At 37.6% G+C, this 72,089-nt stretch overlaps 3 protein-coding genes across 3 annotated transcripts; all 3 read right to left on the bottom strand.

Moving 5' to 3' along the window:
* Nucleotides 1-22,750: 22,750 nt before the first annotated feature.
* On the bottom strand, nucleotides 22,751-25,600 carry LOC103443895 (G-type lectin S-receptor-like serine/threonine-protein kinase At1g34300). Its single transcript, XM_008382795.4, has one exon. It carries the CDS (start codon nucleotides 25,456-25,458, stop codon nucleotides 22,918-22,920), a length of 2,541 nt encoding a protein of 846 aa, XP_008381017.3. The 5' UTR covers nucleotides 25,459-25,600; the 3' UTR covers nucleotides 22,751-22,917.
* Nucleotides 25,601-37,092: 11,492 nt separating this feature from the next.
* On the bottom strand, nucleotides 37,093-40,133 carry LOC103443896 (GDSL esterase/lipase At1g29670-like). The gene is made up of 5 exons (XM_008382796.4): nucleotides 39,608-40,133; nucleotides 38,667-38,903; nucleotides 38,123-38,369; nucleotides 37,430-37,480; nucleotides 37,093-37,341 (listed from the first exon to the last, which is right to left on the bottom strand). The coding sequence occupies exons 1-5, from the start codon at nucleotides 40,022-40,024 to the stop codon at nucleotides 37,154-37,156; spliced, it is 1,140 nt and encodes a 379-aa protein (XP_008381018.1). The 5' UTR covers nucleotides 40,025-40,133; the 3' UTR covers nucleotides 37,093-37,153.
* A 5,259-nt stretch (nucleotides 40,134-45,392) lies between these two features.
* Nucleotides 45,393-52,649, bottom strand: LOC139196028 (leucine-rich repeat receptor-like serine/threonine-protein kinase RGI4). Its single transcript, XM_070821690.1, has 3 exons — nucleotides 52,453-52,649; nucleotides 47,049-47,592; nucleotides 45,393-45,569 (listed from the first exon to the last, which is right to left on the bottom strand). Exons 1-3 carry the CDS (start codon nucleotides 52,647-52,649, stop codon nucleotides 45,393-45,395), a joined length of 918 nt encoding a protein of 305 aa, XP_070677791.1.
* Between the last annotated feature and the right edge of the window lie 19,440 nt (nucleotides 52,650-72,089).

Below are 72,089 nucleotides of genomic sequence, written 5' to 3'. Positions count from 1 at the left end.
ATACTGTATTAAAAGATGCTCTAAAATCTGATGATTAGAACAAGATGCAACCAAATGCGTGAACCGCTCATAGTAATCTCCAAAGGGCTCTCCATGTTGTTGTCGGATTGCACATGTCTTTCCTTATGCTTGCAGCTTTTGTGGTTGGAAAATATTGCTCCAAGATGCTTGCTTCACCTGGTTCCATGTGTTCATTGATCCTGGAGGTAAATTGTAAAGCCACTCCTTTGACTTAGCTTCTAATGTAAATGGGAATGCCCTTAACTTGACTTACTCCTCATCCACGTTTGCTAGTCTCATTCCTGAGCATACCACGTGAAACTCCATGAGATGCTTGTTGGCATCCTCTGTTGAGAAGCCATAGAACTTAGGCAAGTAGTGAATCATGCCAGACTTAAGCTCAAATCCTCCTTCTACATTTGGATATGTGAGGCACAATGGTTGTTGATCCGTATTTGGCGTGGCCAACTCCCTCAAAGTACGGTTATCAACCATGCCTTCTTGTAGTTCTTCCTCCTCTTTCGAACTCAAATGTGGTGAAGAAGATGGTGATAAAGACACGGATGCACGCTTCTGCTTGATTTTTCTCTGAAGCTTTTGAAGTGTTCGTTCAAGCTCAGGATCAAAGGAAGCTAGCTCAATGCTATTGGACCTTCGAGTATGCATATACTACAAAGAGTACTTGAAATAAAAACAAAAACACTAATTAGACAAGAAAAGAAAACAATAGAAAAATAAGTCATTAGAAATAACATTCCCAGGCAACGGCGCTAAAAACTTGATAGAATTAAAAGCACACCACAAAGTAGCACACAAATATCCAATTGATTTTCCTTATTAACACTAAGATTTACCAAGATTTCCTCCTTCCTCATTTCCTTCTCCAACGCTGATGCCTTGTCTTTTTCCTTCATTTCTGCTGCAACCTGCATCCCTTGTTTTTTCTTTTTTTTTTTGTCTTTTTCAAAATTTATTTATGTAAAAACTACCCTTTATTTCCTCCCCCAACGCTACTTTTAAACTAATTCTTGTTGCATCATTTTCTTCTCCATACCTCCCCCCACTAATAGCAATTTAGTGATGACAATAAGTTAGAGAAAATGCTAAAAAAAATGTAACTCTTTGGGCAGCCTTTATGCCCATTACTCCCATTTAATCCTCATATTTAATTCCATTTCCTCTGATATTTGAATAGGTGTCAGCTGGCTTGTTCTTGGCTGCATCAGTTTTGGCTGTTAGATTTATTGGATTTATTGCTTTCAATGCTTTCTTTTCAGTTACAACCTGCTCAACCTTTTAGGAACCTTTCAGTGTTAAAATGACCATAACTTCTTCTAGAAAAATGATATTAGCAATCCATGAAATGGTCCAGAAAATAGACACCGTAGCTTTCCAAATTCTCTAATTCATTCTGAGCTATTCGAAACTTGCTTCCAAAGTCAGCTGATCTGCACAGGCAATTTTGAAGAATTTGTTACTTAAAATCCCACTTGTGTTAATTTTCTTTTCTTTGCTTGACAAATCCTACAAAACACAAAAACAAAGTAAATAGCTAAAAAATATAAGGAACTAAGAAAAGAAAATTGAATTTGATGTAAAATATATATAAATATGAGTTTATTAGACATGGTTTGACATTTTGAGATACATGTCTACATTCTCTCACAAATTTTGTTTTAGTGGGGATGTAGCTTAATCCACATTCTACAAAGTCAAGACCACTTTTGTCACTGTGTAGTTTCCCAATGTTTAGCATCTTGTCAACTTTTTTTATCTCAAATAGTATTCAATTCTAGCTGGACGAAGAGACTTGTTTTCCTTCTGTAGCTCAGTAACTTTCTTAGTTAGTTTAATCTTCACCACTTTTGTAGAGCAAGTCTCATCAAAGAGTGTATCATACTTAATGCACAATTCATCATAGGTCATCTCCTCATTGCCATTCAGAATAGAATTACATCACTTAGAGACACTTCCTCAATTGGAGCAACAAAAGCAATAACTTTTTCTTCATCTTCTGACAACTTATCAGAATGCATAGAACCTTGATCATTTTTATCACTCCAAGTAACCATCATTGCCTTGCCGTGCTTTTCACTAAGGAGTTTGGTGTTAGCATAATCAGCAACACGATGTCCACTTCCACCACATGCAAAGTAACCATCATTGCCTTTTCGTGCTTTTGACTAAGGACCTTCAATAAACCTTTGTCTCATTTTCTAATGAACCCTTTATGCTTCACTCCAGTGGATTGTTTTTCCCTACTGTTTGATGACTCACTAAACCATTTAGAATATTTTCGTTTGTTTTTGAGAATTCATCTGAATTGTTAGCTGAATAGAGCATGATTATCTTTTGAGGCAACACCTTCACAATTCTCAACCCTATGAAGGGCTACTTCTTTTCTTTTCTTGGAGTCACTTTCATCCATGTCAAGTTCCATCTCATAGGTGATGACTTTCCCTACCAAATTTTCAACCTTGATGTCATTTAGGTCCTGAAACTCTTGAATGGCGGCCCTCTTTGCTTGAAATCTCTTGGGCAAGCATCTCAAAATCTTTTGAACAATTCATCAATAGGCTTCCTAACCGCAAGGCTTCATTTATTAACATTTCAACTTTCTCAATGAAGACCGAGAAAGTCTCAAACTCAAGCATTCTCAAATCCTTAATTTTCGAAAGAGTCATTTGGAGCTTTAAATCTCTCAAACTTGTTTATCACCCTCATGGAGAATTCAAAGTTTGTCCCAAGCTTACTTGGTCATTGTGCAATATCGAACATGAGCAAACTGATTAGACGAAATGGTATAAACAATAACATTTTTTGTTTTCCTATTAGCCATGGCCGAAGCAATTTCTTCTTGAGTCGACTCAGCTTTTGGCTTAATCACAGTCTCTCCATTGACTAGCATCGATGGAGCCATCCACTCAAGAGTGAGATAATTAATAACTACAAGATCTTAAGCCTCAAAGAATATCTTAAACTTCTTGTTCCAAACAACATAATTTGTACCATTAAAGAATGGAGGTGTATTACACGAGCCATTGACACGATCATGGTCCATGGTTAGATTTCACCCAATATCAGCAAATCCCAGAGATCACTCTATGTATATCCAGAGCAAGCATCTAATACCAATTGAAATTGGTACCATGTGGAATAACCTGTAAATAAAAATTATAATCCGCTGGACTAACTAGTTAAGCCCGCTAGTCAATTAAGATAGATTTGTTAGTCAATAAATGAAAGATTCAATTACCAATTTCAATTCCCAAACATTATCCTAGTCAGCAAGGGTGCAGTTCGTTGCAAGTTATTAATATGTCAAGTAGGCCAGAATGTGAGCACATACCATTTTAATGATCAACAAATATATGTAGCATGTATGTGTATGTGAGATGGGTAACACAATAACAATAACTTGAACACAAGATATTTTTGGTTGGAAAAACCCATCTTTGGGTTAAAAAACCAGGGACTCTCCATTGAGTCCAATCTACTAGAGTAAACAAAGGTTCATACAAAGATCACAAAAACTTAATTCCTAAATCCCTATCTATGGAGCAACTTTACCTGTCACGCCCCGATCCCGACATACGTCCAGGGTCGACACGTGACGTCTCCAACTACTCGTATATCTTACATACCCCATCTCCGGAATATGGCAAATCACAACTCGAGAATCAAATTTCAAAGTAATTTTTCGTTTACTTTATGGATGCATCTAACCTTCTCGTTAGAATGCCTATGTACCCTTAATAGGGATCAAGCCATTCGTAGTTCCACAATCGTCAACTCTATCTTTCCGTAAAATACTTCTAACAGAAAATCATAAGGCACCATATTACACATCAACCTTATGTCAACAACAATTATCATCTTTCATACACATATGTAACCCATTCTCAAACATATACTTTCTAATTCATCCATCATATAAATCACCCTGTTTCACATACTACAACAAATCATAGTATGTAACATATCAAAGAACCAACGAAGCACAATGTTATTCTCAAGCCACATTAATCAACTACTCTAATCATAATAATCTCAATCATACCCAACGTCATTCCACAATCACATCAATTAATTAATCATGAATCAAAGATACATGATCTTAGCATTTAATTGTTTAATCAATGAATGCAGTAACATATCATTTCACAAATTTAACCAAGGAACTCTAACAACTCCGAAGGAGTCACCCAAACATCCAACGGTTTGTCTGCAGCAAATCACAACAGCTCATAATCATAATCTCATACAACACCATGAAAAGTAGGTCTAGAGCGACATAGTTCGGCCGAAGCCTACATCTTTAAAGCTATCTCGATCCAAACTTAATAAAATCCAAGGTGAACACGATCCCGAACCATCTCTCAATGGAATCATGAAGTATGAGGGATTCCATACCAGCTCTTAACGAAATCACGAAGTATGAGGGATTCCGAACCAGCTCTTAACAGAATCCAAGTGGATACGATTCCGGACCATCACTCAACGGAATCATAGAGCACAATGCATAACCACCACTAAATGAAACCCAAGTTAGATACGATTCTGGAACATCACTCAACGGAATCGCGGAGTAGAAGGGATTCCGGACCATCACTCAACAGAATCGCGGAGTATAAGGGATTCCGGATCATCACTCAACATAATCCAAACCAGGATACGATTCCGAATCATCACTCAACGGAATCGCGGAGTAGAAGGGATTCTGGACCATCACTTAACGGAATCCAAACCAGGATACGATTCTTGATCATCATTCAACGGAATCGCGGAGTAGAATCCAAACCAGGATACGATTCTGGATCCTCACTCAATGGAATCGTGGAGTAGAAGGGATTCCAGACCATCACTCAACGGAATTGCGGAGTAGAATGTGTAATACCAATCAATAAAACAAGACATGGATCAAGTTACTTAAGGTACAAAGACTCAACGAAACAAGGATGAATAATGACACAAGGGTTGAAACATGTTTCGAAGGCAACAAAACCCATAACAATGGTTAATGGTCCACTACTAACCCTTGCATTTCATCACATCAATCCAATCATACAATACATACCATATTTCCAATGCACAAGTCAAATCATACTTAATGAAAATAGATCAATGACCAAAAATAAAATAACACTTCAATAGAATTCACATTTAATTAACATGGGTCTATGGCATATATATATATATATATATATATATATATATATATATATATATATATATATATATAATTCACATTTCAATATACAATTCAAATCACTTTTCCACAAATAATACCCATCCATGAACCAAATCACATTTAATAAAAATAGATCGATGGCCAATTATAAAAGAATCACATTTAATAGAAAACACATTTATAAAACCAAGTCATATCCACAAATGATATTAATACCATCACTCAATTAATGGTAAATAAGATTAGAAAGGAATCTGGCAAGAAACTAGGTATGGCAAAAACAGTGCTCTACTTCTCCACAAAATCTGCAGAAAACAGCACCATTGGACCAAGTTTAGGCTCCCTTTGGAACATTCAAAACTAAACCAAATCATGTAATATTATATGGGGTTTGAAGCTTGTGTTATGTACTATAAAAGCATACAAAGTTTGTAGAAAACGGAGCTCTAAATTGGAAGTTATGCCAAAAGAAAAACGAAGTCTTGAAACCGGACACCCAATTTTTTGCTGCTATTTGGCAGCTCGCGACCCAAGTTTAAATAAGGTTTTGATCAACCAAAACTCAACGGATATGAGTGAAAACAATTGGGTTACGACCAAGAACATATGTACTTTCAACACACTAAAATTTTTCTCCAAAGGAGCACATAAAGGCCTAGAAATTAAGAGCCTAAGAAGGCTACTCGAAACATGAGTTTTCTTTGCAAGGAAATCAATTTTGTACAACTTACGTAACAGCCCACTTCCAATTCATATAACAAATCCCAAAATACTTCCAGGTAGTCCAGATGTCATGTATACAACATCCAAAACTAACATGACTCAAAATTAACAAGAAATTGACCTTTTGAACCAAACCCTTGATCAAGAAATGTGATCTACACACCCAATCCAAAATACCCAACTCTAATTCATGTGTAGACTAGTTCATTGAATGATAGAAGCCCTAAATAGAAATAAGAACTCCAATATATCGTGGCAGTTTCAATTCAACTTAAGAAAGTTAAATTCGAAAATCAAGATAATGAAGTAACAAGGAATTTACCCTTTAAGTCTCTGAATCCTTCCTTCACAATCACGTTCTCTAACTCCTCTCTCTCCGATTTTTGCCTGAAGAAAGAAGGATTTTCTTCCAATAGCTATGGAAGAGCCACCTCCTCCCTGTTCCCTTTTCTTTCCTCGCAAAGCCTGGAAGAATGTGAAAGAACGTTCTTTTTCCCCTTCTCTTTCGCAACTCCCTTTTTCATTTTCTCTTCCTCCTTTTTTTTTCTTCTTCCCCCCTTTTTCTTTTCTTCCTCCTGTGCTGTCCTCTAAGTCCCCCTTTTCTTTTCTTTTTTTTTCTTCCGCCCCCTTTTTCTTTTCTTCCTCCTGTGCTGCCTTCAAAGTCCACCTTTTTTTTTCTTTTCGAATTGGTCCACCTTAAATCTTACATGATTGGGCCTCTTTCCCACAAAGTGGGATTTTAATTAATTAAAAACTATAGTTTAGTAAATGATTTCAAATGTCCATAACTATACCGTTATAATCCGGACTCGCAAATGGCTTTCGCCCATGCGTTCGTGGTTTCAAGATCTATTCGAAAACGTTATTTGTGACCTCGAAAGGTCAACGAATTTTAAATAATTATTTTCTAAACTTCACTCTTGGTAACTAATTTAATTGAAATCTAAATTCAATAAATTAATATAAATTTAATATAAATGTTCTTACTTGTTCTTAGCTAGGACAAAAATTTTCCTTCAGAATCTAACTTAAATCCAAAAGCTTGGTCTAAAAACGAATTTAAAGCTTAACACCAGACCAAGGCATAAATGCAAAACCATAAAACAATGCAACCCTAATAGACAATGATTAGGTGTTTAATGCATGCGAAAGGTTTGGCAGCTAGGGTTTCATAAATGGAGAAGATGCAAGCTTAAAGCCTTAAAGAAACTCTCTCTCTCTCTAAAAATAAACTCTAAACCCCCAAGAACAATCTAAAACCCTAGAAGTAAATATACCCAGGGAAATCTGATTTTCTATCAGCCAACTTGTCCTAATGACACTTGTCGACTGCAAAAGAGATCTAGGCAGATCAATGGCCAGAAAATGACTACCATCAGAAAAATGTCAGTCAACCCTTGTGGGCTGTCATAATCTGTGTGCCTAGACAGCTGGAATTCAGGGCGCAAATCTGGCTAGACAATTAAACTAGATAGAATGCAACACAGATAGAGATATGAGATGCACATGCATGAATAAACCTTTGACGTGCGGTGAGCCACGTCCTTGAATGTTTAATCCTAGTAAAAACATCTCATAATCAGATAATGTAGTCTAAAACTAAATTGAGCATGTGGTACATAAATACAATATTTGACAAGGAAAACCAAACACTTAATACTAGACTTTACACGCTCACCTACTAGGAACGTACCACATCCACGACATAGATGAGCCGAGCATAGGGAAGAGCAATTGAGACTAGCAGGTCATAACCGGGGGCAATGGGCTGCCCTGGCAGAGGCAAATTCAAGAAGAAGTAAACAAGCTCATGATTGAACAATTTCGCAGATTTCAGTGCATCAAGACCACAGACGAGACCATTTGTAGAGATGTGGCACACATGGGCAAATCATCTTTCAAGGATGAGATCGAGCAAATGGAGCCCCTGAGTAAATTCAACACGCCACATTTCACCCTATTCAAGGGAGACAGAGACCTGGAAAGGCACTTGAAGCACTACCGCAGCACGATGATCCTCTACAGAAGCAACGAACCTTTATTGCGCAAGATATTCGCCACTACTTTGTAAGGCGAGGTGCATGTTAGTTCCATACTTTGCCTCCACAGTCTATCTGGAGTTTCGACTAGCTTTGCGCAGTTTTCATTAAGGAATATTCATCCTACTGCTCGATCAAGAAAAAGTCCGATCATCTCTTCAACATAAAAAAGAATTTAAAAAAGTCGATCTGCAACTTTGTAAAAAGGTTCAAGACAGAGAAGGCGAAGATAGTCAGCTGCAACAACTCAATTGCCAGCATAGCCTTCCAAAAAGGACTCTCAGCAGATCATCCCCTATTTGGAGAATTGATCATGAAATAAGACATGACTCTAACAGACTCGTTCGCTTTAGTAGAGAAGCATACACTTTAGGATAAGGCCTGACAAGGAAAAAAACACCTAAGCAACCTTAGAATGAGTTCGAGACAACTCAGAAAAAAGATGGACATGAAGCAATCCAACGAACGAAGCGGGCAGGGGTCCAAGCGCAGAGACTGGTCCTCGATAAGATGAGGTTAGGCTACCAAGAATTATACCAAGTTCTCAATCCTAATCAACCAGATCCTCTGCGACCTCAAGAGTGAGCCTTGGTTTAAGCTGCCAAGATAACTTAAAGGAGACACCTCCAAGCTAGTCACACAATCGACACTTGCTATACCTGGAGGGATTACCTAGAGAAGCTGGTGAATGAGGGTATATGTGACAGATACTTGGACAAGCCAGCTACGCAGCCTAGGAGGAACACAGACGTAGTAGCCTACCAAGACCATCAGAATCAACGACATTTTCGCTAAGTCTGAATACTTGGGGGCAACAAACAACTCCAAGAAAAGGAAGATCCAGCATGCTATAACAATCTCATAGGTTCTGGCAGTCGACGATACTTGGCCCCATCATTGGTTTCACTGAGCAGGATGCTAAGGGAGTTGACTTCCGCACGATGATGCTCTAGTAGTGTCTGTTCAACTAGCACATGCTATAGTCGATAAAGTAAGCCAGAAGATGACGTAAATACATCATTCTTAATCCCGAGCAGCCGGAGAAGACGACTAGAATCGGTTCACCACTAAGCCTGAAGGAAAAAAAAAAAGCTTACGACATTCTTTAAGGAAAACCAAGACTTTTTGCATGATCACCCTCCGACATGCCTGACATTGATCCCAAGGTAGCCTACCACAAGCTATGTGTCAACCCCGTTGCTTAACTGGTGATCCAGAAAAGAAGACACTTCGCTATAGAACGAGTAAAAATAATTGAGGCAGAGATAAAAAAGCTACTGAAAGCTGGATTCATCAAGGAAGTGGCGCATTCAGTATGGCTAGCCAACATCATGTTGGTAATGAAGAAAAAGAAGGGTAAGTAGAGAGTATGCGTTGACTACACCGACCTCAACAAGGCTTGCCTAAAAGATCCATTCCATGTCCCCCGAATTGACTTACTGGTGGACTTAACTGTAGGGAACCAACTATTCAACTTCTTGGACGCATATTCCAACAACAATCAAATCGCCATGTTCGACCCTGACAAAGAGAAAACTACATTTGTGATTAAGCGAGGCACCTACTGCTACAAGGTTATGCTTTTTGGCCTCAAGAATGCAGGAGCTACCTATCAAAGGTTAGTAAACATAATGTTCAAGAAGTAGATTGGGGTTAACATGAAGGTCTACGTTGACGACATCATGGTAAAAGAAAAGCAGCGGTTAGACCACCTCAGAAACTTGGCAGAGACATTCAGTATCATTAGAAGTACAAGATGGAGCTCAACCCTGCCAAATGCATATTTAGAGTCTCCTTAGGTTGATTCTTAAGATATCTTGTAACCTAGCGAGGAAATCCAAAGTCTGACCGAACGACCAATCGCATTGAATTGTTTCATCTTGCGCTCAATCGATCAATGCAAGCCTTTGTTTCAAGGCCATTAAGAAGGTGCAAAGAGACAAGTGGGACGACGAGTGCGAGAAAGCATTTCACGACTTGAAGAGATATTTGACATCCCATCTACTACTATTTAAGCCGGAAGCAGCCGAGGAATTATACATCTACTTGGCAGTCTCAGACATAGTAGTAAGCTCTGCCCTTATATAAGAAGAGCTAGGGGCCCAACTGCTAGTATTTTACACTTCTAAAGCTCCCCTCGATGCGGAAACAAGATACTCGAGGATTGAAAAAATAATTTTAGTGCTAATTGTTGTAGCTAGGAAGCTCAGCCCATACTTTCAGGCGCATACGGTCATCGTCATGACTTAGTATCCCCTACAATTTATCCTATATGGTCCAAACACCTCTTAACGAGTCATGAAGTGGGCATTAGAACTCGGCCAATACGACTTGGTTTACCGACCCTACATGGCGATAAAAGCTTAGGCTTTGGTAGACTTCATAGCGGAGTTCACTCCCAGCCTAGAAGACGCAATAGCACAACCCAAAGGAGCCCTCTGAAGCAGCCAAACACTTATTGGCCGCACTAACCCTTTCTGACAAAAACTTTAGGCACCAGCACATCAACGGTTCATCCAACTACAAGGGTTATGGAGCAGGCTTGGTTCTCATCACCCCAAACGGCTCGATGCTCGAGTAGGCAATTACTATATGCTTTAAGGCATTAAAGAATAAATCAAAGTATGAAGGCCTTATTGACAGGCCTTTGGATGGCACAAGATATAGTAGTCAAGAAAGACATAATTTATTATGATTCTCAGCTCCAAACTACTGGGATGTATGCATCAAAACTTCCAAAGATGGCACTATACTTCAAGAAGGTACGAAAACATCTTGAGGCGTTTCAGACTTACACCCTCACACAAGTGCCATGAGCAAACAATGTTCATGCAAATGTCCTGGTAGCCTTAGGCTTTACTTTGGACTACCAGTTCAAACGCTCCATCCTAATCAAGTATTTGGGAAAACCGAGCATAGAAAAAAAAAACTAGCAGTCGAGATGTTACAAGTCAATACAACCCCAAGCTGGCAAAACTCTATCATTGACTACCTAGTCAAATGGACACTCCCTACAGAAAGATTGGAAGCTAGGAAGCTCCAAATAAAGGCAACACGCTATTACATGTGGAACGACATTCTAGTCCGAAGATCCTTTTTAGGCCCACATTTTCGCTGTCTAGCGCCTCTAGACGACTTGAAAGTTCTAAGCTCGATCCATGAAAGATTTTGTGGAAACCACTTAAGAGGACGATCCTTAACACCAAAGGTCTTCAACAGCGGCTACTACTGGCTCACCGTGCATCAAGACGCTAAGAAATTTGTTCAAAAGTATGATAGCTGCCAAAGTTTCAAGCCTGTACCTGCACTGTCTATCATCAAGCTCTACTCGGAGACAGTCCCATGGCCATCCTGTAGTGGGCAATTAACCTGGTAGGGCCTATGTTGCCTGTTACTAGGGCCAAATGCATGATAATCGTGGCTACCTACTACTTCACTAAATGGGTAGAAGCCGAGCCCATGACCACCACTGCTCAATCAAACATAGAGCGCTTCATGTGGAGGAACATCATTTATCTATTTAGCATCCCACAATCTATCATCACGGACAACGGCCTGTAATTCGTGGGCAAAGACTTGGCAAAGTTATTCTAGAAATATGGCATCAAGTAGCACATGTCAATGCCTAGATATCCCTATGGCAATTCGTAGGCGGAGGAATCCAACAAGACAATCCTGGACTGCTTTAAGATATACCTCACAGACAAGCAGCAAAAGTGACAGACGAACTTCCAGGTAACCTAGGCGTATCGTATAACCAAACAACGAGCAACAAGTGAAACTCCTTTCTCCTTGGCATTTGGTTCAGAAGCAATCATCCCTCCCAATGTCATCATGTCGGGCATCGGCACCATACTGCCAACTTTGTTGCAGAATAGAAAGGAGATGGCCACAAATCTTTATCTGGTAGATGAAGAACGCAAGAAGATTATCACCCGTATTGCAGCCTACGAGCAACAGCTCATCTCCAACTATAACAAAAAGGCAAAGATTCGGCAGTTTGAGCTTAGAGATCTAGTCCTAAGAAAAACATTCATCACTGCCCGAAGAGAAGGCTCCAAAAAGATGAATCTTATCTGGGAAGGTCCGTACAAAGTTAGCAGAGCAAATAACAAGGGTATATACACTCTCACCACCATAAACGAGAAAGAGATCAACAAGCAGTGGAATACCTATAACCTGCAGATGTACTACACATGACTTCCTATTTCACCCTGTGCACTGCTCGAACGGAATAAAGCTCGAAGACTCAAGCAGCTCGACAAACACTACCTCGTAAGCCGATGACTATCTAGTTGTTACGTAGTTTCTACCTTTCAGCTAAGTTCAATATCATTCCTCTCATTTTTCAATAAAGATTACTCCTGCTCTCATTGAAGATCGCGCTAAATCAATGATGTATTGCAGAAATTGCACCCCTTAGGGACCAACTTTGCTCTCCTATTGGGAGAGGGTAAACTATACACTCTAAATATCCAAACGTGGATGGGTCGGACTGCCTTGGTGTAACTAGAGCACGATGGCCTACATTAACATCCCTAGAAGTAGCCACAATGGTCTTTTTCAAGGCTTAAGTAGATTGAAGGATTTTAGGCCTTTGGCTTGATTCGTGGAGACCTGAGCCTTAAAGACGAATGAGGCAAGCAACGTTATTCGCCCGTTGGACGGCTACCTATGATGATGGACCGTAAATTATGCATCCTTGATGTGACCAGTTACTGGCAACCCTCGATTGAGCATCCTGTACATGACCAACTAGTGACTTCATGTTACGAAATAGTATTCCCTCTACCCATTAGATGGACATCCCTTTTGACCATTCGTGATGTAACCAGCTAACATTTGCAACTCAGCATCTCTGGTGTAATACGTAGGTGATCTCTGCGAGGATATGGAATTCTAACTCTGGCCACATGTATGGGGTGTACGCGGTTGAGCATCCTTGATGTGACCAACTAGCATAAGTAGCTGAGCATCTTGTATATGATTAACTAGTAATCTTTGCGTATCCTTGGAAACCTAAAGTCGCTACCAATTTAACGAGCGACCTACAATTTCTAGAAGATCCCTGGGAACCTAAAGTTGTTGCCAATTAATGAGTAGCTTATGGTTTATGAATGACTGCCTAAGGTACACTCTTCGAGCAGTTAGCTGCATAAAATTATACAATCGAACAATCTTGTGAGAGGTTAACAGGTTAACGTGCATATGCACTACTTAGCGCAAAATAATCCTTTGGGTTCACACTGATTCTTAAAATATTGTGCTATTTACTACATAACCTACCGAATTGGTTACATAAAGTCCAAAACGTTCTTTCGAACCACTCCCCAAGAAATTCCATAAAACCATGCACTTTTGAAGCGAAAGGGTAGTGAATTTCATGTCCCAACAATCTTTTGTATGTTATGATGCAGGCCATGTAGCTTAAAGGATTGGAGAAATGATGACCAGCTAAGCAGCTAATGGGCATGGGGTAACAACACAAGATAAAGCTCAACAATTCAATGCCTTAGAAGATCAAAGTTAACAATCGAGTAGTCATGTCTGCTTCTGTAAGTAAGGCGTTTAGCTGATGACTCTCTTGTTAACAGCTTTGCAGAGGTTATAAGCCTAGATCGATAGTCACATAGGTCATGCAAGCTCGTCTGTTTATTAAAAAGCAGCACGCTTTGCTAACGACTTTGTGATTAAAGATCTAGTGGACCACCGATGCAAAGCATGCAACTATAGAGGTCATTTGGCTCTGCAAGTTAGCCGTTTCAAAAGATGCCACAAGCAAGCGAAGATTCGCACCCGACAACCCGAAGTTGGGGCTTAAAGCAATGGATATGGGCTTAACTTCTTTGTTCAAAGCAGCCTGCTTAGTTGTTCATTCTATGGCAAAAGCTTGAAGCAAAGTAAAGAGACAAAGATGAAGTAAAGCGAGAAAAAATAGTTTATAATTTTCTAGTAAATTGTTAAATTGGCACGAAGGCCAACATAATTCAAGCAAAGGAAAAGGCAAAGCAGGAAAGGAAAAGAAAGTAAATCCTAAAGTCTATCTAAAAAGACTACTCATCATCAGCTTAGACATCTTCAGCAGCTGCATCTCTCCTAACAACATCAACCTCCCGTGCTTCATCTACAGCTGCCTCATCTTGGGCAGCACTGTCATCAGCTGTCTTTACCTAGGCAGCACCAGCTTCAGCCGCACCTACCTGGGAAGCCTGATCTTTAGCTGCTCCACTAACGACCCTTTCAAAGAAAAACTTAAGCAGATTCTCAGAAGAAATAGCAAAAAGCTTAAAGTTCTTATAGAAAAATGCATAGTGAGACGACATGCGAAATAAATGATCTATGTAGCCAAGCTTGTAGAAGTCAGCTTGACATTGGGCAAGGACAACCTCAAGACTAGACTTCTCGCTCTTCAACTGCTTAGTCTCCTCAATCAGGTCAGTACGAGCATTATGCAACTCATCTAGTTCCTTATTCAGGTTTTCGCTGGCAGACAATGCTTCTTGCAGCTCCAATTCCTTGGACTCAAGTCTATTGATGACCTACTTGCTGGCTCCCTTGTCTCTCTCTCTGACTAGCAGGCCCTTACAACCCAAACCAATAGGAAAAGGCAGGTACCCAAGTTCTTCCATCTCTCTTACATCTCTCCCTCGTTGCATGGGCCTGAGTTTAACAACCTAAGACCCAGGTCCACGTGCCCCAGCACTGACCTACTCGGTCTCGCTGAGCCGCACCTGGCCCAGTTAGTTGAGTTGCCCCATGCAGCTGCCACGCAGCAGCCTATGACTACACACTTTCTTAAGTCTTCGACCCTCGTCGAGCCAAAATTCAAGCCCCGAGGCTCGGAAAAATCAAGAAGAAAGAGAAAATTAATTTTTTCTTACCTTGGAGAAGAAGAGAAGCAACATAACACAATTATTTGCACGTATAAGTGAAGAAGATTGCTAGGAGAGGGGGAACAAATATCCTTTGACTTTCTCTCTTTCTTGTAGGGTTTTAATTGCACTCTAAATTTATTTAACCCCCTTGCTTGATGCAGACTTAATAGGTTTTGGTGGCAATTACAATCCATTTCCTAGAAGAATTTAAATTCCAAATTAATAAGGCATTCTACATCAAATTAGGACACAAACTCCATTACGGCTTTGGGTTCCTGCATCTCCTGCCCTTTTTTGCAAGCAGCCCAGCAGGTGTGGGGGCATTTATAGAACAAAAAATAATCCCAAAAATCATGGAGCTGACATGTGGATTATTCCCCAAGAAAGACAAGACTACCCCTATTATGGAGCTGACAAGCAGCCCATCATGGAGCAGTTTTATTCACCACAGGCAGCTGAGGTCAAGCAGGAAGAGATCAACGACTGCTCAAGACACCCCTACCCGTAGGAAAACTCAAAGGTATTTATGATAGGATCCTTATTCTTAAATACATTCCTAATCAAAGAAGACCTATTTCAAGTAAGTAATCATAATCCCATTTATTTAGGATATTTACCAAATGACTCCAAGATATTTATTTACACACATATCTTGGAATATTCCCCTTAAACACAAGCCTAGGGCCCGAAAGGGCCGGCCCATCTCCTCCATCTCTTTTATAAATACACCATTTATCTCCAAAATTCAGGAGGCTTTTGCTACCCACAAACACTCAAACACATTCTTTTCAGAATTCTAACTTTGGCATCAGAGATTCTTCAGCCAAAGCCCCCCCCAAAAAAAAAAATTCATCGTAGATGCGTGAGACTTTTGGCCTTAATCTTAGGTGTTATTATTTTGCAGGTGCATTTTTGTCAAAGGAAGAGACGACGGAAATTTACATCCATAACTTAAACCACAAATTTCATGCTTATTCTCTTTCACGTGTTGTAGTTTTCACATTCTTGCACATTTGTTGAATTTTGGTTAAAAATGAGTGGCTACGTTTTTTCTTTATAATTATATTTTAGGGAATTTTGCACAAATACCGCCTAAACTTGAAAGCATATGCGCAAATACCACCTAAATTTTCAATTGTGTATTTTTACTACCTGAACTTTATTAATTGTTGGAATCTACCACCTACCGTTACTTTCCATCCACTTTGCCATTAAAGCATGTCACTTGGGGGGGGGGTATTTTCGTCAATTAACTCCATAGGGCTGGTTAGAATAAAATTGTCCAAGTCAACATGGCGCCAAAATTGGACGCATAAGTCATACTCCCAATTTTGTAAAAAGTACTTGATTTTTGCCTAAATTCATTGAGTATGCTATAGTTATGATTGCATAGTCTTAAAACATTTTAATGGTAACCTAACTGATGAACAACATCAAGCCTCTAACTGTGCAGATTAGGGGACAACTTGTGAACCAAAATTCTAGTTGCTATTTTTCTTAGAGAGGGTAAAATAATTGGTGTGGTGGGGAAATGATGACTATTCGGTGTTTTTGGTGGCATGTAAAACTAGTTTTTTCATTAGAATGATACATTCATGATTTTTGTAATTCCATAAGGTCTAAAAACAACATAAATCACCCATAGTAAACATGTGCTTCATCAACTATAACAAATAAGTTCTAGAAAATTAGGCATATACTATGTTTGTACCATACTTGACCAATCCCGAAACTACCAAGCACCAGTCAACTTCATACCTTCAAGGATCCACTAAGGGGTTCATGATGGGGCACCTCTGTCAAAACACAAGAGTTTCCCTCCAACCAGGAGGCCAATCACAGCACGACACATGTCAACGTCACTATAAAGTTCATAAAGTCCCACATCGACCGCGGACAAAAGTTGGAGACTCTCCTCAACTATAAAAGAATATCATTCTCCTACAACAAGGAGGATCCTTGGCACCCCTCTACAAGGAAAAACTAAACATAAACTTGGCTTACAATGGTATACTGGGATGGAATATCCAATTGAGCATATCCACGTCTTTGAATCTACCATGGCATACCGAAGACACAATGATAAGGAACAATGTCTTATATTCCCCTCAACTCTCTCTGGTGGGGCTCTCAATTGGTATTGTCGTCTTCAACTAATATTATGGATTCCTTCGTTGAGCTAAGACAACTCTTTGTGGCTCAACACATCTTCCAAGCTGATCGCTTACACTCCACTAATGAGTTATACACCATTTGTCAAAAGTTGGATGAGCCATTGAGTGAATATGATGGTTGCTTCAATCATGAGTACTCTTGTTGCATTGAGACAGATGATAAAACAACATTCAGAGCCTTCAGGGTAAGCATGTGTGAATGCTTCTTTAAGTACATGATCAATGTTAACAGTTGGAACACTTACTCTGAGGTGATGATACAAGCTTACAATCATGCCTTTATCGAGGTAATGACATACCAAGGGAACCCTCACATGATTAACCCCTACCAAGAAGTAGGGAGCAGAAGTCAAGTTCTACCAAGTGAGAAGGTTTTGGCCATCTAGACACCTATTGCATCCTCTCCTGCCTCACTTAGCTTCCCACTAAGTCACCAAATCTATTCATCTATTGGTAAGAGAAAGGATTTTTACTCTCAACAAGCTCATTACAACAAGAGTGATAAAGGTTCGTATTAAGACAACCAGGGGTGAACGTACCTTCAGCTATTATGACCATTGGGTCAAGCCTCACTCTTTCAAAATGGGGGACTAGGTGCTGAAAGGAATGCTTTTCCCATAAGGCATACGCATTACAAATGTTTTGACCTTCAACCGTTTGAGATCCCTTGTAACACAAGCCATTCAACAATTATTTAATGAAGAGGGAATTCAGAAAACTTCTTCTGAGTTTTTTACATTCCTAGCATTGGAACACTTGGTCTATGCTGACCTATCTCTATACTCTAACTCAAAGCTTCAGCATGCGTATTTGACATAAAGTAAGTGAAACTAAGTGTTACAACCAACATGGTTCACATATCCAAACAATGGATTCCTTCATGCATAGCAAAACATTCATAAGCATCACTCATGTCAATCAAGAAAACATCATACATTTCAACACATTCATACATAAGCCAACTGAGCTTCGAAGGGGTGTCAATATGCATTTTTCCATTCGACACTTGCTACAATGTGCCTCAGCAACTTGCCCTTATTTTCACCAACTAAGTGATGAAGGAACTCACATTCGTATCACCAACTAGGTGGTGAAAGATACAACTAGTACTTTAATAAACATTTTTGCCTCGGCAACTCATCACTCTTCTTACCAACTAGGTGATGAAGGAACTCACCTTCCTATCACCAACTAGGTGGTGAAAGATACAACTAGTACTTTAATAAACATTTTTGCCTCGGTAACTCACTACTCTTCTTACCAACTAGGTGATGAAGGAACTCATCTTCGTATCACCAACCAGGTGGTGGAAGATACAACTAGTACTTTAATAAACATTTTTGCTTCGGCAACTCACCACTCTTCTCACCAAATGGATGATGAAAGAACTTACCTTCTTTTCACCAACTAGGGAAGAACAGTACATTCTACACCTGTGGATTATTAGCATTCATAAGCAGTCAAAAATTTTCAAGTCGACGTGGCACAAAAATTGGACGCATAAGTCAAACCCCCAATTTTGTAAAAATTACTTGATTTTTGCCTAAATTCGTTGAGTATGCTATAGTTATGATTGCATAGTCCTAAAACATTTTAATGGTAACGCAACTGATGAACAATATCAAGCCTCCAACCGTGCAGATTAGGGGACAACCTATGAACCAAAATTCTGGTTGCTGTTTTTCTTAGAGATGGTAAAATAATTGGTATGGTGGGGAAATGATGACTATCCGGTGTTTTTGGTGGCATGTAAAACTAGTTTTTTCATCAGAACTATACATTCATGATTTTTGTAATTCCATAAAGTCTAAAAACAACATCAATCACCCTTGGTCAACATGTGCTTCATCAACTGTAACAAATAAGTTCTGGAAAATTAGGCATATACTAAATAGCAAAATAAGCTCTAGTAAGCTTAGGATTCATGTTTGAATCAATAGATCATAAAAAATAAAAAAAATCGTCATAATGCCTAAATTTAAGTCTTAAAACAAGTCTTCATAATGCCTAACAAAGGGGGTCATTATGAAGACTTGAAATCATAAAGGGGGTCGAACACTTGTTAGTTTTTTTTTGTTTTTTTTATTGGGTTTAGTTTTTTAATTTTTTAGTTTTTTTTTTATATTTTTTAAGTTTTATGTGAGCTAGATTGACACATGGTGTCCAATCATGGTTCACGTGAGCACCACATCTTTAATTAATGGAGGTTATGACATTAAACTTAACGGATGTATGAAAGTATTCTAAAATTATGACTTTACGTACCAGACTGGGACGAAAAAAACTTCATGTATGAAATATTGAAAACCAAGAAACTTTAGAGTAGTAATCTAAGATTAATGCTTAATACTTTTACTCTTTCCTTCTATATCGTTACCGCTTTGTATCACTTCTCCATCCCTTTATCTTTTTTTCCCTTGGTAGTCATCCATGGATTGTTCTTCTATGTCACTATACTAGATAAAAATCACATTCCAAACAAGTACCAACCTATTGAAAATGTCACAACCATTAAGCCAAGTTAAAAATTTGTTAAATGAACTAGATTACTTTGTCACCAAAATCAATAGAAAGTCATGAAATTATAGCCTTCACAAACTAATGGTCATCACCACCCCCATCATGCCATCACCTCCAAATCAACGCAAAACCACAAACTCCACCTAACAACTCAAGACGCCAACATCAAGAAGAAGGTTATGGAGGTTGCTAAAAATGGTATGGACAACCATGATGTAGCCACTACCATCTTCACCATCACAAAGAAGTGTTGGAAAATATTAGTATTTTATGTTTATTTGATTATTTGGGTTTGGTTGTTAGTTTAGTAGGGCCTAGCCCATCCGAATTAGGGTTTCTAGGTTTTGTTCTTTATAAATATAGCTTATAGTTTAGTATGAATAATAAGTCACGATGTAGTCTCTTGGAGTTTTGTAGTCGTTTCGGCATTTTTGTTTGTTTAATAAATTTTTTATTATTTTGTAATATTGTTCGTCGAGCACTCTGATATTCAACTTGGTATCAGAGCAGATTTGAGTTTGATCATTTGGGATTTATTCTGCTCTTGATTGGTGTCAATTTGTTTGTATCAGTTTTGTTTGTCAGTTTACTAGGTATCAGTTTCGTCCGTTGTCTTCTGCTGTTTGTTTTTTTTTTCTGCTTTAGATTCATCTTAAAAATTGTCGTTGTTCATTGTGGTCAAAATGTGTTTGCTTGTTCTTCGTGCAAAGCACCCGTAGTCGAATTTTTTCTTGTTGCCACCACCGCACTGTAATCTGCCCAGACAACCTAACCCGTTTGCTTCTTGAACCATGAACCCGCACCGCTTGTGACCCACTCACACTAGCATGTGCACGAACCATCTGCTACAATCCCTTCTGCACCAGAGACAAGGTCCCATCAAATCCACCTCACGACATCACTACCGTCCCTTGCGATCTAACTTGCATCACCACCTTGATCTGAATCTACACCTGCTGTCTGGAACCTGAACCCGTATCTGCATTGCAATCGGGGTCACCCCTGCAGTAAGCACTTGCTCTTGTTTTTCACAAGTTAAAGAAAGTCCCAGGAGAATTGAAAAAGTAACGAAGGAAAAGAAAATTGAAAGAGAAAAAAAAAAAGTTTTGCTTGCAGAGGAGAAAACCCCCAGCAAATAAAAAAAAAAGGACAAAGAATAGGAAAAGTGAATTTGTTTACCCGTGAGAGGGATTGTTTTGTTGGGCCAATTGTTGCCCACGGAAGAGTTTTGTTGGACTAACGATCACTCAAGTGTTTGTAATGGTGACCACTTGAGTGACATTGTGAACATGGTAAATTTGATTTTTTGCTTGTTTGCTTAGGTTGTTTGGAAGCTCACATTTGGCATTGGCATGAAATCTTGCACTGGCATTGACATTGGTATTTGGAATCTTGCACTTGCACCGATGAAATTTCATATTAAAATTGGCATCAAAAATTAGCATAATGGAGCTTGCATCCACATCTGCTTGTTGGCAAATTTATATCATGTACCGCCATGAGTATGACGAAGGTGTTAGAAAATATTAGTATTTTATGTTTATTTGATTATTTGGGTTTGATTGTTAGTTTAGTGGGACCTACCCCATTCGAATTACGGTTTCTAGGTTTTGCTCTCTATAAATATAGCTTATAGTTTAGTATGAATAATAAGTCACGATGTAACCTTTTGAAGTTTTGTAGCCGTTTCGGCATTCTTGTTTGTTTAATAAAATTTTTATTATTTTGTAATCTTGTTCGTCGCACACTCTGATATTCAACTAGAAGAACTGAAAATTTTACAAGTTGAGAATCGGTGAATGAAGAAATCACATGATAGAAAAAAATAAGCTCCTTTAAATCCTATCTGAATTTTTAACCCTGTTCTTTGTTAAGAGATTGTCCTCCTAATATAATTTCATATCATTGAATTTTTTTTTTTCATAATAAATAATCTATGTTTGAAATTTTAGATATTGAGGTAACTAGTAAAAAAAAAAAAGAAGTTAAACTTATGTTATCATCTAATATATGGTTAAGATGGGTAATATGACAAACACATTTGTGACAAGTTTCAAAGTAAAATTTCAATTATTTAAGATATAATATGAGGATATATAATCAAAGTTGGGCAAGTTGTTTGACATTAATGGGACATGAAATTCAAGAGTGGAAGCATAAGCCTTGGTTGCTATTTGAACATTCAACGCTTCCGTTGGATGCAACCCATCAAAGAAAACAATTGTCGTCCTGTTTCTGTTCTCACGTGTTTCTCCACCTCTTTTACACAATACTCCATTTCCACCTGCATTTGTTAATTTGTTATTGCACCAGAGATTATATATATATATCGACAGAGAAGCCTAGAAGAAGGTCATGAAATGATGAATGAAATGAACCTTGAATTTGAGATATCACTTTGCAACAGGGGTTGCTCGTGTCTTCAAAGCCTGTTGTAATAAAGGCACCAAAAAACATAAGTCATAACATTTCATTGTCTTTGTTATAAGGCGTTCGACAATGGTTTAGGTGAGTTTGAATCCTATACATAAGAATTAGACATCTTGAGTTTGATTCGTATGACATTATTGTTATGTGACTAGGTAAATGTGAGTTCTATCTATTAATATTCACCCACATTTGTTTTAGTTTGGTTATTTTTTGGACCGTTTGATGACCATTTTGTTGCCAGTTTTTAATATATTAACTCAAGAATTGGAATCACTCTCATATAATTTAATTTTCCGGTCATTTTTAAGATCGAGTTTCTAATTTCATATCTCTAGAGGATGATAGTTTCTAATTTCAAAAAGATTCAAAAGAATGATTCATTTAAGGAGCCTTACCCTTCACATAATTCTTCCTTAACCACCTGCATGCTTCCCTCATAGCAAAGCGGCTACATCATGTCACGCATGGTTAGAGATACGGGCTTCTTTTACAAAAGAAAAGCACCAAGTAATCAGCCGCAGAGCGTTTCACATTAATCCCTGAGAAGAAAAATACTATGCAAACAAACGAACGATGGATAAAATACTATGCAAATAAGAATACCGAACTGCTTATCTAATCTGTAAACAAAAGAAAATAATGCACTAATCAAAACGGAACCTTCTGTAGGTCAATTATATGACAACTAAATTATAAAATCTCTGCATCTGTTAAAGCACGGCGTGAAGACTATCTTGACTATGAATCTTCAATGAACTTGATATATTAAACAATTGACCCAAGTCTAATAGCAAGCTCTACTTTAAAGCATCATATAATATCATTTATAAACAATTTTTACACGATAACATAACAAAAATATATTGTCTTAATTAATGTAAGACAATGACTTCCTAGTTTCACTGTATTGAATTGGATAAATAGAACTGGAATACAAGAAGAAAACATATGTGTGGAAATGAGATTCAATTTGGGCCGGACTGTATAAGGGATGCAGTTGCCTTCTCCGTATTCCTCCCTGATGTTAGAGGCGATACTCCCGAAATTTGGAACGATGAAAATGAGGAGGGAGCTGGGGCTGAGTCTGCGGCAGTGGATAAAGGGCTGATATTACCGCTCACAGTCATGCTGGTTCCACTGGCAGACCCTTCGATGACAGCCCTTGGGTCTGGGGGGTTTTCAATTTCTGTAATTCCTTCCAGCATCTGCACAACCTTTCCCATCATTGGCCTGTGAGATGGTTGTTCCTGTATGCACCAGAAGGTTACCTGAATTGCTCTCTTCACTTGATCCATATCAACATCTTGGTCGACTAACCTTCTATCGACAATTCCCTTGATGTTACCCTTCTCAAATTCCTCAAAAGCCCATAAGGACAACTTCTTCCTATTTGTCGCCTCAGAAACTTCAAAATTCCTTCTCCCACTCACTATCTCTAGCAAAACCATACCGTAACTGTAAACATCAGATTTGGAAGTTATTGGAAGATTTGCTAGCCATTCTGGTGCCAAATACCCTCTAGTTCCTCTAACACTTGTCAAGGTTCGATACCTATGGTCCTTTGGATTAACGAGCTTTGCGAGGCCAAAATCTGACACTTTGGCATTGTAATTCTCATCTAACAGAATGTTCTCCGGTTTTATATCACAATGCACAATGCAGTCTCGGCACTCCTCATGAAGGTATGTGATCCCCCTTGCAGTGCCGAGGGCAACGTTGAACCGAGACTCCCAATTCAACAACTTTCCTGATTGCTCTTCTGTTGCAAAAAGGAAACTATCAAGGGACCCATTTTTCATGAACTCATATACCAGAAGCCTATGGCGCCCCTCAGAGCAAAAACCAATCAGCCTCACCAGATTCAAATGGTGTGTGCTACTAATTGTTGCAACCTCCATCCTGAACTGTTTCTCCCCTTGCTCAATCCCCTCAAGTTGCTTAACTGCAACAACAGTTCTATTAGCAAGAATGCCTTTATAAACAGTCCCAAATCCTCCTGCCCCAAGCTTCTCCTTGAATCCCTTCGTTGAGCGTTGGAGCTCCTTATACGAGAACTGAACCGGTGCACCAGAAGCATACTCAAGAAGCGCATATTGAGCAGACAATCCACCAAAGCTGCGACTGTTTCTGCAAAACCACCACCACAAACCACCTTCAAATGCCATCAAACCAAAGAGGGTGGCAATAACTACAACAACCACTATCCAAGCACGCAACTTCCAATCTTTTTTGTTGCCAGCAGTCCCCAGTGATGATGATGGATTTGGAACCACTGGTCCACATACCTTGATATATGAACTACTGGACATAGCTGGACTGTGATACCCGCTCAGAAAACCTGGTGTCTTGGAGTAACATAGCCCGGTGCCATCAGACAAAGACGTTGAAGCATCACAAGCACTACTTCCAAGACAATTCAACCTGCAAGCCGATATTCCCGCAAAGAAAATCTGCGACTCTGTCTCAGGAGGGTACGTCAAGAACCGAGTATGTTCCAAGTCCAACATAGTCACACTCTGAGGACAATCCTTAATCTCCATCTTCCTCTTACACCCTTTCCTGCTATCCTTGGGATCAACAAGCTCAAAATTAAGAGACATACATCCGCATACCGGATCAGAATCGTTATAACTACAAACTCCCATGTCCCCACAATACCCGAAAACCTCACACTGATCAGTAACAGCTGCCCATCTCTCTGTTACAGTCCCACTACCTCTAGTAGAGCTATAAATCCTCAGATTCCCATCACTCCCCAACTTCAAAAACCGCAAAATATCACCCGCTTCGGCATAATCACTACTATAAGCAACAATAGCATCAGTGGACAATTGTGGATCAGAAATTGACAGAATACCAATTGACCGCAATCCTAGAGTAGGCGAACTCAAATTCGTATTAACAGAAGAATTCAATCCCTGATTCCAATACACATTAATATCATTCCACAAAAGTGTAAGGTTCCCGTTTTTCACAAGCTTAAACGAGTACAACCCAGATCGCAAAACCTTACTCACAGTGAAGTTCTGCCCGGGGACGATCGAATCAGTGGGGTTGTCGAAGCTGGACCAGACCGTAACAGTGCCGTTTCGGAGTACCAAGTTGCCCGAATCGTCAATCTCAGCCGAAGAGACGCCGCGGCTGGTGGTGTTGGAGTCCCAGAGAGTGGCACCGGAGCCGTTGACGAGGCGAAGGGTGCCGGATTGGAGGAACTGGAGGGTTCCACCGGAGTCAACTACTTTTCCTGCACCAGTGGACCAGACGGGGACGCCGCCGGAGTAGGAGATGGCGGCGACGTAAGAAGGCGGTGAAGTGGGGGGGTCGGAGGAGATGAAGCCGAGGGAGAAGGTGTCGTTTGGGGAGGACCAGGCGGTGTTTGGGTTGGCGGCGGAGAGAGATGAGCCTGGTGAGATTGTAGTGGCGGCGGAAGCGGCGGAAACGGCGGCGGAGAGGAGAAAGGCGATCAAGAGAAGGTGTGAAAGACTGATGTGGGTTTGGAGCGCCATTTTTAGGTGAGCCTTGGATTTTGGGTATCAGTTCATTGGTGGGTGGGTGGGTAGGGGAGAAAGTTGGGTGTATTTAAGGAGGGAGGAGGAGGGAGGAGCGAGTGAGGTGAGGATGGAAAGGAAGACTCTGACTAACAAATTTGGGGGGAGGACGGCGTTTGACTAATGCGAGCTTAGATCTGCTGCTAAACGCCGTTAACATATATAAAAATATGAGGAAAACTCAAATTAGGTATTTAGATTTTCAAATATTTTTATTGACCAAAAAGATTTAGTTTTGTTAGTATTATGTCTCATCAAACTATAAAGCATTGATTTATTTGTTGGAAGTTCATTATTTTTCTCAAAGATTAACCTAAAGCAAATGGAAATGATCAACCGACAACAATACACTGCGTAAAATAATATTACCGAACTTTGCTTCCAAGTTCATCAATATTAAGTGGCACTAGATCTTTAGAAATGTTAACTTTGTAGCTAATGCGTTAGCTCGTCAATGCCTCATTGTTTTTGCTAGTCATATTTAAGAATAGCGTCTCCTAAATCTTATTGAAAACTTTTGAATAAAAAAAGTAAATTATTGAAAATCACTAGTACTCTTTTGTGATTTTTTAAATGCAACTCCAACATTAACCATAACACTTTAAAATACCTACTGTGCATCTTAAATTTTTTATATTTATAAAAAGTAAGATAGTGTGAAGGCCAGGCGATGAGATTTTTATATTAGTAATAACAATTTTCAAAATAAATACCAAATCATTATTAAATTCCTAGCTTTTGGTTGTTGTGTTTTCCAGCCATTAATTCTTTTTTATTTAGGGAAGGTACTTTTTCAAGAATTGAACACGTGGGTTTGAGAAGAAAAAGTCCGGCCTCTAATGTGCGTTAACGGCGTTAGTCAAACAACAGGACGGAAGAAAGCGGTGACCTGACAAGACTTCAACATCTGACAGCGGTCGGATCTCTGTTTTCTCGGACTTGTCTCATTTTTTTATTTTTGTCGTTTTTCTTTTTCTTTGGGGGCCCAGTTGACCAATAAATCCTCTGCCTCGAAGCTAACCTGTCAATTTCAGGCTGCGCGTATCATTTGCGTTAGAGAAAAGGACATCATACTAACTAATGTTCTATTTTTTTTTAGGAAACTTTAATAAAAAAATTTTATGTACGGTTCACTTTAAAGAAAAATTATATTTTTATATTAAAAAATCAATTCTGGTACTATTCATTTTACCCTTTATTTTTTCTTTATCGTTAAAACTCAAAGTTTTCAAACCCTTTTCATTAGTTTTCCATTTTTTTGATTAACGTAACGCTCATCTTTGACTTCTTACTTTACTTACAATTTACAAACTTAATAAAAAAACTCGACCACAAATTTTATGCTTATGCTCTTACACGTTTTGTAGTTTTCACATTATTGCCCATTTGTTGAGTTTTGGTTAAAATGAGTGGTTACTGTTTTTCCTTATAATTAGAGTTTTGATTGGACCATCCTAATACTATATACGGTTTTTAAATTTTAATTTATTTTCTCCTAAACTTGTTTAATCTTTTAACAATCCAACGGTCAATGTGAATTTTTATTAAGTGCAATAATAATACAAACATTTTGTTTTATTTTCCATTTCTATTTAATACTTGCGTTAATCTCAATTTACTACCATAAAGTTGACATTTCATATATCAAGTTTTTTCATTCCTGTAAAGTATCGAAAGTCATAATTTTGAGAAATTTTCATACATTCGTTAAGTTTTCTATCAAAACCTTCGTTAACTGATGACGTGGTGCGTACGTGTTAATCTAGCCCACATGAATTTTCTTTTTAAAGTTTAAAAAATTAAACCTCCTCCCTCGACTCCTCCTCTCTCTTCCACTCTCCTTTGTCCTCTGTCCCCTTGATAATTTCTCTGTATTTCCTTCTACCTCACCCTCAATCTCTCTCTTTCCTCTCTCGGTTGGCAAAAGAGATACAAAAAGGTACGGTTTGCTCCAAGCACAAAAAGGTACACTGTGAGCTGCTCACGAGCAAGCTCGAACAAAAAAATTTAGAGCTAAATCCAGTAGTGCAAGATCATAAAATAAAAACCCAAAAAAACATATAAAATGAGCAAAATAAAGTTATAAATATATTTTAAAAACCCCATTTTCAGATGCTTCTGTGTGTTCTCCATAAACCCTTTACATCTGGTCATTCTCTATCTCATGGCTTTTATTTAACAGTTTATTTTTTTAAATTTATGGGTTTTTCTTTTGGGTTTGGTGTCGCATGTAGAGTTAAATTTATCTGATATTTTATGGGTTTTATTATTTTTAGTGATTTAGGTTGAGGAGTTTATGCATTTTCCAAGAAACTGAGCCTCCAGCCAATTTTGAAAGCTCGAATTTGGTTGAGAATTGAGAGTAGATATTGAAATTTTGATTTTTTGAAGATAAGAATCATGGTTTACATGGGCGCTGAGTCTTTAGTTAATGAAGATTTTGACGAAAAACTTTACGGATGTATGAAAGTGTCATTGAATTATGACTTTAGGTACCAGATTGGGATGAAAAAAAAAACTATGAAATGTTGAAAACCGAGAAACTTCAGATAGTAATCTGAGATTAACCCTTAATACTTTTACTCTTTCCTTTTATGTCGTTACCGCTTTGTCTCTCTCCTCCATCCTTTTTTCTCTTTTTCTTTGGTAGTCCACTACTACGAAACCATTTATTAGTGTCACTATGATAACCGACAAAAAACATATATTACTGTTAGATATTAAGCAAAATCCGACAGAAAATGGATGCAGTGGCAGATATACTAAGCGACAAAATTGTCAGCATTAGGAAATGAATTTTCTATCGGTTAAGGCCCTAAAACAAACAGAACTTGTGTCTGATATATGCGACAATAAATACTAAACTATTGTCGGATATTATCAATTAATGTCTTTCCTGACCGCCAGGAAATTAAAAATACCGTCGGATTCACATCATCTTCATGTCGGTCCTAACCAATAGAAAATTTTTTAAAAAGTAAAATCTACTATTTCCATCGGTCACAATCGACAAAAAAACATTAATAATTAAAAAAAAAATATGAACCATTCTGTTTGTTTTTTAATTTTACATAATGAATAAAAAAATTTAATGAGTGAATAAAATAAACAAAGTTTGTAACAAACATAATATGTATTCAAATATAAATTAACTTACAATAATGTCTTTAGACTCCGCCATAACACATAAAGTAGACATTAAATAGAAATTAACCTAAAATATGGTCATCTGAATCCACCATAATACATAACTAGACAAAAAACATTTGTCCGAAGTAGATAAAGTGTCAGACATAGCCGTAAAGGAAAACCAACAAACCATTCAATAGAACCCGAGCCTTTTGCCAAACCTCCTTGTGCTCTAGAGCCTTCTGCCGATCCTCCATGTGATCCAAAGCCTTCTACCAATACTCCATGTGCTCCCATATACCTCATCACATTCTCATCAAAACTACTCGACAGCAATCCGGAAAACAAACCCAGGGATAATCCACCATTGAAAACACCTGGAGAAATATGTCAGTTACAGGGATAAGCTATCTGAGGTCGATATACTGGCATTGGATATTGCGCCTGAAAAGGCATATGCTGCATGGGATATGCAGTGGCTGATTGGGGGCCGAATGCTGTTTGATGCCTGAGAGCTGAGTAGTGGCCGCTGCAGATGTTGTGGAATAAGCAACATCAATATTTGTTGTTGCTCCATCATAATCTGCTAGTTTCTCGAGCTCAAGCGTTACCGTCGCCAACTTTCTCGAGGCTTTTTCCTCCCTCATCCTCAATTAATTGTTCTCAACTACCACCTTAGCCAATGCACCCCTGGATGATTTCCTAGAAGACCTAACACTTGAAGAGCTTGTATATGACACCATCTTTGGTATCACCCCATGACTATAACCTCGAACCCTATTTCTAGTCTCATAACCCATCTGCTCAATATAAATATGTGTTCTAACCTCATAGGTGTCCTCTTCTCCATACTCGACAATTGACTGAATTTGACTCTCCATAGATGTCTTGCAATATAATATTTAAACAAACAATAAAAGATTATTACGAGTTGAAATATAGAAAAATAAATAAGATTCATAAAAACAGATTCATCAATCCAAACAGAAAAATAAACAAGGTTCATAAAAACATAGATTGTGTTTAAATAATGTGTTCTAACAAATGCAATACTATTGTTTAAATAATGTGTTAGAACATAGATTCATCAATCCAAATAGAAAGATGAATAAGAATTAAATACAAATAGTCAAAATCTGAATAGAGTTATAAATCATTTACCCCTCTCTGTTGTGATGATTCATCAATCCAAGAGTCATCTTTCCGGGTATGGGTAGCTCAAAAAAAAGAGATGGGATCCGGCTCCTTCCCATGCTTGTTCTTCTTTAAATATGTTAAAAGAGAACAACATATACACATTAACCCCACATTATGAATACAAAAATAAAAAAACACTACATATATTACAAATAAGCAACAGATAGAAGTTCCTCGCAAACCCGAGCAAACATTTTTGAACCAGTTGGATGGTTTATCGTTTTTAACTCTCGATTATACTTGTTTTTCTCTGCCACCTCATGAAAAGTAAATAAAAAAAAATAAAAAAATAAAAAAAAAACCTTATAAGACAAACATATTTCAATACCAAATATCAAATCATTAATTTTTTACCTTTGTTTTAGGATTATCCCAATACGCTAACATATCGGCCCACTGACCACCATCCACACCAGGGGGAGGTTCTAAGCGCTCATACTCTTGTCTTTTGGTGTAATACTCCGCTTTTAAACCATTACGGTATTCCTTGCATGCATGATCCGCAACATGGAGAGTCATGTTACGAATCAATGGCATTCTGTCACAGTCTTCATCAAGAAAAATGATATTCCCCTATATTCATAAAAACAAACATGTTAGTACAAATCCGAAATATAGTCTTGAAATATAGAAGTACAAAACGAAAATATATACTTTAATTCTTTCCCACAAAACCTCCTCATCATTTTCAAGAATATGTCTTGGATCCTTAACCTTCAAGGCTATCAATTTCGAAAATTAAGTGGCATTTTCACTAACACATTTCCCTGTTGAATCAGATAGACAAAGTTGTCTCCCTTTCCACTTCGGAATAGCAGCTTCGCGAGTCCTACGTTCATTTTGTTCCTCCATAGAAAAGGGAAAAGGAGTAAAAATGGGTAGAAGTGAAAATGGGTAGGAGTAAAAATGGTTGGAAGTGAGAATGGGAAGGAGAAGAACAACTGAAGTGAAAATGGGAAAGAGAAGAGAAACGGATGAAGTAAAAATGGGAAGTAGGTGAGGGTAATAAATGTTGTCGGTTATATCCGTTAGGAAATTAAAATCCGACGGAGTTTTTATGTTTTTGTCAATACAGTGCATTTATGTATGTCAGAACAGTGCATTTATAGATGTCAGAATAGTGTCGGTTATGACCGACAATAAAGTAAATAGTGTCGGTTATGACCGACAATAAAGTAAATAGTGTCGGTTATATCCGACAACCTAACTAAAAAGCGCCCGCCTATTTAATATGCATGTTAGGTTTGTGTCGGTTATAAACGACAAAAATATCCAAAAACCGTCACAAAATTTTCCTCCGTCGGTTTTTGTGCGCCTTTAATTTTTTTGAATCAAAGTCGTGGGAAATATCCCGCCCAAAATTATGTTCTGTTTGTGTCGGTTATATTCGATAGGGCCATGAGTGAAAAAATAAAAATAAAATTAAACCATGTGTTTTTAAATAACATTTTAAATTTTACCACACAAACTAAAATATTTTAAATAAAAGTCACCACACAAATTGAAATATAGTCTAATTAATACTTAAAAAGCATAAAGTAAATAATAAAACTATTCCATTTCATCTTCTATTAGGTCATCGTCGGCATTGACAAATCAGGGAACTGGGTAGGCAATGGTAATACTTCGTGAAAAGGAGTCTCTTCCACGCCAACCCTTGTATGCAAATTTTCATTGTCAAGTACACGATCATCCAAATCAAGTATGGCATAATCATCAAGTGCATCATTATCCTTCAATACGTTAAACAAATCTCTCGGTTGCGTTCGAACAACAACATGCCAATCTTTTTCAATTGTGTCCTCCACATAAAATGCTTGTGAAGCTAATATGAAAGGATCCTCTTTAAATCCCAATTGATTGAAGTTTACTAAAGTAAATCCATATTGATCGGTCTTCATACCTCTTGGACTTTCACTATTAACCCATTCGCACTTAAACAACATCACAGCTCGACCCTTGTCGCCTGCTTTGGTAGGGCCACAATATCTAACCTCAAACATGTCTATGACTTTGCCATAACAATTCACTTGTCCAATTGCACCAAAGACATTTGCAAGTACAAAGACACCATAATTTTGATTCTTATGCTTATCATCCACAGATTTTGTACGAAATCTGAACCCATGAATAATGTGACTTTTATATTTCGTCACAAACCTACTAGGATAATTGGCTAGCCAATGCAAGTCTTCAAATATCAAGATGTAATTAGCATGACATCTTGAATTAATCTATAATAAGTAAAGGGATAAAAGTTGACACGACAAATATAAAAACGTCATAATTAAAATGTACAATAAAAAAAGAAGAAAAAAGAAAGAAAAGTAATAATGTGACTGTTATATTAACTCACATGTTGCTTGAACCATTATGGAAATTGCTTCTTACTTAGCTCCTTAATTTGTCGCACTGTCAGCCTTGCTCGACGATGTTGATTTTTCAAGAATTCCTCATGTTGCCTAGCCAATTAGGTCCAAATATGCTTAACTAATTTTTCAAAGTAAAGACAATTGATAAAACATTAAGACGTATGACTAGATGTTCTTACCTTCTAAATGGGTTGACCTCATAACAATTATTTAGAATGTATCTGTGACACTGATCGAGAAAATTTAACTCGAGCTCCACATTTTCTCATGAACCCATATAACATTCTTTAGAGTAAAAAATTGATAACCCACCAGATACTCCACGTCCAATACCATCTTCATTTTGACCTCTACGAGTGCGACGAGACTTGACATCTCCAAGATACATGGAACAAAAGGACAAGCACTCATCCACCAAACATACTTCAATAATAGAACCTTCAGGATGACCCTTATTACGAACATAGCGATTCAGTGTTTGCAAATACCTATAACTATAATACAAAACACAAATTATTATAATTACTAATAAAATTATCATTATAAATTAACAAATTTTATAAAGATTTGTTAATTACCGTTCAATTGGATACATCCATCTATATTGAACAGGCCCTACAATAGCTGCTTCATCTGCCAAGTGAACTGGGAGGTACATCATTACATCAAAAAATGCAAGCAGGAATATCTTCTCCAATTGACATAATGTCAAGGCAATTCTTGAATTCAATTGCTTGAAACCTTCCTCGGACTCTTTCTTGCTACACAATTGTCTGAAAATTGCACTCAACTCTAATAATATCATAGTAACAGATTTAGGCAAAACCGCATGTATTGCAAGTGAAAGTAACTGCTTCATTAAAACATGGCAATCGTGACTTTTCAATCCATGTATTTTTCCTTCATTCACATGCACACATCGTGACAAATTTGATGAATATCCATCGGGAACCCAAATAATAGACAACACTTCACAAAATGCAGTTTTTTCTTCTCTTTTCAACGTGAACAATGTTGGAGGTCGAAATGTTCTATTTCCTTCCCTACGTTGATGTTGTCCATGTCTTATGTTCAAGATTTCAAGATCTGCACGTGCAGCCAATTCATTTTAAGACTTTTTATCTATATCTAACAATGTTCCCACTACATTGTCACATATATTTTTTTTCAATATGCATAACATCAAGATTGTGTCTAATCAACAGATGCCTCCAATAAGGTAGTTCATAAAAAATAAATTTCTTCTTCCACTGACTTTTACTGCTTGTACTGCTCTCAGTTCATTTTCTGCGTTGCCCAACCGAAGCATCTTTCTTTGGTTTTCAAAATCAAATCTCAAAGTACAAAGTTCTTCAAGACATTGTAAACTAGTCCACTACCTTAGTGCACTACTATGCTCTCGCCGACCATTAAAAGATGTGGTTTGCCTTCAAAACCTATGATCAACAGGAATAAAGCGTTGATGCCTCAAATAACAAATCTTACGACTCGCCGGCAAGTAAATATATTCTTTATCATGCATGCAATGTGGATATGTTTTATATCCATGTGTACTTCATCCTGATAATATTCCATAAGCCAGAAAATCACTTATAGTCCATAAGACGGTAGCCTTCATCGTAGAATTTTGGTTGGAATATGCATCATAAGTAGGAGTGCTTACCTCCCATAACTCATTCAACTCATCAATCAATGGATGCATGTACACATTAATCTCTTTAACGGGACTATGCAGTCCTGGTATTAACAGAGACAACAACAAATTTAGTTACTTCATACACATCTAGGGCGGTAAAATGTAAACTGAAAGCACCACAGGCCATGTGCTATGGTCTTGCCTCATTTTTCCAAAAGGATTAAATTCATCACTGGCCAACCCTAATCGGACATTTAGAATTTTTTATCCAAACTCCGGATATAAATTATCCAAATGCTTCCATGCTAAAGAATTTGAAGGATGTCTCATAAACCAATCCTTAAGACATTCAGTTGCGTGCTAGCTTATATGTTCAGTTGTATGCTTCGACATATACAACCATTGCAATCGTGGTTATAAAGAAAAATACCACATAACCTTAGCTGCGATTTTTTTTTCTAGAGCCATCCTCTTCATTGACATTTTTATATCTTGATTCACCACAAACTGAGCATGCGTTCAACTTTGCAGTGTCTTTCCAATAGATCACGCAATTATTGGGACACGCATCAATCTTCACATACGTTAAACGCAAGTCATTTATAAGTTTTTTTGCCTTATAACAAGATTCAGGCAAACAATCTCCATCAGGCAACATTTTTTTAATTAACTCGAGTAATGTGGTGAAGATCCCGTCCGACATTCTTACTAAACACTTGATCTGATACAATCTTACAACTGCCTCCAATTTTTTAAATTCCTTACAACTTGACCACAAATCTTAATATGCATCTTCAAGCAACTTGAAAAAAGTCTGGACCTCTTATGGACGCTTTTCCCTAGAAAGGGGTTCAGTAGATGGCCCAACACATTCTATCGTTAATAGTTGGACAAATACATCATTAAGAACATCATGAATACCAGTCAACCGATCTCCTATTTCAGTAGACGGCCCAACACCTTCTTCTCCAATCCTCGTATTTTGCTCTCCAATGAGAGGTTCCCCATGATGTCGCCACGAAGCATTTTTGTAATCTTTATCCATATCATACAACACAAGATGTTCGACAATAGTTTTTCTAACAAAAGTATATCAATTACAACATCTTTTGCAAGGACATCTAAACTTATCGGGGCCAGCACCATTCGCAACTGCTTAATCGAAAAACAAATTAATACCATCTGTATACACTTCCAAATTTCGCGATATTGTCAACCAACTCTTTTCCACGTTTTACCACTGTGCGAGAGCAAATTTTACGTTGAAACTAAGATGCCTACAATGTCACATCCCAGCCCAGGCGGATCATTTCCCGGGCTCGGTCCACCACCGTAGCACGATATTGTCCGCTTTGGGCTTACCATTCCCTCACGGTTTTATTTTTGGGAACTCACGAGCAACTTCCCAGTGGGTCACCCATCCTGGGAGTTCTCAGACCTCCTTCTCGCTTAACTTCGGAGTTCCAACGAAACCCGAAGCCAGTGAGCTCCCAAAAGGCCTCGTGCTAGGTAGGGATGGGAATACACATTTAAGGATCACTCTCCTGGGTGATGTGAGATGTCACATACAATCTTTCAATCCCTATCATGTAGGCATAACTATTAGAAATTTCAATACTTATCTTTCAACCTCAAACTATCACAATTGTAATTTAATTTCCAACACCTATCACAGTAAAACAAATTAAAAAAAAACAATAAAAGGTTAACAAAAATATGTTTATCTACAATCTTGATTATTTATTAAATTTAAGTTTTGTATATCCTCATAGCAATTAGAGTGAAATATTTAATTAATTAACATAATATATACCTATATTACTAAATATTACCAATTTATGGTATATTAAATATTGTCAATTTAACATAAATATTTACAAATAATATTTATCTCAATTTCTTCATAACAATTTAAGTAAACAAAATAAACTAATGGAACACAAATATTCCTAATTTATCTTACTAATTGAATTAAAATCTCTAAATAGATAATCTTGTGTGTTAAACAAACAATTTAAACATCAAGAAATTCAATAATGAAACCTGAACTATTGAAGAATTCTGTCGTCAATCTACTCTTTACGTAGTCATCCAACTAAATAAAGCCCTTGCAAAATCAAATTAGAAAATAAAATAAGCCATGAAGTGGTTGATGAAGAAAGAAATAGAAGATGAAAAGTATGGAAGCAAAAGAAATGAAAAGCTTACTGTGAGATGAAGAGAACAAAAAGATTGAAGATGAAGAGAAGAAAGTCATGGAACTATAGCCTCTACCAACTAATGGTCACCACCACCCTCATCATGCCATCACCTCCAAACCCAACACAAAACCACAAACTCCACCCTACAACTCAAGCCACCAACATCAAGAAGAAGGTCATGGAGGTTTCTAAAAAATGGTATGGACAACCATGCTGCAGCCACTACCATCTTCCCCGGCACAAAGAAGAACTGAAAATTTTACAAGCTGAGAATCAGCGAATGAGGAAATCACATGAGAAGAAACAAGGTCCTTGAAACCCTATCTTAATTTTTAACCATGTTCTTTTTTTGGAGATTGCCTCCTAATATTGAGTGTTTTTTTTTCCATATTATATAATCTATGTTTCAAATTTTAGATATAGAGGCAACTAGTAAAAAAAAGTTAACTTATGTTGTCATCTAATATAAGGTCTAAGATAGGGCTGTCTCTGAGATTTTGAAGGCCCTGTGGAAAATTTGAAAGAGGGCCCCTCCTTAAGATAGTTTAAATAAAATAAAAAACAATGTATTGATGCTAGAAAACATTCACTTAAATCAAAACAAGTTTTAACACTCACTGAATACAAGTTTACAAATGTCATTAATTATAAGTAAAAAAAGTTACAAACATAACCTTCACTAAATAATCAAAAGCAGTTCAGTCTTAAACAACCAAACATGAAAAACAAAAAACAAAAAACTCTAACTTTGAAGTTTCACTTGAACATATAATATTATTATATATATTATTTTTCAGGTGTTATTACTGGCACACAAAATATTTCATTGTATACCAAATTTTTATATTTAGAAAGGGAAAAAAAATTACTTTTATAAGCGGTGCACAAAGAGATTTTAAAGTATTAACAAAATCAATTTTTTTTTAATATAGAACATTATTACATAATATTAGATAACAAATTTTGGGAACCCTTCAAATTTGGGGCCCGTGTAACCGCACCTTTTGCTCCCCCTCAACATCCCGTTTGATCTAAGATGGGTAATATGACAAACAAATTTGTGACAAGTTTCAAGGAGAAATTTCAATTATTTAAGATAATAATACGAGGATATATAATCAAAGTTGGGCAAGTTGTTTGACGTTAATGGGATAAACATGAAATTCAAGAGTGGAAGTATAAGCCTTGGTTGCTATTTGAACATTCAACGCTTCCGTTGGATGCAACCCATCAAAGAAAACAATTGTCGTCCTGTTTCTGTTCTCACATGTTTCTCCACCTCTTTCGCATAATACTCCATTTCCACCTGCATTTGTTAATTTGTTATTTCACCAGAGATTCTGTATCGATAGAGAAGCCTAGAAGAAGGTCATCAAAAGATGAATGAAAAGAACCTTCAATTTGAGATTTCACTTTGCAACAGGGATTGCTCGTGTCTTCAAAGCCTGTTATAATAAAGGCACCAAAAAAAATAAGACATAACATTTTGTTGTTTATGTTATAAGGCGTTCAACAATGGTTTAGGTGAGTTCGAGTCCTATATATAAGAATTAGACATCTTGAGTTTGATTCGTATGACATTATTGTTATGTGATTTGGTAAAAGTGAGTTTTATCTATTAATTGTAGGATCATTTATTTTTTTATTCCTATTTTATGATTGGTTATTTTTTGGACTGTTTGATGACCATTTCGTTTTTAGTTTTTTTTTTTTCACTTTTTTGAAAGTTGAAAATGGAAATCTTATTTGGTAACTACTTTCAGGTTTCTAAAAAATAAAAATGAAAACTGATATCTACTCTCTATTGAGTTTTCACTTTTTGGTTTTTTGAAAACTGAAATTACAAGATTTTAGTTTTAATGAAAACAAAAAACGAAATGATTATTAAACGACCCCGAATATCTGTCTCTTAGATAGTTGATCATTTATTGTATGGAAGAAGTGTAATTTATTGACTCAATAATTGGAATCATTCTCATATAACTTAATTTTCTGGTTATTTTTAGGATCAATTTTCTAACTTCATATCTCTCGAGGATGATAGTTGTTGATTAATCGAAACAAAATAAAATTCAGGGTTGAATTACCTGTGGACGTAGGATTCTGGATGATGTTAGTAATAATGTTATATGTATTGACCAAAGCAAAACTGAAGTCAGGCATATCACTTTTGAGAGCATCCAGCAGTGTCCTCAGTTGAGTGTTGTACAGATGAGCTGCTTGGTTCAGAGCTTGAGGACTGCCAATATAATTTGGCCTGTTAACAACAGGACTGTACCCTAGTGGATTTATCGACATTACCACAAATTTTCGACCTCCCAAAATGTACAATTTCTGCAAAACTAAATCGCTTTCATGATTAAAATTGTGTCAAAATTACTTGCTCAAACAAAATAGTCACACTATAAGGGATGATGTTTGAACACACGAAACTGACGCCCTTGACGACACATACTCTATTATATGTGAGATCTACATATAATGATAGGACTCACTTATATTAGAAAGTGTGTCAACTAGTGTGTTCCCTTTATTTGTCCAAATGATACTTACTAAGGTCTAATGATATTCTTCTTCCACCCCTTAAAAAAAATTATGTATCCAAATAGCTTTATTGATACGGTAATGCACCTTGAGTTTTTGAGCTAGAGATGCTATGAGAGTTGCTGTGAAGGTTTGGAGATCAATTTGCAAGTAGGATCTCTTGAGGAAATAGTTGAACATGTAATCATTCCCACCAACTCCCACAACAAACAAGTATCTTGGAAGAGATTGAGAGCTATTGCACGCCAGCTGAGCTTCTAACTCTGGCAATGTCACCTCCTCAAAGTCCCGGATTTGCTGACTCAAACTTATAACAATATTTCCCTGAAATATTAACTAGCTAGCTTAATGATTGATTATCTTAAATTCTTAATTTAAATTACTAACTATGGATGGTAAATATAACTTTAAATTAAATTTACTCGAATCGGAAATTTCTTGACTTTATATATAGGAAAATTACTTACTATATATATGAAATATAGAATCATTAATTTTGTCATACAGATCAAGCAAGCAGATGCAACTATATATAGGTCACTTGTGAAACACGTGAGTACTACTATTTGTGTATGGTTGTCAATCACATGTTGCATATGAATTTAAATCTTTTACTTACATGAATACGTCCCAGGTGGGTTGGCTAGTGTAGCTAATATATGTTCCAATCTAAGTACAAGATGTTTCTTTCTTTAATCTTGTTTCATCAAATTCAATGTCTACAATTATACGAATTGACTAATATTTCACAAATCTCTACCATAGTATGAAGGAAAAAGTGAATAGAGTCGAGATCAATTCAAGGTTTTTATAATGTACTCGTACAAATAGACAAATTCTTAGCGTAGAAGTTTACTCCCTTGAATGATGACCTAAAAGAATTAATGCACCCTTAAATATGTATATTGTTTATCAAAAACGTTGGATCAATATGTGGGTAAATATTTATATGAACTGTTTATCGAATTTCTTGTGTTCGACTATATAAAAATAACTAAAAATATTAGTATAGGTTCAGACGTACGTACCCCAACAAAGCCTGTATCATCTAAGATACCCGAAGAGCCAGAGGCATGGTTGACACCATGAACAATGTTAGACCCCTTGGTTGAACGGTCCTTAAATGGTGGGATGAAGGAAGGAAGCATCAGTTGTTCACCAAGAAGGTCAATCACATTTTTACCATTTGTGAATCTCCCAGAAGGTAATCCACTTGGGAAATCTATTCCATAAGGCAAGTAATCGGCTTTCGCCGTGCTTTTGAGGAAGTTATTGTTGCCATTGTCAACCAAAGAGCTTCCAAACACAAAAATGCCTTCGATCGTCGCTGCAGCCCCATGATCTTCTGTGAAATCACAATCGGAACCGATTGGAGATACAGAGGCAAACAATGAGAACAAAACCACAAGTGGTTTGTATGGTTTTTCCAGATAGTGGTATTGCATGGTAAGTGGTTGCTGCTATTATTTTTGTTACAAGGAGACAAAGGAAGGGTTTAAATTTGGCTTATTTCCAGGAACAAACTCTTCGTTTTTTCCCCAAAGTATGAGTAGAAGAACCCGGTGAACGAGTATTTGTTGACCGTAAAGTCTGTCTTAATTAATATTCACCCACATTTGTTTGAGTTTGGTTGTGCAATAATTTCTTCCAAAAAATGGATTTATGTATATTCACCCACATTTGTTTATGTTTTTGTTTTGATACAAGTAATATTAAATAAGCGGGGAAATCAAACATAGAATCTCTAATTTCAGAATAAATATTCTTAATTAATTGAATTACAAATTATTTGCATGCGGATTAAACTTATGCGCAACACATTCTCAAAAAATAAAATAAAGACGACTATTTGCAAAACCTTATGTATATATATATAGCTCATTTGAATCTCTTGCTCGTTAATTAAGGGTTTTTTTCATTTATTTTTTTATTTCATTTTATCAATTCTTGTTCAATTCAGAAATGGACCAAATGGTTCCAGTAATAAAAGATAAAAGAAACAAAAAGTCTTGGTGCTGCAATCTCACTTTTTGTGCTTTTCTAATTTGGTACAATAGTTTAGCCCCCACCCACCCTATCCTGACGAAGGTCAATGCAATTTATTACCGTTCCACATTAACGCACCAATACGACATGCAAAAGTTAATATAGCTAACTGTATGAACGTAATTAGTAGATTAAGCCTAATTGTTGGTATCGAAATTCGGACGGAGTTTTGGTTGTGTTCAACACGTATTTGTCTTGAGTGTTACTTTCAATCTCAGTACCACGAGATGGGTTGAGGGAAAGAAAGAATAGGCATGCCACTATTGGAGGCTGTCAATAGAGAGTAATGTGTATAAGGTTATGTTGTGTTTACATGTAGATCTAACTTCTTAACCAATTGAATGTGCACCAAATAGGACGCTGATTCGATTAAGTTCTATCTTATGTCTTGAGTGAATGAAGACTTCAAATCCAGTGCGAAATAAATGTATGCCTAAGTAATAACTGAAAACAAAAGTAAAACCAAGAAATTGGATGTAATCATTTCATGATGGAATCAAGATTAAAAACGTTTATAGAAGTGATTCTGGGTTGATGAGCCAACCTACATGACTTGAAAAGTTAATAAGACTTGAAAATGTAAAGAAAGTAGTAAATTCAAGCAAGATTGAGGCCATGTTAGGACAAGATAATGTTAAAGGAATCCACCAAGGTTACTGTATTGGATTGAACTAAAATTGAAACAATGCCTCAAAGAGGTGATTAGGGTGGTTGGAATTGCATGTGAATCGAGTTATACCATGGGGTGGCAAAGCTGTAAAAGTTTTTCAAATATCAGGGATTGTAGGCAGTATATACTTCGAAAGAAGACTTTGAGATTATAGCTGAAGAACTAGAGGTTTTGCTAAAGAGCAATTTAAGTTATGCTAAAAAGCAGTTGGGTTGATTGAAAAATCACTTGAGGTTTGCATAATCGTAGAGGTTGAATTTGACAAAGGTCCTGAGCTTGAGCCTTTGGCTCTATTTATGGACAATTGGGAAAGAGCAGCCTCAATCTTCTCATTGAGTTGTAGCAAGACTAGATCAGTCATTTGTCGCTGACAATGATTGTAATTCCTGGATGGTGGTCTTTAGCTTTGTCCTGTGGCATTTTGCATGATTACTGCAGTGACATTAGCTTGTCGAATAATGTGCTCATCGACATTTAAACAGATGAGATATTTCTAGGTTTGTTCGTCTACGTGGAAGACGCGCTTTGATGAGGGTCAAGCTGGAATCGTCAAATGGCTTTGGAGTTATGTGAGTTAGTCACCTGAGCCCTAGGATAGGATCTTGGTTGGGCCTTGAAGTTAGTGGGCCGTGTTGCGGGGCTTTGAGTAAATAAAAATAGATTGCCTTCCTAGTAGACCTTATTTTTATTTATGACCCAAACACAAACAATGTTTGGTTTTTTGACAAACGATAGCGCGTTAGTGGGTTAAATTGTTGGGAGAGAGGAAGACCAGTGCCGATTGAACCCTCACCAAAGTGCATAGACATGATTGATTTCTGTGTTTGGTTTAACTAAACGAACTTTTGCAGGTTGTTTTGGTACATTGATGCGGAAAGGTAAGCAAACTTACATTGTTATAGGTAAACTGATACAATCATACAGAAAACTGGGGGATTGGGTAAATATGGAGGCCAGATGGTAAATTTTTTAGCACAATAAATTCTCATTCACTGAATCTCATAGGGTCAACAGCTCTAATGATCCATGAATGGTGAATATCAAGGAATTAGCTTAACAAGGAAATAAAAGTGAAACAAATAAACAATGCATGGCTGATGTTGATGAACAGGATGAGTTGTGTTGAAGGTTCACTTGATGATAGAATAAACAAATAAAGCCAGAAAAATTGTTTCTCTTGGTGTGTCTTTTCCTTATCCAAAGCCCTTGTTATATGGTGGCTAGAAGAAGAGAAAAAAAAAACTGATATGGCCGATGTGAGATTATGTGCACCAACAATAAAACAGCCTCCGTATGAATAATATTATGATTTATTTTTTAATTTATTTTTAAACCAAATGATGTTGATGTTAATGATTTGATTATTACTTAAGAGTTGATTGACGTGCTTATTTCCTATTGGTAAAACATCATTTAGTTTACAAATTTGATTTAAAAATTTAGTCTATCTAGCATTACCCAATTTGAAAAGGATTTTATAGAAAGCAGAAGTGCTGTCTTACTTTGAGATTGCTAAGTTGATGATAAAAAATGGGATTGTAGTTTGTTTGAAAGTATTATCTTTAGTATGATGTTTTGAGTACAAAGATGCCAATGAACCAACATTTGTATGGTAATTTAACCCGATAGAGTCCCAAAAGAAAAAAGATTAAAACAAAACGAAAGCAAAGAAGAAGAACTAAAGGAGCGGTCACCGGTGAATACCACGGTTGCTTATGTTTGTCTTGGTTTGGTGTGTTCCATCCCGTGATATTCTCATGTTATTCTCTTCCTAATGTTGGAAGAAGCCAAGTTCGAATCCCCCGTCCCGTGAACAAATAACTGAATAGAATTAATAGTCTCAATGATTAAGTTACAACTTGAATGTTTTCTTTCCTACTTCTAACTTTGAGTGTTTTATTCCGCAACACTGTGAGTTCAGTTCATTCTTCATCAATCTTAATTTCTGTTAGGGTGTGCTATCCACACATCCCAAATTAATTCTCACACACCCCTTGTTAATTTCTGTCTGTTGATCTTCTTCAATCCATCCAATTGGACGGCAAAAAATTAGAAGGGTGTGTAAAAAGTAAAATGAAGTGTGTGGATATTCTGTTTCCTTCGATTCAATCCCCTCTACATCATCATAATCATTTTCTTAAAATGATATTGGCAAAATAAATTATTAATTAAGTCGATTTTAATTTAATTTTTATATTGAAATTGTGTTTTAATTGCGATTTTTGGCGCACACTATTGGACTTGAATTTATGATAACGCAGCTAGAAGAAGAGGTCTACTAATTCTTCAAACATTTGTTACAATTTAGTCATATGCTTTAACCATTCTGTTTAAAAGACAGTTTTCAGTTTTTAGGTAGCATGCGTTTGTGATACAATTTTTATATATTTCAAACATAATCTTTCATATAATTTTTTAGGGTAAATTACACAGTACCTCAGGTTTGAGGTCTTACATAAACTCATACAACATCTTTAAAACATTTCACTTTCATACCTCACGTGCCATTTTATTTCAAAATAATATCTTTGTTACATTTTTTATCCATTAATCCGTTAAGTGCTGACATGGCTATCAAATGTGTGCCACGTGACAAAAAAAAATTTAATTTAAAAAAAAACATAAATCTTCTAAATAAAAATAAAAATAAAATAAAATAAAAAACTGAAATAAACCACCCCCGTACCCCTCCCCACCCCAAAACCAGAAACCCAAAACACACCCCCCAACTCGTGACCCTCCCTCCCCAAATCCCCATTCATGCAACTAGTTCATCTTCTCCCCGCACCCGTACTCACCCTCCCTCCCCCTTCTTCTTCCCCTTCTCCTTCCTCCATGTGCATCTTCTTCCCCCTGAAACCCCTTCATGCAACCTGAAAAAATAAAAAAATAAAAAAAAAACAACCCAGTTCGTCTTCCCCCCAAAACCTCTTCCTACAACCCGAAAAAAAAAACAACCTAGTTCGTCTTCCCCCCGCACCCGCACCCACCTTCACACCCGATTCCACCTCACGAACCCGGTGATGGCGGCGTAGACGCGATCTGGTTTTTTTTTTTTTTTTTTTTTTTTCTTCCTTTTCTTTTCTGGGTTGTAGGGGGAAGAAGATGAAGATGGGGGAGAAGAGAGGAGGAGGGGGGGGGAAGACGAACTTAAGGGGTTTTTTTTTTTTTTTTTCCTGGGTTGCAGCGAAGAAGATGAAGATGGGGGATATGGGTTTGGGGGTTGCCGGGAGAAGAGAGGAGGATGAGGGAAGGTTTCAAATATTTTTTTTTATATTTATTTAGAAGATTTAGGTTTGTTTTTTAAAAAAAAAATTAAAAAATTTCTTTTTTTGCCACGTGGCACACATTTGGAAGCCATGTGGCAGCAACGTCAATACTTAACGGATTAATGGATGAAAAATGTAATAGATGTATTATTTTGAAATAAAATGGTATGTGAGGTATGAAAGTGAAATGTTTTAAAGATGTTGTATGAGTTTGTGCAAGACCTCAAACTTGAGGGGTTACTGTTTAATTTATCCAATTTTTTATTCCGCAGCTATGCGAGGATACAAATTTATAGTAAAGAATAAAAGTTGTTCTTTTGGTGCAGTTGGCCTATTGATCTCACTGAGAAAATTTGAAAGAGCCACCAATTGATGTTAAAATAAAGAAAATTGTTATTAAGCGTCGTTATCCTTTCACCTTCTCTAGAAAGCAAAAGTCTATATAATCCATATAACATTGGAGCAGGTAGAACAATTAAGAGATCATGTTGTAGCAAGGATGGTGATCGCTCCAAAGGTAATCACAGCTGCTACAACGGCAAGAACAATTGTCAAAACTGCATATGGTTTTTTCTTCTCCGATTTGGGCAGAGTGCTTCTTGTTGTTCTGTTAGTCATACCCTCGTTCCCACTTGTGTCGACCATGACCCAAGAATGGAACTCCGGAATTTCTCAAGAGAGCTCATTGTTAGAAAGTAACAAATGTGTCAAGGTTCCCAAGGTTCCCAATGTAGTAAAAAAATAAGGTATCTGACCTGAGAATTTGTTATTTGAGAGATCCAGAATTTCTAATTCACTGAGCGTTGAAAGAGTTTCCGGAATAGGTCCTCAAAAATGATTGCTGCTGAGATTCAAAGCAATCTGCAAAGACATCGGCATTCTTGGAATGTCACCACTTAATTGATTTTCTCCAAGTTGGAGTTCCATCAGAGAATCCATGGAGGCAATACTGGCTGGAATGGAACCGCTGAGCTTGTTGCCTTGTAAGTTCATGTTAGTAAGATTCTGCATGTTTGAAACTGAAGGAGGTATTGAACCATTGAGAGAATTCCAGCTGATATTCAGAATGGACAACTTGGGCAGTTGAGTAATTTGAATTGGAATTCCATCACTCAAATTGTTAAATTGAAGTTTCAAGACTGCTAAGCTTACCCAAATCCGCTGGTAAAGCCCCGGACAAGTGATTGTGAGCCAAATTCAGCGGCGCCAAATTCCAGCAATCACCCAATTTAGGAGAAATCAATCTAGTCAAGTTATTGTTTTCCAGCTCCAAGTATGTTAGTTTTTTCAGTGTTCCAATTGTCGCGGTAGGTATTTGTTTGGGCCCAAAATAATATTATTGGGCCGAGCTTAGGTTTGTGTTCGGTCCAATGCTTTTCTGAAAATATTATGGACCGTCCAAGCTATCATAAGCCGCCAATCAGGTCGGCTGAGTCCTGTTGCCGGAAGGATTGATTTGGATAAGAGCGAAGAAGTAGAGTCTTGGTACAACAAGGGGGTTTCAGAATTGAAGGCGTTCGGAATTCGGGAGTGAATCTAATTCATTATAGAGATTGGTTCAGAAACCTATTAGAACTAGGATTGGCCGAATCCTAATCAAATTAGATTTGGGAGTTTTAGTCCGGGTATATCTCTGGTTCGGTCGGGAGTAGGTTCGTTGCTATATATATAGAGGGGAGTGCATCATTCAAAGCCCCTCCAATTCAACACACAAAACTGCCCTGCGCAAACTCTCGCTCTACGCGAATCTTCTCAACAACCTTGAGATTTTTAATTTTTTTTTTTGCCAACACATCTTCAGTTTGGATAAACAGCACTGTGAAGGCAACTGGCGAACATCTTTAGTTTGAATAAACAGCACTGTGAAGGCAACCAGCGAACATCTTCAGTTTGGATAAACAGCACTGTTGTAGTAGAATCAGCCGACCACGGAGCACCTTCAGTTTGGATAAACAGCACTGCATCAAGGACGATTGGTTATCTATCAAAGTCTCAGTCGAGAAGGGTTTTCGAATCCTTATTGGTAAAGGTTATCTCACTAGCCTTCTAGGCGAAGTGAGGTGTTACATATTACTGGGCTCGGCGCATTGAACGCCAAGTTGTTTTATGATTGGATATTCACAAGTAAGTTTTAGAGTTCTGCATTCTGATGACCAAACCACATTCCTCATCAAGACATACATCTCTTTTGAGTACTTGTGCCCGTATAGTTTATTGCCAATTCGGTGTGCTTATACTCTTACGAATATAATCACCGTGACCGAACTTAGCGTCGATGATCCGTGAAGCAAGACTAGCAACCTTGTCTTCAGGCTCTAGAACCCGAATGTCGAGACGTGTTCCTTCCTCGGCCGCAATCTCAAGATCGAGAAGTCAGCAACATGCCCAACGTGACATCAACACATTTTACTCCCCGGTCAAGATCAGCCTACGAGTGGGCATAACCCGCACACAACCGAAGAACGTAGTCAGCTTATTAATTACTTGGCCTGTGTGCCATGTAAGCTTGGCAGTTTTTCGGGTCAATAGTATTACACCATCAAGCAAATTGTTTCCCAATCTCAACATGACCAAGCTTGGAGATAGAACTGGCGGTATTTGTCCCTCCAATCTATTATTCGACAAATCCAATGTCTGCAAATTCGATAATGACAAAAGGTGCGATGGAATCAACCCACTCAGGTTATTATAACTAAGGTCCAAGTTTTTCAGATGCTTTGCAATGCCACCAGGAATTGAACCACTGAAATTGTTAGAATTTGCTGCAAATCTCCACAGGCTAGTGATACTGGAAATGCTTTGTGGGATTCTGTCGGATAATCTATTAGCCAAAAGAATCAATACCTCCAACTTAGCGAGATCTCCGATTCCATCAAGAACAATCCCAGAAAGTTGGTTTCCGCTAAGATCAATCAGAGTCAAATTTTGATATCCCACAATTTGAATAGGGATCGAACCATCAAATATATTCACAGAAAGCTCAAGCTCCTCCAAAACCTTGGACTTTCCGAGATGGGTTGGAATAGACCTAGTAAAACGGTTGAAGGTAAGGTTCAAGCTTCTGAGTTTGACCAACCTGTCCAACTTGGAGTCAATGTTTCTGTTTGTACCATACTTGACCAATCCCGAAACTACCGAGCACCGGTCAACGTTATACCATCAAAGACCCAGAAGAGTTTCCCTCAAACCAGGAGGCCAATCACAGCGCGACACGTGTCGACATCAGAAGCCAATCATAGCGCAACACATGTCAACATCGGAAGGCAATCATAACACGACATGTGTCAATGTCAGAACAAAGCTAGAAACTTTCTTCTATGAAAGGAGATCATTCTCCCACAATATTTCCTAATGTCATTTGTACTAAATCATTCCCTAGTACTCACTAAAGGAGAGCTTGAACCTATGTACTTGTTTAAACCCTTCACAATTAATGAGAACTCCTCTACTCCGTGGAGGTAGCCAATCTGGGTGAACCACGTACATCTTATGTTTGCTTTCCTGTCTCTATCCATTTACATACTTATCCACACTAGTGACCGAAGCAATCTAGCGAAGGTCACAAACTTAACACTTTCTGTTGTACCAAAGTCCTCACTGATTTTGTGCATCAACATTTGGCGCCGTCTGTGGGAACGACACTTATTCCCACTCTCTTCAGCTTTGTCAAGCTGGTTTCCACCATTCGTACACTCTTTTTTTACCAAGCATCCCTCTCCAACATGGGGAGCGAATGAAGCCATGGCACACAGAATAACACCCCTCTTGCACCTAGTGCGAAGCAACGAAAGAATGAAGGAAAGAAGCTCGCTCTTCAAGCTAAAGTCTAGGAGCTGGAGGCTCAGAACAACAAGATAGCAATAAATAATGAGATCCTCCAAGAACAATATGAGAAGCTCTTCGAGACGCTCCATGAAACTAGGTGTACTCAAACAAACAAGCTTGTTGCCTCTATGGACATCAACCATCATCTGGGTGCCCCCAACATGGAGGGTCACCTTCCTTCAATATGGGTATCCCTAATGAGGAACGAGCTAATAATTAAAACATTGATCAATATGAGACTTCTCTCAACCCAGCTGCTTCGACCCGAAGCAAAAGAAGTGGAGGAAGACACCTCCTTACAGAAGGGTTAGAAAGATCGAAAGCCGTTTATCGTGACTGCCGAGACTTCCTAAAGCAACGTCGAGAGAATCCCCCTCCACACAAGCTCGAAGATTGATAACCCAAGGGTTTCTAAAAGACTCAGTCCCCTCCTACGACCCAGGTCAGCTGCCAATCTAGGGAAGGAACGACAGGTCCCAGAGGAACATGAAGGTACATGGGACTCAGAGGTATTCCGACAGACAAGTGGGAAATGGAAGTTAAGTTATACCAAGTGGGAAGTGGAAGTCAAGTTCTACCAAGTGAGGAGATTTTGGCCATTCAAACACCCATTGCATCATCTCTTGCCTCATTTAGCTACTCGCTAAGTCACCAAACATATTTAAAGAATTTTTACTCTCAGCAAGCCCATTACAACAAGAGGGATAAAAGTTTGTATCAAGACAACCAGGGGTGAACGTACCGTCGACTATTATGACTATGGGGCCAAGCCTCACTCTTTCAAAGTGGAGGACTAGGTACTGAAGGAAATGCTATTATAAGAAGGCATACACATCACCAATATTTTGACCCTCAACCGCTTGAAATCTTTTGTCACACAAGCCATTCGGAAAATATTTAAAGAAGAGGGAATTCAGACAACTTCTCTTGAGTCTTTTGCATTCTTAGCACTAGAACACTTGGTCTACGCTGACCTACCCCTATACTCCAACTCAGAGCTTCAACATGCGTACTTTGACACAAAGTATGTGATATTAAGTGTTACAACAAACATGGTTCACATATCGAAAGCATGGATCCCTTTATGCATAGCAAAACATTCATAAGCATCACGTATGTCTACATAAACATCATACATTCCAACACATTCATACATAAACATCATACATTTCAATACATTCATACATAAGCCAACTGTGCTTCGAAAGGGTTCAATATACTTTGTGTCATTCAACACTTGCTACAATGTGCCTCGACACCTTTCCCTTATTCTCACCAACCAGGTGATGAAATGTGAAGAAGGAACTCATCTTTATGCCACCAACCAGGTGATGAAATGTACAACCCGCACTCTCTTCATGGCACCAATCAGGTGATGAAATGTACAACCCGTACTCTAATATCATTTGGCAACTTGCCACTCATGCCACCAAGCAGGTGAAGAATGAACTCATCTTCATACCACCAACCAGATGATAAAATGTACAACCCGTACTCTCTTTCATGCCACCAACCAGGTGATGAAATGTACAACCCGTACTTTAATATCATTTGGCAGTTAGCCACTCATACCACCAACCAGGTGAAGAAGGAACTCATCTTCGTGCCACCAACCAGGTGATGAAATGTACAACCCGTACTCTCTTTCATGCCACCAACCAGGTAATGAAATGTACAACCCGTACTCTAATATCATTTGGCAACTTTCCACTCATGCCACCAACCAGGTGAAGAAGAAACTCATCTTCATGCCACCAACCAGGTGATGAAATATGATGAAAAGTGATGAAGGAACTCACCTTCGTACCACTAACCAAGTGATGAAAGCAACTCACCATTCATTCCACCAACCAGAAAACGAGTGGTACAACTTATACATGTGAACTCCTAGCATTCACAAATAATAAAAACCCTCAAGCTTTACATCTCAACTAGGGGAGCACTTATGCCTAACAAGAGTTATAGTCACCAACAAAGTCTTATTGCAAGCCAACAACGGCTTCAGTGCATGGTATATGAAGATCAAGCTTTTTAGCCCTCTTGCATCTGCTTCAGACATTTCCCCTCTGTAACAATGCAAACACTACAACTCGTAGAAAGCTTCACACACTCTTGATCAAGACTATTCGAAGCCAATTCAATTTATATGGTTCATCCAAACCTTCGACTACTACAAGGTGTGGCTTGCATCACAATCTCTTGCATCACCTTTCTAGTTTCGCAAAAAAAAAAAAAAAAAAGGGAAATTCAACAAAGCTTCATCAATGGAGAACAATTACAAATTCTCAAAAGCTTCACACTATCTTGATCAAGATAGTGTGAAGCAAAATCAATTCATGGTACCCAACAAAGCTTCGCCTACAAAGCTTCACCACAAAAGCTTCACCAACAAAAGCTTCAACAAATGGAGGGCAACTATAAATTCTCGAAAGCTTCACACTATCTTAATCAAGATAGTGTGAAGCAAAATCAATTCATGGTACCCAACAAAGCTTCACCACAAAAGCTTCACCAACAAAAGCTTCAACAAATGGAGAGCAACTACAAATTCTCAAAAGCTTCACACTATCTTGATCAAGATAGTGTGAAGCAAAATCAATTCATGGTACCCAACAAAGCTTCACCTACAAAGCTTCAACATCTAACTTCACCTCCAAAGCTTCAACTCTAAAGCTTCACCTACAAAAGCTTCAACACCGAAGCTTCACCTACAAAAGTTTCACCTACAAAGCTTAAACTCCAAAGCTTCACCTACAAAAGCTTTAACTCCAAAGCTTCACCTACAAAGCTTCAACACAAAAGCTTCAACTTCAAAGTTTCACCTACAAAGCTTCAACATCAACGCTTCACCTACAAAGCTTCAACATTAAAGTTTCACCTACAACGCTTGAACTCCAAAGCTTCACCTACAAAAGCTTCAACTCCAAAGCTTCACCTACAAAAGCTTCAACTCCAAAGCTTCACCTACAAAGCTTCAACTTCAAAGCTTCACCTATAAAAGCTTCAACACCAAAGCTTCACCTACCAAAGCTTCACCTACAAAGCTTCAACACCAAAGCTTCAAAAAAAAAAAAACATGTATATTCGAAAATTCAAAAAAAAATAATCAAAAATTCAAAAATTCAAAAATTCGAAAATTTGAAAATTCAAAAAAAAAAAAAAAAGCGCCTAGGCCTCCCATTTTTTGAGCCTAACAACTTTCATAACAAATGTACATGAACGAGGAGTTTTTAGCTACCACTTAGAAAAGAAAATGGTGAAGTTTTGTTACTTTGGAAACTTGGCTACTAGCAAGACACCTCCTTCGTCAACTCCATCGACCAGAGACTTGGGGGACTCCTACCATATGCTACTACACCTTGATACTCGGAAATCTCACGACCACTCAGTGACTTGGATTTTTCAAGTCTCCAACCGAGAAGTTTTCCTCACTTGGCAAATTAAGGGAGCACTACCTCAACCTACATGCTTCAACATACAAGCTTCAACAAAAGAAAAATTCAAAGAACTTAGTGAAGAAGGCTTTGGTGTATTTAACATAATACGTTGAAATGAAGCAAAGCTTATTTATTGATATCTCCGATAAGTTACAAATATGCACATATACATGAGTCAAAATAAACAAACAAGAGGGAGCCCTCACAAAGGTTGCTCAGGAGAAGTCTCAGCGGTCGGCAGAGCCCCAGAAAGAGAAGGCACCGGAGGGTGATCATTCGAAGCCTCAGTACTGGACAGAAACACAGAAAGATGAGGCATCACAGGTTGATCATTTGGAGCTTCATTACGCGGTACAGCCCCAGAAGACAAAGGCAATAAATGTCTTTGGAACAAACCCACAAACCTCTGATGATCAAGTTAAATCTGACCATCAGATTCCTGCATCTGGTCAAGCTTCATCTTCATGTTTGTAGCAGGGTCATATTCGAGCTTATGTAACTGTTTATTCTCATGCTTGAGCCCTCTAATCTTCTGTTTGATACTTATCACTTCAGCCGCCAATGATTCAACTTGGTGGGTTCAAGCAAATACGCGTTGGGCCATATTAGACACAGAACCTGCACACTGAACATTGAGAGCCAGAGAATCCTTAACAACCAGCTTATCAGACCATTTGGAAAGTAGTATGTTATCTTTGGAAATGAGAAGTTTTCTTGCCACCACCGCAGCAGTCATATCATTCTTCATCACAGAGTCCCCAACAGTAAAAGAACCAATAGGGGATAAGAAGGATGGGCGCCATATGTTGTCTTGATGAGGCATGGCTGCCTCTTCACCAAAGTTCAAGTCAAAACGACAGTCGGATGGGCCAGACATTTTTAGAAATGATGAAGGAGAAATGAGGTCCAATAAATCTCTGAAGTGCGAAAATAAGGGGAAAATTCCTACAAGCAATAACTCTCTGAACGTACTTCTTGCACACAATTGGTGCCCCTATAAAAGAAAGGGTAACATGGCTGTTTGTTCAAAAATCGAAAGGGCACCATTCTCCGGATTTCGAGAAGTAGATTTTCCTGAGTAAAATATGTCGACAATCCCCACACGCAACATCAGCTCCTCGGGTACCACAGATAACTTTACCAAAGATCTCTGACAAAGTTTACACACATAAATTTTGAAGGTCCAGCTACCCTACCATTACCCACAAGGGTAAAGGAACAGCACCACTACTTGATAACTGGAAAGTCCCTATGTGTGTTAACCTCCGTGCTCCGTGGCAAGGCAGACTGGCAAAATGCCGAACCTTTACTCACATCGAGAAAACACTCCCAACAGGATTACTTTCTCAAAAATCAAAGAGGCACCGCTCCCCGAATCTCGAGAGCCAAACTCCCACCAAGATTGCTTTCTCAAAAAATTGAAGAGGCATTACTTTCCAAATACCACAGACCGTTTTTTCAAAGTGCTATGACAAAGTTAAAACACGTGAAACTTGCAGCTCCCACTACATTGCTATGACCAAGAAGGGTAAAGGAATAGCATTACTACTTGTTGATGGGGAAACTCCTATATGTGTCTACCACCACCCTCCACAGACAGGCAGACCAGTAAAAATGCTCAACCATTCCTCATATTTGAGAGGGCACTCCCAACGAAGCCTCTCGAAATACTTAGCTTCTTTTCCCCCGATAATACCTCTGCAAACAAGCCACACCAGAGCAAGAGTATCTCATATCATCAGGGTTAAAAGCAAGAGTATCCCATATCATGTTTTTTCCCAGTCTTTTCCTTTGCCCTTGCTCTTACCTACAAGACAAGGAGAAAGAAATCAATCAGTCGGAACCTGAAATCAAACTTTCGATCTGGAACTGATTGCCCGGAACCTTTGCCTAGTTGCTCACCTAACATTGCTCTCGAGTACTCATCCTTAACTGTTGTTAAGGTCACTGAAGCTGCCAAGCATGGATGAGTCGCTAAGAAGTAGTGCTCTGAAGGACCATTCAAATGCAAAGGTTGCGCACCACTTCTGCGATGCAAAAGATTGAAGTAGAATGTTCAACGATGAGCTAGAATAGATCACTATAGCATGACGCCCTCCTTGCAGAACCGTATAATCCAGACGGAAGAGTCCAAGTCAAATCCAAGCTCGGCATCGCTACCCTATCCAAAGAGCTCAAGAAACTTCAACAACCTTTCGTTAGCAACGTCGCCAAAGAGCAAAGCCTCGCCATACCACATCCATTACTTTGTCAACAGCAAAGTATCTCATATCATCAAGGTCGAACGAACTCTTGATTTGATGGACTTATTTTGGCCCTCAAATTCTTGAGTCGGCCTTATACTCTGGAGGAAATAGAAAACCCTTCAGCCTAGTTCAAGAATAAGCCAGTGGAAAGTTACTTTTTCAAAAGCAAAAATATCTTATATCATCTCTTCTCCCTTTTCTTCTCTTTATCCTTCATGTTGCCTGCAAGATAAGAAGAATGAGAACAATCAGCCGGAACTCGAAATCAAACTTCTGATCTGGGACTAATTGCTTAGAGCTCTGATTGCTTACCTTGCCTGTCGCCTCTTTCGGCAGATCTCCTAGCTCTGCGACTTGGGGGAATCTTACTACATGGTTTGTATCGCACTTGACCAAGCCTGAAACTACAAGTAAGCTTCAAGTGAAATTGATACATTACCTTGTACATCTCCACCGGTTAAAGATACCACCCCTGGATGGAGGAAAAGCACTTCCAGAGAAGATGCCACATCTATCTATGAGACAAATAAGGCAAGTGAAGACGATACCACACTTCGATACTTAGAAGTTTCGTTATTACTCAGCGGCTTGGATATTGCAAGTCCCCAACCGAGGAACTTCCCTCACTCAGAAACTTAGGGGAGCACTGTTTGTATCATACTTGACTAATCCCGAAACTACCGAGCATGGGTTAACGTTATACCGTTAAGGACCCAGAAGAGTTTCCCTCCAACCAGGAGGCCAATCACAGCACGACACGTGTCGACATCAGAAGCCAATCATAGCCCGACACGTGTCAACATCGGAAGCCAATCACAACATGACATGTGTCAATGTCAGAACAAAGCTAGATACTCTTTTCTATAAAAGGATTCTCCCACAATATTTCCTAATGTCATTTGTACTAAATCATTCACTAGTACTCACTAAAGGAGAGCTTGAACCTATGTACTTGTGTAAACCCTTCACAATTAATAAGAACTCCTATACTCCGTGGATGTAGCCAATCTGGGTAAACCACGTACATCTTATGTTTGCTTCCATGTCCCTATCCATTTACATACTTATCCAAACTAGTGACCGGAGCAATCTAGCGAATGTCACAAACTTAACACTTTCTGTTGTACCAAAGTCCTCACTGATTTTATGCATCAACAGTTTCCACTCAAGTTATTCCAAGCAAAGTCCAAAGCCTCCAACCCCAAAAACCTAACAAAATCGGGCAGACAACCAACCAAATTGTTCACACTAAAATTGAGCAGCTTTAACCCATCTAGCTTTCCACAATCTGAGAAAAACCCAGACGTAATTATGGTCAGACGGTTGTTGGACACATCTAGAATCTGCAGAGACTCAATTCAGCAAAAGAGGGGCAGAAAGTCCGAGGAAGATAGAGAATGCCCGAACAGAGAAATCTGGATGACGGATGAATTGGTCAAGGGATTGCACTGAACTCCCGTCCATAAACATGGGTTTGGTTATTGTTGACGTCTCATGGAACAACTCTAATGGGAGTGCTGAGGTTGTTGGAGAGATGGATCTTGGCGGTTTTCTGGTTTGATGAGAGTTGAGAGAAGACCATGGGAAGAGGATGGTAGTAGAACAAGGACAAGAAGAAATAAAAGTTGATATACAGGACAAGAAAGGTGGTTTGATGGCCATACCTGTTTATTTTTGGGTTATAAAAGATTATTGTCTTTGCACTTGTGTTTGGTTTTTTATTATTTATAAATATAAAGCGAGATTTGTATACTAAATAGTCTATATGATTTTCAGGTAGGAGGAGGAGGTCAGAGAGAGAGAGAGAATTGCATAGAGGGATGTCTGTTTGTGTTTTGGTTATGGGGTTTTTGAGGAATGGAAAAGTAGTGGGAAAAAGGAAGAAGAGAATGTCGGGCGTGTTGGTTGGGAAGTGAAGGGGACTGGACTATTGACTAATGGGTTCTTGCAGGCACTTTTAAACTTCATAGTAAATAAACTAGTGGTCTCTTCTTTGTTGATGTCCCATGAAACTGTTGGAACACAAGCATGGCAGCTGGTTCAATCATCCAAGGTTGCTACAATGAAGAAGAAGCTCAAAATGTATAAGTGTAGGAGTAGTTGGTATTCAAATTATGTAATGAACAGACAAGATTAAAACATCTCATTTGTGTGTATCTTGCCACGTGTCTAGTTAGTTAGAAGTTAAGTGAAAGCATGTGTGTTGCACGTGATCATAGTCACGGTGCTTTGATGTATTGGCAACGGGTATATAGTTGGTTTTTAGCCAAGTTTCTTGGATCGAATCCAACTCAGATTCAAAGAGAGCAACGTACTCCTCTTCTTGAAAGTTCTTCTCTGATTTCCAGCTTTGCATTCATTTCAATTTCTTGTTGAATTGTTTACAGTTACATAGAGAAATATAGCTCAAAACTCAATCAAACACTAACATTGTATCAGAGCCAGGTTGGATTTGAATTTGGGAGTGAAACTATGAATTTGTAAGTGCTCATTTGGGTTTTCAACGAAGAACTCAGAAGCTTAAAAATGGATGGATCTAACACCGATCTTGTGCACCAGTATTCATTGGAGTTAATTATGAATTCTGGTGTATCGGGATGAAAACAATTTTCAAGTCTCATAATCTGTGGAGTTTTGTTGAAGATGGCTTCACATTGTCGAAGGAAAAGAAGGAAATAGATAAGAAGCAAGTCATTGCTAATCAGGATCTCATTTCCACAGACACAAATGTGTTGGGACTAATACAAGGAGCTGTGAGTGAGATCCTTCCCAAAATCACTAATCAATAAACTGTAAAGGATGTTTGGGATGTTCTTAAGCAAGAATTCAAAGGTGATGCTCAAGTCATGGCTGTGAAATTACAAGGTATTCACCGTAATTTGAATATGCTAGCATGAGAAATAATGAATCTCTCTGATTATCTAGCTAGATTATCTGGTCTTGTGAACAAGATGAAGATGTTTGGTGAAACCTTGCCAAACAAGAGACTAGTTAAGAAAATGCTAATTACTCTAACTCCAGCATATGATAATATTGTTTCTGTTATTAAGGGAACTAAGAAATTGGATGAGATCGATCCAAATGAGGTTGTTACAACTCTAAAAAGATTTGAGCAGAGATTAAGGAGACATACTGAAGATGAGGAAGTGAGTGATAAGGCATTTAGCAGTCTTAGTATCCAAAATAAGAGTGGATCACAAACAACTGGGTACAAGGGGAAGAAACCTTTCAAATTTAGGGATAAGAAGTAGGGGTAGGCAAACGGGTACTAGATGAAGGATTTATTTTGAAAAACATGTTCATTTGAGCAACATCATATAGCATGCAATTAACAATTAAAGGCGGAATCATGCTTGCATGCACTCAAAAACAAAACATTACCATGAAATTCAAAGCCTAGTAGATTGGTGAACCAATAATCAACTCAAAACAAAGTGAGTTGAAATTATTACCTTTGTAGATTCCTCTTTGCATAAGCAAAGGCTAATCACCCAAAGAGATAGGGCCTTCATTCCTTGCTTCTTAGATCCATGGATTTGGATGGAAGAATAGGTTCTCTAAGTTCCCAAAATTGAGAACCTCTAAGTCTCTTCACCAAGGTTAGATTGTAGAAGAAATGAGTGACCTTGGAGTAGTAGGATTGCTAGATGTACCCTCCAAGGTGTTGGCCTCTTTAGAGAGAAAATGGAGAGACAATTCTCACCAATTTTCCCCCAAAATAAACCCTTAATCACTTAATGAATATTAGTTATAAAGTCATTTATATAGTCACTTCTTTTAGTGACCTAAATAACCAAAAACCCTAATTCATCACCATATGGCCGGCCACCTAAGGAATTTTGGGCTTTTGGGCTTTAATGAATCTTTATTCATTAAATTGTCATACAACTTAAGTTAATGGACTTGACGTTCGAAGCCCATTGGGCCTTAAGGTCCAAAACTATCCCGAAGTCTTTAACGAACTTATTCGTTTGATTAATTAACATATTAATTAATCCTTGCCATAAATAAATGATTAAACCACTTAATCATTCTTACTCATTTCCGTTTAATCTCCAATCTCTACCTTTTATGGTGTGCGATCCATTAGGTTCCTTTTAGCGAGGTAGTGGGCGATTAAAACCATTTTACATCGATTGTGAATTGAAACTATTTTCAATTCTCCCTTTAGTGATTACACACGTTTAGGGCTTCCACAAACCATGAGTGACACCTAGCAGCATATCATGGTTACCCAAGCTAATCAGAAGAGGATAGAGAACCTATTCAGTTCGGGATTACAAATGCAATACGGTCTTTCTCTAATCTAATACTCTTGACCACATTGTTTGGTATGATAGTTTATTTACTCATGTCTACTATCCAATGTAAATCGTTTGCTTATATGATTTCCTTGAATGTGATTTGGAACGCATTCCCTAATCTCATTCATACTCTGGCCAGAGATTCCAAATCATATCATAGAGTATTCTCCCTCAACTGTTTGAAGGTTAGAGATCCCTTGTTGCGCATTCACTTGTCTCCATAGCTAAGTGGCTTAACCCCAACGATGCTGTGGACACCCCGAGGGGGTGACTTTGACATAATCAAAGATCAAGGACTTAACCACAAGACAACTGTGATGCCTCAGGTCAAATGACTACTTTGCATTATCCCAACCATGAGTTCTCATGTGACATGGAATATAAGAACTCTTCGTTGATCACGTTCAGTGAACTCATTCTCTATTGAGCACCTACGTACTTGTCTTGATGTCACACACACCAATGACTAGAGACTAATCACTCTCCCTGAGAGAAGACATAGTACGTACTGATCTTAACGGACTGTCAACGCCCAATTGGCAATCCTATGATCAGGAACGTTTAGGATGTGTCTACGAAAGAATGGTCTCATGAATCTAACTTCATTAGATTACATTCTCCCAATCACATATTCCTTGGACTTTATCGTTTAAGCATATAACATTTATATGAGACGGCTCAAACAATAATGTATGCCCTTTATATGTAAAACTAGATTAGTTTAACATGTGAAATGTCCGTAAAGTATCATCACATGATTGGCTTTAGGGCACATTTCCAACAATCTCCCACTTGCACTAGAGCCAATCAGCTTGGTCATCTTAATGATACCTCTTCTGTAGTCATTTCATAAATGGCTGAATAGTAGGCCTAGGCAGTGGATATCTATATGTGTTATCCACAGAAGCAACCTTGAGAATAACGACGTCACCATTATACATGATTCTCAATCATGTGGTTCAGTCTCTCATTTGTGTTCGGATCTTGATGAGACCTTGATTCCCAGGCTTGAGCTATCGCCCCATTAGTGTCATACACTTTCTGGTTGGAATCGAATAGAGAGTTCATAAATGAACTTTCCCATCCAAACAACATTGTTGTAAACTTCTATATGGCAATATATCTTGCATTCATAATGGAACACACTAAAGTCATTACTTTAATGTTTCCATCCAAATATCTCTTTAGTCATAATAAAGAGATATTTGTTTATCTCTTCATTCATAATGAAGAAACATCCAATGATGGATTAGATTCATAATCTAATACATTTACGCTTCCATTACGTTACTCTAATTCTTCCTCATTCTTTGAGGAATCTATCCTTTAGTATTTCTTAAATACTTAAGGACTCACTTGACAGTTGCCACGGTTCTGATCCTGGGCTTGCACTGATATCGTCTTGTACCGTTCTAGGTACAACTCATATCAATGTTTTTCATACAATATGAAATACATAAATCACCTTTCTGCTTATGCATAAAGGATTAAATTTACGCATTATTTCTATGGGAGTCAAAGGGTACGTTCCCTTTGAGAAGGGCAACTTGCTAGTCTCACTAGAATCGTCATTCTTATTGAAGTTTATCATCATATGAGAAACTTCCTAGCATCCATTGTCTATTATTAGGGATTGATATAATCCAATTATATCATGAAATATATCATTATAGATTTCCATCCCATGTATATAGACTATATTTCCCATATACATTCTATCTTCATATAATGTATTAAAGTCATAACTTTAACGAAGAAGTATTCTTTTTATTTCCAAAATTAATATATCATATATACTTAAATTTTAGGAACATGATTAACTCCCACTAATCTTTTGTAAAACTCGTAAACAAAAGATTCATTTACATCTTGATGAGAAATCAAACGATTTGATCCTTTTTCCTCATAAAATGCAAATAGCTCCCACTAACTTGCTAAGATCCATGATGGATGGATCTCTACAACTTACATATCTTGTGATTTATAGTTTTGGACATATATTATCAAGACTATCTTAATAATGGTTTCGGAAACCCATATTATGTCAAAACATTGAATCACCATTTTAGTTGTAGCTAGCAATCTTCGAATTAATTGAAACCAAGCCTATCTCAAAGATGGTTTCTTCAAAGTCAACCATTCTCTTTGATTGTAGTTATCTTAAGCTACCAATTAGCTATGAAGGTTTCATTATTTCGAGTCAAATGGTACTTTACCATTTCCTTGAGTATATATCGTATATGCACTCAATGTAGTCATAAGGATTTTCATTCTTATCGACTACCTTGGAGCTTGTGGTATAGGAACTAGGTTGTTATATTTGTTGATTACTATCTTGTCTCTCAAAGAACCCATTCTTTGAGTTCTATCTCTCGTTCATTTGCTTTTAGGCAAATCACATTGTATGATTACAATGAACTACCCAACAAAACAACATTTGTTAGTTGGTTTATAGAAGTGATATCCAAAAGTTAATTTAAGGATATCCCACAAGATTGTTATCAAACAAATATTGCTTATTAGCACACAACCCCAAATCTTAACATGCTTAAGATTTGTCTTTCTTTCCAACTACATCTTATGGAGTTATGAAAATTTTGGAAGATCTTCTAATTGACAATCATATTGTTTTAGAAGTATATATCCTATATATGGGTAATAGATAACATCTAACGAACTAAATCTTATTCGAGTTCGTTCTTCTCCTAATGGAGAAATACATTATCTTATGATGCTATTTTCCTTGATATCTTTCAAGGAAACTCATCTAAAATGTTACCTTTCCTTGGATCAAATCTAAGGAGGTAAATACTTTAGATATCTTACTCATCTATTTACATTTCTTGAATTCTTTGAAACCTTTTTCAAAGTATTCGGACTTGTGTTTATTCAAAATAAACTATAGTCCAACCGAGAGTGATCTTCGGTGAATGTCATATAACATGAGTAGTATTATGTTGTGGACAAGTGCCACTAACATCTAAGTGAATTAACCTCAACAACTTTGTGATTCTTTCTTCTTTCCAAAAGAATAAAGATTCGAACATTTCGCCTCTATACAATTTTAACAAGAAGGTATTGGATCCGGATCTAACGATCCAAAACATCCTTGTTTCACCAACTCGTAACTTATGTTTTAGAGGTATCACAATTTAGTTGGGATTAGTCACTACCTTGCAACCTTTTGGGTTTTAAGCATCATTATATTCTAAACAGTTAACACTACCATATCATCTCTACTATAGAGACAATCAATTAGATTACTATAATCCAATTTCTTTGGTAGTTCATATGAGGAAGTAAGTACTATCTGCTTTCGCAGAGATCTATATCTTATTCACGTTCCGTATGTGAAGCACCTTTTCTTCTCTCATATATCTTCTACTTCTTATTAGTCACACTTTTACAACGATTTGTAAAACATAGTTACTAATACGGAATCATACATTCAAGTAGAAGAACCAACTGTTTTGAACTATTCAAGAACATTTTACAACACCTTCGAAAGGTGTGTTCTTGACACTTGCAAGACATTTCTTGCAAATACCCCTTCCAATGTCCATCCTTTCATAAAGAAAGTTTGTTCCCTTGGAGTTATTTATCTTCTTTATTTGACTTTCACCTTTGACTACATTAGTCATGGTCCCTAAACTCCCACTATCTCTCTTGAAACCTTTTTCAATTGTGTTATACACATCAAACAATTTGGAGAGTATGTGGTTATTGTTCACTACATAGTTTACCATAAACTTAGTGAACCATTAGGATAGGGAAACAAAGGTGAAGTCCTTGCCTAGTTTCCGTCTCGTTAAGTGGTTTAACACTTCAACACTCAATGATTCAAAATCATCATAAGTCCATGTTAATGGACTATTTTTGTCAACCAATCATTATGTTCTAAACATAATTACAAACTTTCAAGAGTTGTTCAAGGCAACTCTCATTTCTTCATACAACAATTTGTAAGTGAAGAATCATGGCACATAAAGTGTCCATGCCCTTGTGCTTACTTCTCAAGTTCTTTGTTCAATTAACAAAGAAATAAGCACTAAGTGTTTGTATTGACTAAGGGTTGTTCAAAGCAACTCTTATTTCTTCATACAACAATTTGTAATTGAAGAATTATGACATTAAAAGTGTTGTCCTCTCTATGATAGACCTTTTCTAACATATTCTTCTAATGATACATTATCAATAGGAAGATTGTGAGGATGAGACTACTTTGGTACTTTTACAAGCCATTAAAGACAATCTATGGTTTTGTAGTACCAAGTCCGGAAACTAAAACATTCGGTTTTGTCAAGTGTTGGATAGCGTTTGCAAATATATTGGTAAACAAATACATAACGAATATAGATTGATTGATTTTATGCCATTTGATTCGGGTCTTTAAATCAAAATAGCACCACCCACTATTTTTGGCAAATTCCATATCCCTCATTGGAATTCGAGAGTTTTGGATGAAACTCTTAGTAGGTTATGGGAGACTCACTATTACCAAGCCCACCTCAGAAGAACTCCATATTGGCTAGCAACGATAATAATGAGAGAGTACGCTTACTCATTTGCAACTAATGCAAGTACCCATCTCGTTTGGCCTCTAGAGAATGATGCCTCAGAAGAACTCCATATTGGCACCATTGCACTTAGTTAAGTCATTCCCACCATGCTAGTTCAAGTAGGGGTTCAAGAATGGCCTCAGAAGAACTCCATATTGGCCACACTCGTTGCCTACCTTTCACTTCATCATATGTTTATAGGCTTCTCCTGAATGTAAGCACATACTTTGCAACCCCATAACTGGACGAATACGGTGTATGAGTCACAAACGATTGAAGCCTACCACGGTGGAAGGCCACGAAAGAGTGTTCAAAGCACTCTCCGCTTATCAACTTAATAATGGTTTGGTTGAGGGTTTTAGGTCTCATCACATATCAATATACATTTTAATCTCTATTAAAACAATTTTGGTCCTATTACAACTATTGGTCCATATGATTGTTTTAGTTGTACATAATACTCCCACTATGCTTTTAAAACGGTTTTTAAAGCAAGAGTATATGTTACTACTAACATAAGGTTTGCATTCATTTGATGGACTATATAGTTGCCTTAGGGCCTTAGGATGACTATGAACCTTTGTTTAGATTCAACACGAGCCTTGTGTTGAATCTCGGTCTAAGGATGGAGATTGATTTTAGTTACGCGTTTAATCACATTAAGGCGTGTTGTCTTAGGGGCGTTGGACCCAATTACTTCATTTTCATGCATATCATATAAAGCAAGAAAGAAATACTTCAAAGTAAAGGATGAGCTTATGCTCATTACAACATTTGCATAAAACAAATTACCTTAAAGTAAAGAAGGACTTATGCCCTTTTACAACATTTGATCAAATCAAATTACAACCAAAATCTAATCTACACATTCCCATGGTTCAAACAAATTTGAAACGCCTTTCACATAGCTCAATTATATTAGGCTTAGGTTCATAATCATCCTTTAATTAATTAACGCTTTAACTAATTAATTGAATGCAACATTTTCATTTGGTTTTTGTATCCATAAAATTGATTTAAGTGGAGCTAAACAAAATGAAAATCCAATTCTCATTTAAAGAGACAAAACAATTTTGTTCTCATCCTATTTGGGCCATCATGCAATAACCACAACTTTTTGGGCCATATTGCGAAAACATAAACTTTTGGGGTCACTTTGTAAAAACACAAAAGTCACTACTTCATGTAAATACAACTAGAACCCAAAATTTAAATAAATTCAAAACTTCATTAAAGGAGCAAAACAATTTGTCCTTTAGCGTTTTTAGGCCTTAACGTCAAAACGTAAACTTTCGGGTCAAAGTACAAATACACAAAAGTATCAAAACTTTATGTAATTGCATAAAAGCCCCAAAAATACCCTATTTTATTAGGGTGGCCGGTTTTTAGGGATAAATATGAGTGGTGGGTATTTTGATTTATTAGTTTTGTCAAAAACAATCAAGTAGTGCTTTCACCTTTCATAAAAATAATATATGTTTTGATGATTGATATTTCTTTCATCATTTATACAAATATTTAACACTTTAAATACTTTCATAAAAATAATATATGTTTTGATGATTGATGTTTCCATCATCATTTATACAAATATTTAACACTTTAAATACATGATAAATCATTTGAAAAACATATAACATAAACTTTATGAAATATTCAAAACTTTGAATCAAAACACAAAACCTTTTTGTTCTTGGCAAGAACATCAAGAACATTGAAGAACATCCATGAAAACCCATAAGAGCTCCATGAATGTTTTCAAGCCATAAAACTCAAATTTTCACCATTCAAAATGGTGTTAACATCCTAGGGTACTTAGGGGTTCCAAAAGTCACCTTAAAACATTTTTAACAAGACAAACGTGAACCCAAAAAATCACCCTTTGGATTTGGCCGAAAATCCCCAAAATCATGGCACCAAATTTTAGCTCCAATATTCATCCTCATATGAACTACATCTACAACATTTGAGATGGCAAATTTTCAAACAAAATTTACATTCAAAGAAGCAAGAATAAAGCTTGTAACAATTACAACTTTTAAATCATAAACTTATGAACTACAAAACCCAAAAGGATTCACCAACTACTAGACCTAGGCTCTGATACCACTTGAAGGATTTATTTTGAAAAACATGTTCATTTGAATAACATCTATAGCATGCAATTAACAAATTAAAGGCGGAATCATGCTTGTATGCATTCAAAAACAAAACATTACCCATGAAATTCAAAGCCTAGTAGATTGGTGAACCAATAATCAACTCAAAACAAAGTGAGTTGAAATTATTACCTTTGTAGATTCCTCTTTGCATAAGCAAAGGCTAATCACCCAAAGAGATAGGGCCTTCATTCCTTGCTTCTTAGATCCATGGATTTGGATGGAAGAATAGGTTCTCTAAGTTCCCAAAATTGAGAACCTCTAAGTCTCTTCACCAAGGTTAGATTGTAGAAGAAATGAGTGACCTTGGAGTAGTAGGATTGCTAGATGTACCCTCCAAGTTGTTGGCCTCTTTAGAGAGAAAATGGAGAGACAATTCTCACCAATTTTCCCCCAAAATAAACCCTTAATCACTTAATGAATATTAGTTATAAAGTCATTTATATAGTCACTTCTTTTAGTGACCTAAATAACCAAAAACCCTAATTCATCACCATATGGCCGGCCACCTAAGGAATTTTGGGCTTTTGGGCTTTAATGAATCTTTATTCATTAAATTGTCATACAACTTAAGTTAATGGGCTTGACGTTCGAAGCCCATTGGGCCTTAAGGTCCAAAACTATCCCGAAGTCTTTAACGAACTTATTCGTTTGATTAATTAACATATTAATTAATCCTTGCCATAAATAAATGATTAAACCATTTAATCATTCTTACTCATTTCCGTTTAATCTCCAATCTCTACCTTTTATGGTGTGCGATCCATTTGGTTCCTTTTAGCGAGGTAGTGGGCGATTAAAACCATTTTACATCGATTGTGAATTGAAACTATTTTCAATTCTCCCTTTAGTGATTACACACGTTTAGGGCTTCCACAAACCATGAGTGACACCTAGCAGCATATCATGGTTACCCAAGCTAATCAGAAGAGGATAGAGAACCTATTCAGTTCGGGATTACAAATGCAATACGGTCTTTCTCTAATCTAATACTCTTGACCACATTGTTTGGTATGATAGTTTATTTACTCATGTCTACTATCCAATGTAAATCGTTTGCTTATATGATTTCCTTGAATGTGATTTGGAACGCATTCCCTAATCTCATTCATACTCTGGCCAGAGATTCCAAATCATATCATAGAGTATTCTCCCTCAACTGTTTGAAGGTTAGAGATCCCTTGTTGCGCATTCACTTGTCTCCATAGCTAAGTGGCTTAACCCCAACGATGCTGTGGACACCCCGAGGGGGTGACTTTGACATAATCAAAGATCAAGGACTTAACCACAAGACAACTGTGATGCCTCAGGTCAAATGACTACTTTGCATTATCCCAACCATGAGTTCTCATGTGACATGGAATATAAGAACTCTTCGTTGATCACGTTCAGTGAACTCATTCTCTATTGAGCACCTACGTACTTGTCTTGATGTCACACACACCAATGACTCGAGACTAATCACTCTCCCTGAGAGAAGACATAGTACGTACTGATCTTAACGGACTGTCAACGCCCAATTGGCAATCCTATGATCAGGAACGTTTAGGATGTGTCTACGAAAGAATGGTCTTATGAATCTAACTTCATTAGATTACATTCTCCCAATCACATATTCCTTGGACTTTATCGTTTAAGCATATAACATTTATATGAGACGGCTCAAACAATAATGTATGCCCTTTATATGTAAAACTAGATTAGTTTAACATGTGAAATGTCCGTAAAGTATCATCACATGATTGGCTTTAGGGCACATTTCCAACACTAGACCCGCTGGGAGGGGCTGGTCCATACGATTCGGGGTAGGTTTGAAAATTGTAGAACACAAACGGGGCGGGGCGGGGCGAGCTCAAGAAATTAATGAGGCGAGGCGGGTCGAAAATTCACAAGAAACAAGGCCTCGGCTGGACCTGTTTCTTCCATTGATCTTGGCCGTTTGATGCAATCCTAAGGTTACTGATTAAATTGCTTCTTCTCTCCTTTCTCTGCATGCGAGTGCTCTCCTTCCTCCTCTCTTTCTACGGTTTTCTCTATTCTCCCTCTTGCCTGCAGTGTTTTCCTTATCTTTTTTCTTGTCTTCTCTCCTTATGTGTATGCTCTTTCCTTCTGGTTTTTTTTTTTTTTGATTAATTTTTTTAATGGTTTTCTAGTCTTTTTTTTCTGCCTTGATTTTCTCACTTTTTTTTTTTGTTTCTAGGTGTTGTGCTCTCTCCTTTCTATCTGCTTTTGTCATTTTCTCTACTTATGCTCCTGGGTTTTTTTTTTGGTTTAGTGAAGAAAAAAATTCAGGGGTTTGGGGTGAAGGTTGGTGATAAAGATCAAAATTTGGGGTGTCTAATTTGTTGAGTTATTTGATTTCTGCTTGAGACCGACAACAAAATGGCTGTGTTGAAAATTTGAGAGTGTGGTAGCTCTGGTTTTGAGCAAGAATTGAAATTAATATTTTGTCTTCTCCTTCCCATCTCGCTCTTTCGACATCCCATAACCAATTTTTCTGTTGCTTCAATTTTTCATATGTAAGAGGTAGAGCAGGCAACAAGACAAAGACAAGATGGAGTTGGAGAGCATCTGCAACACAATCACAAGGTGAACCTAGGAGCTGCTAGCTACGGTGCCGACTAGTTGATGATGATGCTCTTCCAATGCCAGAGGCCTAGGTCCCAAGATCGACAAGGTCGACTAAGTTTCTGCTACAAAGGTCTTTATTGGGATTATTTAGGTGTTTTGTGAACTTGAAATTTTATGTTTTATCTGGCACTTGAAATTATAGATCAATCATCAATGCTTTTTTTCCTTTTTAACTTTTCTATTTGCAAAACCTTTTGGTGGTCGATGAGAATGAAGAGGAATCACAAGGGAATTGATTGAAATTGCTTAGATTCATAAACCTTAAGGTATTCCCTTTCTTTTATTATTTGAATTCATATCGATGAGAAGGCAAATTGGATTTGTGGGTTTGTATGAAAAAGTTATGTGAAAGCCCTAATATATTCCCTAATTTGCCTTGCGAGTGCAGATCTTGCGGTGGTTGTTTTGATGGAACGAAGAGGATGACGAAGACCAGACTGCGTGAGTGAAGATTTGGACCCGTGGGGATATGTAGGAACCAGCCTATTTCAAAAGGGCTAGGTTAGGTCCGAATCCCATTTAAAAAAATCCAAACCCGCCCCGCCCCGGCCCGTTTTATTTATAAACATGTCCGGTCTGGTTTTTTCAATTTTGGGCCCGGCCCGTGCCCATCCCTAATAAGAAGGGTGATTTTAAGGGAAATAATAGGTCTCAAAATGCTATTAAACCTTGGTTTAACAAGGAGAACACAAGATAGGCATGTAAAATCTTTGGAAATATGCACTATGGTGAATGCAGATTCAAAGGGAAGCTTAAGTGTCATAACTATGGCAGATTCAATCATTTTGCCAGAGATTGTAGAAGTAAACCAATTCAACAGGTTCAAGTTGCACAGAGAATGGAGGAGGAAATCTCAATTTCTTTACTTATAATTTTGTTGCAATTGTCAAAAGTGAGCATGTTTGGTATATTGACAGTGGATGTAGCAATCACATGACTTCACATGAGTCTATGTTGATTAATTTGGATAGAAGTGTCTCAACAAGAATCAAAATAGGGAATGGATAGATTGTTCAATCTTGTGGGAAATAAACATTGGTGATTGAAACCAAGAACGGCACCAGACACATTAAAGAAGTAATGTTTGTGCCAGGACTGGATGAAAATCTCCTAAGTGTAGGGAAATGATGCAGCATGGTTATTTTTTATTATTTGGAGATGATTAGATTGCAATCTTTGAAGATAGGAGTTTAGAGAGTCATGTTGTTACAGTACCAATGACTGGCAATAGGTGTTTCCCATTGCTCATGGAGGATGTGAATGGTTCTGCACTAAAAGTCAGTTGTGATAGTGATGCTTGGGAATGGCATAAAAGGCTGGGGCATTTGAACTTCAACAGCTTGCAGTGATTATCAGATAAGGAAATGGTGTTGGGGTTACCAAAACTCAAGAAGTCTTCTGGAGTATGCGAATGATGCATTGCAAGAAAGCAGCATAGATATGCCTTCAGTAAATAACAGACTTGGAGAGTAAGCAAGCATCTGGAATTATTCCACTCAGATGTTTGTGGACCAATGCAAGTCACAACATTTAGAGGAAACATATACTTCTTGACTTTCATTGATGATGCAACCAAAATGTGTTGGGTTTACCTTCTGAATCACAAATCAAAAGTGTTCAAAGTGTTCAAGAAGTTCAAAGCCATGGTTGAATTGCAGAGTGGCTACAAAATTCTAAAGTTAAGAGGTGATAGAAGTGAAGAGTACAACTTTCATGAATTTATTCAGTTCTGTGAAGATTTGGGGCTTGAGAAACAGTTGATAATGACTTATTCCCCACAACAAAAATGGTGTTGCTGTTGAAAAAGTTGTGTATCTACTCAATAGGTGTTCAACCAAAGCTATAGAACATAAAACTCCTTTTGAAGCTTTCAGTGGCAGAAACCTAAATATTCAACATTTAAAGGTGTTTGGATGTATCTGTTATGGTCACATACTTGGACAATTAAGACAGAAGTTGGATGAGTCTTCTATGAAAGGTATATTTGTTGGATATGGGAAGACGAAGAAAAGATATAGGATCTACAATTTGAGTACCAAGAAGATCTTTCTGTCAAGAAGTGTTGTATTTGATGAGAAGGGTACTTGGAATTGGAATGCAGAAACTATGACAAGCTATCATATCCTGTTAATCTCAATTTACCTGAGATTGATCATAGTATTCAGCTAGAATGGAGCAATTGTGTAATACATGAATACACTGATTCTCAAACTAAGAGTGGTGAGTTAAGCATAGCTAAAGCTACACCAGTCAAAGAGAGATCACTGAGTATGCCAGATGCAATGTAAGCATGATTGAACCAGAGAATTTCACTGATGCTACCACAGATATAGCTTGGAAGAAAGCAATGGATGTTGAGATTGAGATGATAAAGAAAAACAAGACCTGGGAATTGGTTGACAGACCATCAAGTAAAGCCATTATTGGAGTAAAATGGATCTACAAGACCAAATTGAATTTGGATGAGACAATTCAAAAACATAAGGGAAGACTAGTTGCCAAGGGGTATACACAGAAGCCTGGGGTTGATTTCAACGAAACTTTTGCTCTAGTTGCAAGATTGGATACCATCGGAACACTCATAGCTTTATCAGCTCAAAAGAAGTGGAAGTTGTATCAATTAGATGTGAAATCATATTTTCTGAATGGAATGTTGCAAGATGAAGTCTTTATTGATCAGCCAAATGGTTATATTGTGCAAGGTGCAGAAGATAAGGTCTACAAGCTTAAGAAAGTTTTGTATGGATTAAAGCAAGCTCTAAGGGCTTGGTATGAAGAAATTGATGCTCATCTACATAATTGTGGATTCACCAGAAGTCCAAGTGAAGCAACATTGTATATGAAGTTAAGGGGGGGAAATAAAAGCATCATTGTCTCACTTTATGTAAATGACATTATCTACACAGGTAGTAGCATTGAGTTGCTGGAAGAATTTAAGTGTGACATGATGAGAAGATATGAAATGATAGACTTGGGACTGCTATATCATTTCCTTAGAATGGGAATTCTTCAATTTGAATATGGAATTTTCATTAACCAAAGGAAATATGTAGTGAGTCTACTGCAGAAATTTGGGTTGAAGGACTACAAACCTGTTAGTACTCCATTGGTAGTGAGTGACAAGCTCAAGAAAGATGATGAGAGTGAGAAAACAGATAAAAATGTATATAGGCAATTGATGGGAAGTCTTTTGTATCTGACTGTAACTAGACCAGATATTATGTTTGCAACTAGCTTACTTGCTAGATTCATGCATGGACCAATAAAGAAGCATTTAGAAGCAGCAAAGAGAGTGCTCAGATATATACAAGGCACTTTAGACTATGGAATTGAGTATAAGAAATGCAAAGAATCTATTCTCATAGGCTACTGTGACAGTGATTGGAGTGGGGATGAAACTGATATGAAAATCACATATGGATATGATTTCTCATTTGGAAGTGAGGTTTTCTCTTAGGCTTCAGATAAGCAGCATAGTGTAGCTCCATCAACAGCTGAAGCTAAGTCACATGAGTGCAATTGAAGCAACCACTCAAGCTATGTGATTAAGGTTTGGGCTTCAAGATTTTGGTGAAGAACAAGCTGAAGCTAAACCTATTTACTGTGATAATACATTTGCCATTGCCATGACAAGAAATCCTGTGTTCCATCAGAGAACAAAGCACATTGGAAGAAAGTATCATTATATTTGAGAAACACTGCAATCAAACATCATCAAGCTAATCTATTGCAAATCAGAAGATCAGCTTGCTGATATTTTCACCAAGGCACTTCCCAAAGATTGTTTCTTTGCACTTAGAGAGAAGCTTGGAGTTAAACCAGTTACCAGCTTAGAAGGGAGTGTGGGAGCATAAGCATGGCAGCTGGTTCAATCATCCAAGGTTGCTGCAATGAAGAAAAAGAAGAAGCTCAAAATGTATAAGTGTAGGAGTAGTTAGCATTCAAATTATGTAATGAACGGACAAGATTAAAACATCTCAATGGTGTGTATCTTGCCACATGTCTAGTTAGTTAAAAGTTAAGTGAAAGCATGTGTGTTGCACATGATCATAGTCACAGTGCTTTGATGTATTGGCAACAGGTATATAGCTGGTTTTCAACCGAGTTTCTTGGATCGAATCCAACGCAAATTCGAAGGGAGGAACATACTCCTCTTCTTGAAAGTTCTTCTCTGATATTCCAGCTTTGCATTAAGTTCAATTTCTTGTTGAATTGATTACAATTACATAGAGAAATATAGCTCAAAACTCTATCAAACACGGACATAAACAGCAAAACTAGTAGGAGTATTGTTAAGATTGTTGGAGAGATTGATCATGGTGGTTTGTTGGTTTGAGGATAGTTGAGACAACACCATAGGAATA

The sequence above is a fragment of the Malus domestica genome, chromosome 05, assembly GCF_042453785.1.
Source record: "Malus domestica chromosome 05, GDT2T_hap1".
NCBI lineage: Eukaryota > Viridiplantae > Streptophyta > Magnoliopsida > Rosales > Rosaceae > Malus > Malus domestica.
This window is presented reverse-complemented; position numbering and strand designations above follow the sequence as displayed.

Bases quoted from the DNA above. Each gene is read 5' to 3' on its own strand.
- LOC103443895 (XM_008382795.4), bottom strand. From the start codon at position 25,458: ATGGCGCTCCAAACCCACATCAGTCTTTCACACCTTCTCTTGATCGCC.
- LOC103443896 (XM_008382796.4), bottom strand. From the start codon at position 40,024: ATGCAATACCACTATCTGGAAAAACCATACAAACCACTTGTGGTTTTG. The intron at 38,370-38,666 runs GTGCATTACCGT...TTAGTTTTGCAG, and splicing joins CTCTAGCTCAAAAACTCAAG to AAATTGTACATTTTGGGAGG. The intron at 37,481-38,122 runs GTAATTCAACCC...TTATTATAACAG, and splicing joins CCAGAATCCTACGTCCACAG to GCTTTGAAGACACGAGCAAT.
- LOC139196028 (XM_070821690.1), bottom strand. From the start codon at position 52,649: ATGCCTCATCAAGACAACATATGGCGCCCATCCTTCTTATCCCCTATT. The intron at 47,593-52,452 runs GTGTGCAGGTTC...CCGTTTTACTAG, and splicing joins TCTCTGGCTCTCAATGTTCA to GTCTATTCCAACCCATCTCG. The intron at 45,570-47,048 runs GTAATTAATAAG...TCAAACATGCAG, and splicing joins TTACATGGCACACAGGCCAA to AATCTTACTAACATGAACTT.